Here is a 70,165-nt window from a genome sequence, read left to right as displayed (position 1 = left end):
TGTGCCCAGGGGCTCGTGGCCCTGGGCTCGGGCCTAAATGTAAAGAATCCCTATATCGAAGGATGGATCGCAGACCAAAGTTGTCCCCACCTCAAACTTGTGTTGCCCTGATAGACCCAAGGGAGCCCTACAAACTGACATCCGCAACCTGGACTGGTGAGTTTTCTTTCCCAGGGAAAATGGCCAAAGGATGTGCCCAGTGGCCCCTCGACCTGGTCCGGGGCCTGAATTCAAAGAATCCTTATATCGAAATATGGATCAAAGACCAAAGGTGTCCCCTCCTCAAATTTCTGCTTCCCTGATAGACCCAAAGGAGCCGTACAAAGTGACATCAGGAACCTGGACTGGTGAGTTTTCTTTCCCAGGGAAAATGGCCAAAGGATGTGAGCAGGGGCCCCTGGCCCTGGGCTGGGGCCCCTGGCCCTGGGCTGGGGCCTGAATGCAAAGAATACTTATAGTGAAATTTGGACCCCAAACTGAAGTTGTCCCCTCCTCAAAGTTGTGCTGCCCTGATAGACCCAAGGGAGCCCTACAAACTGACATCAGCAACCTGGACTGGTGAGTTTTCTTTCCCAGGGAAAATGGCCAAAGGATGTGCCCAGTGGCCCCTCGACCTGGTCTGGGGCCTGAATTCAAAGAATCATTATATCGAAGGATGGATCACAGACCAAAGGTGTCCCCTCCTCAAATTTCTGCTTCCCTGATAGACCCAAAGGAGCCGTACAAAGTGACATCAGGAACCTGGACTGGTGAGTTTTCTTTCCCAGGGAAAATGGCCAAAGGATGTGAGCAGGGGCCCCTGGCCCTGGGCTGGGGCCCCTGGCCCTGGGCTGGGGCCTGAATGCAAAGAATACTTATAGTGAAATTTGGACCCCAAACTGAAGTTGTCCCCTCCTCAAAGTTGTGCTGCCCTGATAGACCCAAGGGAGCCCTACAAACTGACATCAGCAACCTGGACTAGTGAGTTTTCTTTCCCAGGGAAAATGGACAAAGGATGTGCCCAGGGGCCCCTGGCACTGGGGTGGGTCCTGACTGCAAAAAATCCTTATATCGAAGGATGGACCCCAGACCAAAGTTGTCCCCACCTCAAGCTTGTGCTGCCCTGATAGACACAAGGGAGCCCTAGAAACTGACATCAGCAACCTGGACTGGTGAGTTTTTTCCAGGGAAAATGGCCAAATGATGTGCCCAGGGGCCCCTGGCCCTGGGCTCGGGCCTGACTGTAAAGAATCCCTATATCGAAGAATGGATCACAGACCAAAATTGTCCCCACCTCAAACTTGTGCTGCCCTGATATACCCAAGGAAGCCCTACAAACTGACATCAGCAACCTGGACTGGTGAGTTTTCTTTCCCAGGGAAAATGGCCAAAGGATGTGCCCAGGGGCCCCTGTCACTGGGGTGGGGCCTGACTGCAAAAAATCCTTATATCGAAGGATGGACCCCAGACCGAAGTTGTCCCCTCCTCAAAGTTGTGCTGCCCTGAGAGACCCAAGGGAGCCCTACAAACTGACATCAGCAACCTGGACTGGTGAGTTTTCTTTCCCAGGGAAAATGGACAAAGGATGTGCTCAGGGGCCCCTGGCACTGGGGTGGGGCCTGAATTCAAAAAATCCTTATAGCGAAGGATGGACCCCAGACTGAAGTTGTCCCCTCCTCAAAGTTGTGCTGCCCTGATAGACCCAAGGGAGCCCTACAAACTGACATCAGCAACCTGGACTGGTGAGTTTTCCTTTCCAGGGGAAATGGCCAAGTATTTGCTAAGAGGCCCCTGGCCCTGGGCTGGGACCTGACTGCAAAGAATCCTTATATCGAAGGACGGATCGCAAACCGAAATTGTCCCCTCCTCAAAGTTGTGCTGCCCTGATAGACCCAAGGGAGCCCTACAAACTGACATCAGCAACCTGGACTGGTGAGTTTTCTTTCCCAGGGAAAATGGCCAAATGTTGTGCCCAGGGGCCCCGGCCCTGGGCAGGGACGTGGCTTTAAAAAATCAATGTGTCAATGTATGTGCCCCAGACCGAAGTTATCCCCACCTAAAACTTGTGCTGCCCTAAGAGACCCAAGGGAGCCCTACAAACTGACATCAGGAACCTGGACTGGTGAGTTTTCTTTCCCAGGAAAATGGCCAAAGGGTATGTTGGGGATCCCCAGGCCCTGGGCTGCAACCTGACTGGAAAAAATCCATACAATGAAGGATGGATCCCAGATCGAAGTTCTCTCCACTTTAAACTTGTGCTGCCCTGTTCGACCCAAGGGATCCCTACAAACTGACATCAGGAACCTTGTCTGGTGATTTTTCTTTCCCAGGGAAAATGGCCAAAGGATGTGCCCAGGGGCCCCCGACCCTTGGCAGGGACCTGACGGAAAAAAGTCCATACATCGAAGGATGTACTCCAGACAAAAATTATCCCCACCTTAAACTTGTGCTGCCCTGATAGATCCAAGGGAGCTCTACAAACAGACATCAGGAACCTGGACTGGTGAGTTTTTTTTCCCAGGGAAAATGGCCAAAGGATGTGTCCAGGGGCCCCCGACCCTGGGCAGGGACCTGACTGCAAAAAGTCCACACATTGAAGGATGTACCCCAGACCAAAGATGTCCCCACCTCCAACTTGTTCTGCTCTGATAGATCCAAGGGGGCCCTACAAACCGACATCAGGAACCTGGACTGGGGAGTTTTCTTTCTCAGGAAAATGGCTAAAGTATTTCCAGAGGGGCCCCTGGCCCTGGGCTGGGGCCTGAATGCAAAAAGTCCGTATATCGAAAGATGGACCTCAGACCAATATTGTCCCCACCTCAAACTTGTGCTGCCCTGAGAGACCCAAGGGAGCCCTACAAACTGACATCAGGAACCTGGACTGGTGAGTTTTCTTTCCCAGGGAAAATGGCCAAAGGATGTGCCCAGGGGCCCCTGGCCCTGGGCTTAGACATTACTGCAAAAATTCTGGACATCAAAGGATATACCCCAGACCAAAATTGTCCCCACCTCAATCTTTTGCTTTCCTGATAGACCCAAGGGAGCCCTACAAACTGACATCAGCAACCTGGACTGGTGAGTTTTCTTTCCCAGGGAAAATGGCCAAAGGACGTGCCCAGTGGCCCCTGGCCCTGGGCTGGACCTTGACTGCAAAAAATCCATACAACGAAGGATGTACCCCAGACCGAAGTTGTCCCCACATCAAACTTGTGCTGCCCTGATAGACCCAAGGGAGCTCTACAAACTGACATCAGGAACCTGGACTGGTGAGTTTTCTTTCCCAGGGAAAATGGCCAAAGGATGTATAGGGTTCCCCTGGTCCTGGGCTGGGTCCTGAGTGCAAAAAATCCATACAATGAAAGATGGACCCCAGACCAAAATTGTCTCCACGTTAAACTTGTGCTGCCCTCATCGACCCAAGGGAGCCCTACAAACTGACATCAGGAACCTGGTCTGGTGAGTTTTCTTTCCCAGGGAAAATGGCCAAAGGATGTGCCCATTTGCCCTCGGTCCCTGGGTAGGGACCTGACGGGAAGACGTCAATACATCGAAGGATGTACCCGAGACCGAAGTTGCCCCCACCTTAAACTTGTTCTGCCCTGATAGACCCAAGGGAGCCCTGCAAATTGACATCAGGAACCTGGACTGGTGAGTTTTCTTTCCCAGGGAAAATGGCCAAAGATGTGCAGAGGGACCCCTGGCCCTGGGCTGCAACGTGACATCAAAAATTCCTTTTGTCAAAGGATGTACCCCAGACCAAAATTGTCCCCACCTCAATCTTGTGCTTTCCTGATAGACCCAAGGGAGCCCTACAAACTGACATCAGCAACCTGGACTGGTGAGTTTTCTTTCCCAGGGAAAATGGCCAAAGGTTATGCCCAGGGGCCCCTGGCGCTGGGCTGGGACCTGACTGCAAAATGTCCATACATCGAAGGATGGAGCCCATACCGAAGAATTCCCCACATCAAACTTGTGCTGCCCTGATAGACCCAAGGGAGCCCTACAAATTTACATCAGGAACCTGGACTGGTGAGTTTTCTTTACCAGGGTAAATGGCCTAAGTATTTGCAGAGGGACCCCTGGCCCTGGGCTGCAACCTGACTGCAAATATTCCTTTTATCGAAGGATGGACCGAAGACCAACGTTGTCCCCACCTCAAACTTGTGTTGCCCTGATAGACCCAAGGGAGCTCTACAAACTGACATCAGGAACCTGGACTGGTGAGTTTTCTTTCCCAGGGAAAATGGCCAAAGGATGTGCCCAGGGGCCCCTGACAATGAGCTGGGACCTGACTGCCAAAATTCCTTTTATCAAAGGATGTCCTCCAGACCAAAGTTGTCCCCACCTGAAACTTGTGCTGCCCTAATAGACCCAAGGGAGCCCTACAAACTGACATCAGCAACCTGGACTGGTGAGTTTTCTTTCCCAGGGAAAATGGCCAAAGTGTGTGCCCAGGGGCCCCTGACAATGAGCTGGGACCTGACTGCAAAAAGTCCATATATCAAAGGATGTCCTCCAGACCAATACTGTCCCCACCTCAAACTTTTTCTGCTCTTATAGACCCAAGGGGGCCCTATAAACTTACATCAGGAACGTGGACTGGTGAGTTTTCTGTCCCAGGGTAAAGGTCCAGAGTATGTGCCCAGTGGCCCCAGGTCCCGGGCAGGGACCTCAGTACGAAAAATCCATACATCGAAGGATGGACCCCAGACCGACGTTGTCCCCACCTCAAACTTGTGCTGCCCTGATAGACCCAAGAGAGCCCTAGAATCTGACATAAGGAACCTGGATTTGCGAGTTTTCTTTCCCATTTAAACGGCCTGATAATATACTCACGTTCCCCTGGCCCTGATCTGGCGCCTGAGTTAACATTATCCAAACATCAAAGTATGTGTCTCACACCCCAGCTGCCCCCACCTCTTACTTCTGCTACCCTAATAGACTTAAAGGAAGCCTACAAACTGACATCAGGAACCTGGACTGGTGAGTTTTCTTTCCCACAGAAAAGGGCCATAGTTTGTTCTTAGCCGTCCCTGGCCCTGAATTTTCACCTGACTTGAAAAATCAATACATGGAGGGATGTGTCGCAGACCCCTGCTGTCCCCACCTGAAATCTGTGCTGCCCTGATAGAGCCAAGGGAGCCCTACAAACTGACATCAGGAACCTGGATTGTTGAGTTTTCTATCCTAGGGAAAATGGCCAAAGTATGTGCCCAGCGGCCCCTGGCCCTCAGCTGGTAGCTGACCATAAAGAATCCAGACATCGAGGGAAGTATCCCAAACACTGCTGCCACCACCTCCTGCATCAGGACGGAGTCAAAACCCAGGAATGATGTCTTGGAACACCTTCAATAAAGCATGCCAGCAGTGCATTGAAAAGGCAGGGAGCTTTAGCCACCGTCCTCTAGCAGTCCCAAGGCTGTGTACACAATGTCGTCTCCCTGCAGCTTCGTTCTTCGCCCTCGTACAAGCTACCTCTCAGTCCGGCTCCCGGAGCAGGAGAAGCGGCTGCTTCGCGCATACAACAGCGGAGCGGCAGCCGAAAGACGCCGGCGACCGGCGCTTCGCTTCGGAGAGCTCCGGAGAGCCGGAGTGTGCGTCTGCACTAGACTGCATGATAGCGAAAAGCTTTGGCAGTGTGTCTCGCAGGGAGAAAGCTTAGCAGCGCAGCGCACTTATCCGGCCCTTGCCCAGAAACACGGAGTTGCTGCACACTCCAACAGACTGCCCTTTCCAGAACAAGATGCAACCTTCTCTCTGATGGCCGTGCTCTTCTGGCTGCTCTTGCCCAGCTCGTTGTTTTAGCGTGCACGTGCCGTCCTGGCTTTCAGCAAACTGATGAAAGTTTGCCATCTGCATCATAAACTGTATGCATTTAAATTTGGCATTCTCTTTATTAGTCATATCTAGTAAGATTCTGTAAGGACTGAAAAGATTTTTTAAAAATGAGCATAAAAGAATTGGTTTAATAAAAGACATGTTTTATGTATTAAAAAATGTTTACTTATAATTTTCAGAACACTACACAATAATGCTTAGAATTTTAGGATTGTGGTGTTTGGTTAGTTCATTTGTTTGTTTGTAAAGTGATTTTGCACAAAGAGATATCTCCTAATTTTCTGAAATCACATTAGTATTTTTCACCATTTCAGAAAAGACAACCATCCAGCCATGGAGAATTTTCTGTTATCTAGATGATTACTCCATGCACTTTGAACAATAAAAAAGGAGGTTGTTAAAAAGGGTATTCTTTGTGAACAGGATCAATTAGGCACAGAAAAAGGTCTGATTATTATACTTAGAAATAAAGCAATATTAATTAAATAAAAATAATAAACACTAAAAATAAATAATAAAAAGATTAAGGGCTGACATTACCTAAAGACTCCATGTTTTCCAAAAACTGTTGAGGTATAAGTAACAATGCAATTTACCACCATAAGCAGCTCATCATATCATGCAGTAATATGGAAAATGGATCACCCTCTGAAAAGAACCAAGAGTAAGAAAATCCATGTGAAAATGTACAAGGTTATCTGGTGATAGTGAGTAGAGATAGAAAATGAAAGTCTTCCTTTGAGATCCTAGTAACCTAGTAATAAAATCAAAATAACAGTCAGATGTTCTATAAGACATGACCCATCATATAATTTGCATGTGAGATTTTAAATTTATAGTAATATATGTTAAACAATCAGTTAGTCCTTCTCTTCAGGTGACCACCTACTAATTTTACTATATTGAAAACAATTTTTTTTCTTTTTATTTAAAAATTCTATTCTTTTCTAGCACCTCAGCTAAAAAATATTGGGAGTCAAGCCAGGTTATATATCCAGGAAAATTAACACTAAAAGTTGTTTGCTAGAGGGAAATTTACTTCAGATTTTTCTCCAGGGATTACTTCATTCCCTGCTCTCCTGGGAATGGTGGAACAAACAGCTGCATTGAGATTAATGACTTATTGGAGTTAAACCACTGCAAACTTTTAACAGAGATTTAAAGCCAGATGGAAAGGATGATAAAAATGCCAGCTGTTCCCAATTAAGCATTTCATATCGGTCAAATTTCTGTTGATTTATCTATTCTGTAATTCACTTTTTTCTCAAAGTTTTGCAGTAACAGGAGCTGTAGTCCAACATGAGGAGCAAGGTCTGATTCTGCAATGCAAGGCTTCTTTTATGGCTCTGAACCAGGTACACAGTATGGCTCATAATAGCTAACATCCTGATTAAATTTTAATCCTCCAGCCAGGATCATACCTGAGGGTTTGGAATCTTTTCATAGTGTAGAGATATATTTGGAGATTTGATAGCCTAAGGACTTTTTCCAAGTGGGTCATATTTTAGTGGCTGCTGAACCCCCAACATGTCAGATAAAGTAATGCTGTAAATACATTCTTACTTAATTTAACAATTTAATTCGCCGTCTCTGCAAAACATTAGAAAAATTATTGAAAGTATTTTTTTATTTTGATTTTTCTGGTGGTTTGTTAGTTAGTTTGTTTTGGGGTTTGTTTTTATTTTTTTTAATTTTTTTTTCCCGGTGTTTGTTTTTGATTTTTAAGGTCAGTGAAAATACATAACTATCCATTGAATTTAAAATTTTAAGTATCCCTGACTTAATTTTCAATTGAGTTAATGTACAAGTCTTCTAGAACAAGTTAATTGCATATCTCTTGGGACTGAAAAATAATGTATGGGTATATCTTTGCAACTAAGGGAATGCTCAAGGTAACCTATAATGCTTGGTGGGAAACCATCTCCTTCCCCTCCCAAAAAAAGATAAACACCAATTAGGAGAAATTAAGAAATAAATAAAAGCAAGTAATGACAAGAATGAGATTCTGTATTTTAAGATTTATTTTGCAATTCAGAAAAACAAATTTTATTTTAGAATACAGAAAAATTAATTCTGCAGTTTTGTATCACATCTGTAATCCATTCAAATTCCTCACACAGGAATTAAATTAAATAAAAATTTAAAATTATTTTAAAAATGCATTTCTGGTGTATGCATACTGTGTACAGTCAAGACTAGTTTAAAGCATTGTAAAAATGCTTGACATTAAGATTACCTTCCACGGCTGAACTTGGTTATAAAGCAAAACAGTTTTGTAATAACAATATCATCTTCTTGACTAAAATTCTAGAAGATTTTTATATTGGATTAATGCTAAATGTATAAGCATATTTCATTCATCAGCCAAGTTCCAGGCAGCCAATTCAACATTAGCTGTGTAATAGAATGTCACATACTGTTACTCTGTAGAGCCCTCTGCATTTCCAGTAGCGTAAATCATTTATACATGCTGGCAACGCAGTTGGTCAACTAACCGAGGCCCAGGTTCTTATTTTCAGGTTATGTCCTGATGTCTTTTGTGTTTAAACATCAAGTTCTGAGCAGAGCATATGGTGAGAAACTACCGCCAGCTTGATTTTCAACTGCTTAATTTATAAGTTTTGGTTTTCTATTCTTAATTATATTAATATCCCTTCAGAACTCTTGTCAAGAATAAAAATCCTGTGTGCTATCTAGGGTTCAGATATTTTGCATGCTTGGTGGATAATGCTTCATGCATTTGAATTTAAATTAGAATAGTTTAGTGTTAAGTGCAACTTTTTCTGAATCCATTTCATCTTGTATGGAAATTACTGAATTTTATCTCCTTTTCTAAAGCACACTGAGGCCTATGAATAAAAATATTTTCCAAGCTTTATAATGACAGTTTTCATTCTTAGTAAAAAAGAGTGTAATGGATATAATCTAGGGATGAATGCAATGTGTCCATACTCACACACTTGCTCATTGGCAGAAAAGAGACAATTTTACCTTGCTCCTGGATTAATTTACAATCAAAAACACTGCATTTTTTCTAGATATAGAGCCTACTCAGAGTATGTCAAGAGTTTTATTGTACATCCATCAGTAATGCTTCAGAAAATACTTCTGAAATAGTAAAAAAGTGGTTTTTACTTCCTAATAAAAACCAAGATGGCTATTTAGAACTGAAATGCTATTCATATGCTTCATTTCCCCCCATGTTTTTTCCAAAACTCCCATTTTTACCCCCACTTTTTCCCCAAAACCCCAATTTTCCCCGATATTTTTTCCAAAAATCCCATTTCCCCCCATTTTTTCCTAAAAATCCCATTTTCCCCCATTTTTACCTCAAAATTGCCATTTCTTCATTTTTTCCCCCAAAAATCCAATTTCCCCCAATGTATTTTCCAAAAATCCCATTTTTACCCCCATTTTCCCCCAAAAATACCATATTCCCCATGTTTTTCCCTAAAAAATCCCATTTCCCCCCATTTTTTCCCCAAAACTGTCGTTCCCCCATTTTTTTCCACAAAAAATGCCAATTTTCCCCAGGCTTTTTCCCAAAAATACCATTTCCCCCCCATTTTTACCCTGAAATTGCCATTTCCCCCATTTTTCCCAAAAATTGCCTTTACCCCCCATTTTTTTCCAAAAATCCCGTTTTTACCCCCATTTTTCCCCTAAAAAAATCCCAGTTTTCCCCCCAACTTTTCCCTAAAAAAATCCTATTTCCCCCCATGTTTTTTCCCCAAATTCCCATTTTTCCTCTATGTTTTCCCCCAAAATCTCATTTTCCTCCATGTTTTCCTTAAATTCCCATTTCCACTCATTTTTTCCCCAAAATTGCCATTTCCTTCAATTTTCCCCCAAAAATCCCATTTTTACCCAAAATCCCATATTCCCCCAATGTTTTTTCCAAAAAACCCATTTTCCACCCATTTTTCCCCCAAAATTCCATTTCCTCCATTTCCCCCCCCAGGTACTATTTTCCCCCATGTTTTTCCAAAAAATCTCATTTTTACCCCACATTTTCCCCAAAAAATCCCATTTCCCCCCCATGTTTTTCCCAAAAATCCCATTTTCCCCCATTTTTTCCCAAACATCACATTTTCCCAACATTTTTTACCCAAAAATTGACAGTTCCCCCACTTTTTCCTCAAAAATCCAATTTCTCCCCATTTTTTCCAAAAATCCCATTTCCCCTCCATTTATTTTCCAAAAATCCCATTTACCTCTATTTGTTTTCCCCAAAATCCCATTTTCCGCCATTTTTATTCCAAAATTGCCATTTCTTCAATTATTTTTTCCCAAAAATCCCATTTCCCCCCATTTTTCCCCCCAAAATTGCCATTTCCCCCATTTTTTCCCTATAAATTCTCATTGTCCCCATTTTTTCCCTAAAAATCCCATTTTTCCATCATGTTTTTTCCAAAAAGCCCATTTTTGCCTCATTCCCCCCCAAAAAATCGCATTTTCCCCCCCAAAATTCCATTTCCCCTGATTTTTCTCCAAAAATTGCCATTTCCCCTATTCTTTTTCCCAAAAAATCCCATTTCCCACCCAGGTTTTTTCCAAAAATCCCATTTTCCCCCCATGTTTTCCACAGAAATCCCATTTTCCTCCATTTTTTCCCCAAAATTGCCATTTCCTTCCATTTTTCTCCAAAAATCCTGTTTTTCCCCAAAATCCCATATTCCCCCACATTTTTTTTTCCAAAATATCATTTCCCCCCATTTTTTTCCCAAAAATCCCATTTTTACCCCTAATTTTTCCCCAAAACTCCCATCTTTCCTCCATGTTTTTCCCAAAAATCACATTTTCCCCCATTTTTTTCCCAAAAAATCCAAATTTTCCACCATGTTTTTTCCAAAAAATGCCATTTCCCCCCAATTTCCCCCCAAAATTGCCATTTCTCCCATTTCCCCCCCAAAATCGCATTTTTCCCCAATGTTTTTTCCAAAAAACCCATTTTCTGCCCTTTTTTTCCCAAAAATCCCATTTCCCCCATGTTTTCCCCAAAAATCACATTGTTCCCTCATTTTTTGCCCAAGAATCCCATTTTTCCCGGATGTTTTTTCCAAAAATCTCATTTCCCCCATTTTATCCCCATATACCCATTTCCCCCCATTTTCCCCTAAAAAATCCCATTTCCCCCCCGTTTTTTCTCCAAAATTGCCATTTTCCCCAAGTTTTCCACAAAAATCCCAATTTCCCCCAGTTTTTTTCCTAAAAATACAATTTTTCTTCCATTTCCCCCATGTTTTCCCCAAAATGGACATTTCCCACATTTTTCCCAGAAAGTACCATTTCCCCCATTTTTTTTCCAAAAATCCCACTTCCCCCCCATTTTTTCCTGAAAAATCCCATTTCCCCCCATTTTTCCCCAAAAATTGCCATTTCCCCCATTATTCCCCCACAATACCATTTCCCCTTGCTTTTTCAAAAAATGTCATTTTTACCCCCAAGTTTTCCCCAAAAATCCCATTTTCCCCCCATTTTTTTCAAAAATCCCATTTTTCTCCCATGTTTTTTCCAAAAATCCCATTGCCCCCCATTTTTTTCCCCAAAAAATCACAATTCCCCACCATTTTTTACCCAAAAATTGCCATTTCCCCCACTTTTTTCTCAAAAATCCCATTATTCCCCAAAATCCCATTTACCCCCATTTTTTCCCCAAAAAATCCCTTTCCCCACCACATTTTTTCTCCCAAATTGTAATTTCCTCCAGGTTTTCCACAAAAATCCGATTTTCCCCCATGATTTTTCCAAAAATCTGATTTTTCTACCATTTCCCCCATTTCCCCCATGTTTCCCTAAAAAATCCCATTTCCCCCCCATTTTTTCTCCAAAATTGCCATTTTCCCCAAATTTTCCACAAAAATCCCAATTTTCCCCAGTTTTGTTCCTAAAAATACCATTTTTCTCCCATTTCCCCCATTTTTTCACAAAAATTGCCATTTCCCCCATTTTTACCCCAAAATAACATTTCCCCCATGTTTTTTCAAAAAAACCCGTTTTCCGCCCATTCTTCCCAAATGTCTCCTTTCCCCCATGTTTTTTCAAAAAAACCCGTTTTCCGCCCATTCTTCCCAAATGTCTCCTTTCCCCCTTGTTTTCCCCAAAAATCCCATTTTCCCCCATGTTTTATCCAAAAATCCCATTTTCCCCCATTTTCCCCCAAAATCCCATTCCCCCCCATTTTTTCCCTAAAAAAATCCCTTCCCCCACCCCATTTTTCCCCCAAAATTGCCATTTCCACCAAGTTTTCCACAAAAATCCCATTTTCCCCATTTTTTTTCCCAAAATCCCCATTTTCCCGCCATGTTTTGTCAAAAAATCCCATTTTTCTCCCATGTTTTTCCCAAAAATCCCATTTCCCCCTATTTTTATCCCAAAAAATCACATTTTCCCACCATTTTCCCCAAAAATTGCCATTTCCCCCGATTTTTCATGAAAAATCCCATTTTCCCCCATGTGTGTTCCAAAAATCCCATTTTCCCCCATTTTTTCCCCAAAAAATCCCATTTTCCCCCGATGTTACTTCCAAAAAACCCATTTCCCCCCATTTTTTCCCAAAAATCCCATTTCCCCCATTTTTTCCTCAAAAATCACATTGTTCCCCGATTTTTTCTCCAAAATCCCATTTCCCCCCACTTTTTCCCCAAAAGTTCCCATTCCCCCCCCATTTTTTCCCTAAAATTGCCATTTCCCCCAAGTTTTCCCCAAAAATCTGATTTTTCGCAAAGTTTTTTCCCAAAAATCCTATTTTGCTCCAATTTCCCCCCACTTTTTCCCCAAAAGTTCCCATTCCCCCCCCATTTTTTCCCTAAAATTGCCATTTCCCCCCACCATTTTTTCCCAATGTATTTTCCAAAAATTCCATTTTCCCCCCATTTTTCCCCAAGTTCCCATTTCCCTCCCCATTTTTTTCCCAAAATTGCCATTTCCTTCCATTTTCACCCAAAAATTCAATTTATCCAGAAAAATCCAATATTCAACACAAGTTTTTTCCAAAATACCATTTCCCCCCAATTTTTGTAAAAATCCCATTTTTACCACTATTTTCCCCCAAAAATCCAATCTTTCCTCCACGTTTTCCCCAAAAATCCCATTTCCCACCATGTTTTTCCTGCAAAAATCCCAATTCTCCACCATGTTTTTTCCAAAAAATGCCATTTCCCCCCATTTTCCCCGTGCCCTGAGCAGGGGCGCGACTTAAAAAATCCAAATATCGACGGATGAGTCCCAGAACTTAGCTGTCCCCACCTCAAACTTGTGCTGCCCTGATAGACCCAAGGATGCCCTACAAACTGACATCAGCAACCTGGACTGGTGAGTTTTCTTTCCCAAGGAAATGGGCCAAAGGATGTGCCCTGGGGTCCCTGGGCCTGAGCTGGCACCTGACTTCAAAAAATCCAAACATCGAAGGATGTGTTCCAGATCTCAGCTGCCCCTACTTCAAACTTGTGCTGCCCTGATAGACCCAAGGGAGCCCTACAAACTGACATCAGGAACCTGGACTGGTGAGTTTTCTTTCCCAGGGGAAACGGCCAAAGTATGTGCCCAGGGGCCCCTGGCACTGGGCTCGGGCCTGACTGCAAAAAATCCTTATATCAAAGGATGGACCCCAGACCGAAGTTGTCCCCTCCTCAAAGTTGTGCTGCCCTGATAGACCCAAGGGAGCCCTACAAACTGACATTAGCAACCTGGACTGGTGAATTTTCTTTCCCAGGGAAAATGGCAGGTGTATCTGCTCAAGGCCCGTGGCCCTAAGAGGGCCGCTGACTTCAAAAATTAAGAACATCAAAGGATGTGTCCCAGACCCCAGCTGCCCCCAAGTCAAACTTGTCCTGCCCTGACAGTCCCAAGGGAGCCCTACAAACTGACATTGGGAACCTGGACTGGTGAGTTTTCTTTCCTAGGCAAAAGGGCCAGAGTATGTGCCCAGGGCCTTTTGGCCCTGAGCTGGGTCCTGACTTCATAAAATCCTTATATCAAATGATATGTCTCAGACCCCAGCTTCTCCCACCTCAAACTTCTGCTGCTCTGAGTGTCCCAAGGGAGCTCTACAAACTGACTTCAGGAACCTGGACGGGTGAGTTTTCTTTCCCAGGGATAAGAGCCAGTGTTTGTGCCCATGGCACTGTAGCCCTGAGTGGATATCTGAGTCCAAAAAATTTTTACATCAAAGGATATGTGTGGGAAGATTATGCTCCTGCACGGTGGGGTTGGAGGGAGGCAGAGATCTCTGAAGCTTGCTCTTGGGGAAAGACGTTTATTGGGGGTGTAGGAAGGGCTGAGCCTCGTGCTATTGTAGCACGAGGCCAGGCTTAAGAGGACGGGGGAGGGGAGAGACAAACAGTAGGAGAGGGGAAAGCCCCAGGAGGGGAAGAGGGGAGGAAGTCCCAAGAAGGGAGGAGAGGGCCAAGAGGGGAAGAAGTCCAAGAGAGGGGGAGAGGTCCAAGAGGGGGAAGAGGTTCCAAGGCAGGGAGGAAGTCCAAGAGACCGCATGGCCCCTCGGAGCTCCCTTTTCAGGGGCTCCTAGATGGGCCGGGACAAGGCATGGGCCAATGGGGTTACAGTCATTGATGTTTTAGGGGCAGGTACAGAGGTGTGGGATGAGACATACAATCTTTTGGGGGGTGGGATGGAGCAGTCCATTTCACTCCAGGACTCATCCAAGGGCAGAAGTGACATCCGGCTAGCTGAGGGAACAATCTATCTATCTATCTATCATCTGCAACAGATATGTCCCAGATCCCAGTTGTCCCCACCTCAAACTTGTGCTGCCCTGACAGTCCCAAGGGAACCCTACAAACTTACATTAGGAACCTGGACTACTGAGTTTTCTTTGCCAGGGAAAAGTGCTGGAGTTCTTGCTCAGGAGCCAGTGGCCATGAGCAGGAAGTTGACTGCAGAAGATACGAAAATCAAAGGATATGTCCCAGACCCCAGCTTCCCCCACCTCAAACTTGTGCTTTGCTGATAATACCATGGGAACCCTACAAACTGACGTCAGGAACCTGGACTGGAAAGTTTTCTTTCCCTGGGAAAAAGGGCTGGAGCTTATGCCCAGGGCTCCCTGTCCTTGAGCGAGTGGCTGACTGCAAAAAATGCGAACATTGGAGTATATGTCCCAGACCCCATCTGCCCTTGCCTCAAACTTGTGCTGCCCTGATAATCCCAAGGGAGCCCTACAAACTGACATCAGGAACCTGGACTGGTGTGTTTTATTTTCCAGGAAAAGGTCTGGAGTATATGCCCAGGGCCCTGTGGCCCGGAGCATTTGGCTGATTGCAAATAATCAGAACATCGAAGGGTGTTTTGCAGACCCCAGCTGCCCCCACCTCAAACTTGTGCTGCCCTGAGTGTCCCATGGGATCCCTACAAACAGACATCAGGAACCTGGACTGGCGAGTTTTCTTTCCTACGAAAAGCACCAGAGTATGTGCCCAAGGCCTTGTGGCATTGAGCGGATGGCTGATTTCAAAAGTAAAACATCAAAGCATGTTTCCCAGACCCCAGCTGTCCTCACCTCAAACTTGTGCTGCCCTGACAGTCTCAAGGGCGCCCTTCAAACTGACATCAGGGACCTGGAGTGGGGAGTTTTCTTTCTCACGTTAAAGGGCTTAAGTTTTTGCTCAGGACCCTGTTGCCATAAGCAGTTGGCTGACTGCAGAAGATATGATACGAACATTGAAGGATATGTCCCAGACCCCAGCTGCCCCAGGAACTGACCCCAGAGTCAAAGACAGCTATCAGAAATGTACAGAAGGCTTTGTCAAAGAGACAGGCACCTCGGTGTGACCCAAAGGTGCCTTTCCATGCCGCCCCCCCCCCCCCCCCCATTTCCAGTTCATTGTTCTGGGAAAGCTGCCACACTTGCATGGGTTGATTTTCTAATAGATTGAGGGGCAGAAGGATTCAATCTTGATCATAAAATGGGTTTTCCTCTTGCACCAAAGATCCGAGACTATCACTAAGCCACAAGAGCTGATAGCAAAGCTGATTTGGAAGGCCAGGGTGAGACTGTACAAATTAGCAGGGTGTGACTTTGCATGTATTCACCTCCCAGTCAGGGTTTCTGAGGAGGAAAGGAACTCTTCTGGGAGACTGACCAAAGGGATGTTTGAGCATTTGCTCCAGAGCAGCGCCAGTCTCCAGTTATCTCTGGACAGATACAGGGGACCAATATCAGCCCATGCCCCATCTCACAAGTTGTTCAATGAGGAATTTCACCTTTTTCCTCAAGAGAGAAGGAGTCAGAGACCACTCAAGGCTCTCACAGTGTTCATGGATGCATCTGGAACTTCCCATAAGTCCGTGATGACTTGGAGAAATCCACAGACTCAGAATTGGGAAGCTGATGTCAAGCTTGTGGAGGGATCCCCCCAGGTGGCTGAAATGGCTGCAGTGGTAATAGCTTTTGAGAAGTTTTCTGAGCCAATCAACTTGGTGACAGACTCTGCCTACATAGCAGGAGCAGTGTCCAGGCAGGAGCAGGCTGTGCTCAAAGAAATAGAAAATGAACATCTCTTCAGATTGCTCTCAAGGCTGATTTATTTAATCTCTCACCGAGAGCATCTATTCTTTGTGATGCATGTGAGGTCACACACTGATTTGCCAGGTGAGATTGCAGAGGGGAATCACCAAGCAAACTCCCTTGCTCCACCAATCGAAAAACCACGTCGCCCTGATGTCTTCCAACAAGCAAAGCTGAGTCACCAGCATTACCATCAGAATGTGCCAGGTCTGATCTGACAGTTCCAGATAACATGGAGTCAGGCTCGAGCCATTGTGACCAACTGTCCCAATTGCCAGCTCCAGGCCGTGCCATCGTTGGGCATGGGGTTAAACCCCAGGGGCCTTGGCAGCTGTGAGATATGGCAGACAGACATCACACACATTCAGAGTTTTGGTCGCCTTGAATGCATTCATGTAAGCGTGGACACATTCTCAGGTGCAGTGCATGCCACTGCTCATATAGGACAAAAGGCTGCCCATGCCAAACAGCACCTAGTGCAAGCATTTTGAGTATTGGGGGTTCCAAAAATGATCAAAACAGATAATAGCCCAGCGTATATATCCAAGGAGTTTCTGGAATTTCACCAGCAGTGGGGAGTGGAACATAAAACTGGCATCACCCACTCCCCCACAGGTCAAGCTGTAGTCGAGCGTGCACACCAGACGCTCAAACAGGTACTGAAAAAACAGAACAGTTCAGCTCCGTGGATGTCTCCACGGGAGAAGCTCTGTAAAGCCATGTTTACTGTCAATTTTCTGAACTGTTCATTTGAAAACATGTGTCCACCAGTTGTACGTCACTTTAACAGTGGCAATCAATTCAAATTGTCTTAGCGTCCACTGTCTTGATTAGAGATCCAGAAACTTGGGAAACAAAGGGTCTCTATGAACTCATGACCTGGGGTTGTGGCTATGCATGTGTAGCTACTCCCTCAGGCCCTCAGTGGATTCCCCAGAAGTGGGTGAAACCTTTTGTCCCCAAGAATCCAGGTCAGACAGAAGGGGATGAGAAGCAAGCAGCTGATGCTTCAAAGAGAAGACGCCGCCAAATGGAAGAAGAATTTTCCTAAGTGTGAATTCCTTCTGGCAGAAACAGAAACTTTAACATGGTTTTAAAATGTTTGTTTTTCCCTTTTAGAGAAAACCTACCTCCCACTCAACCCTGTGATGAACCCCATCCAAGTTGTCATCCTGCTAATGCTGAACAGTCAGGCAGCTGCACGGATCGTCCCTCAGCCACATCAAACTGTCTGGGTGACCCTGGCACAGACACTTCAGCAGGAAAACATTTGCTTGTCCACTGCAGCAGCAAAGGATCCTTTGTCCACCTGTCTGGTAGGAATTCCATGGCAGGCTGGAGAATTTCTAGCAGGCCTGAACAAACATAGGTCCAACAAAATCCCAGAATCACACACCCCCGACCACCCAAAGATCAGAGGCAAGTTGGGGTGATCCTGAAATCCTTAGAGGAGTGGTTGCGAGGTTTGCCCAGGGTGGCTCAGGAACCCTGAGAGTTAGAGCTATTGGGTTCTTCTCCTGCAGCTTACTGCGTACATTTTTCTGTGCTCCCAAAACCTTCCAACACTGATGAGTACCACATTATAAAACAACACTGTGGGGAGTTCACTGCAAGGAGGTGGTGTCAGAACACAAGCCATATCAGGGCAGACAACCCATTTCACTCAAATCCCAAAGGTCTCCCTAAGGGATTGTTCTTGATTTGTGGGGATTGGGCATGGGCAGTGTTCTGGTTTGAAAGCAAAACCAGTGAGAGACTCCACATCAGAAATACAATTTATTGGGAAAAGGGAAAAAGACAAAAATACATGCAATGATACAAAAGGAAGACCACTGACAAAGTCAGAATACAACTTGTCACCCCTCTGGCCAACGTGCTGGTAGCAGTCCAAATTGGAGTGGCTGCTGTCCTCTTGGGATGGCAGATGTGGTTGCTGTGTCTTCTCAGAAACCTGTGGAAAGGCTGCCTCTCTGTCTAGAAATCCCCTGTTTTATCCAGGTGGGAATGCCTAGTTCCTCCCCCCTGGGCGGAGCATCTCACAATGGGCTGATATTATTCTGAGTCACGAGGTATGTCCTTAATCACCTGTTAAACAGAACTGGTTCCTGGAGAGTGTTATCTCTGAGTCATGTGGCAAGACATTGATGGGTCTATTAACAGGAGATAAGGAAAATTGCCCAGAGACAACTGCTACTCGGATGGTAATAGGAAACTTCTTGGTGCTCCAATCTTGGACAGGCAGGAATTCTGTCTCGGCTTTTAGGAGGGCCATGTACAATCGGGAGGCTGTCCGTATTGACACCCAACCAAACTCTAATTGGCGAATGGACTCATAAAAACAAATTGGTGAACAAAATTCAAAAGAGGAGTGCAAACAATCTGGACCCAAATTGAAACTCCGAAATTTTTCATTGGGCCAAGTCAAAAAGAGTTGCTGTGTCCCTTTTCATTCCATGGGTCATAGCAGCCAAGACTTTAGGTGAATTGGGCCACCTGGGGTGCTGGGTAGTCAAACAGGCAAACCTAACGTCTGCCGCCATCAGCTCCCTCCTAGAAAATGAGGAAATTACCAGACAGGCCACGCTTCAAAATCGTGCTGCTATAGTTTTCCTTTTGTTACTGAATGGACATGAATGCAAGAAATTTGAAGGATTTGTTGCATGGACCTGACTGCAAAAGCTCCAAACATCCATGCTGCCCTCCAAAGCATGAACAGCCTGATTGGACAAGTGAAGCAAGACTCCAAGGATTGGTTCAAAGAACTGTTCAAGGGCTGGGGATTCACAGGGTGGTGGACATCTATTGTTAGATCAATTTTGTTACTTCTTGTTATTCTGTTCCTCGTAACTTTGGCATTTGGGCTCCTGCGTCACTTGATTTTCAAAGCTATCAAGGGTCTCATGCTTTCTACCTCAGAAGTCAACCACATAGAGTTGGCAAACCTAAGGAGATCTGCCTACATCACCAACTGTAGGTGGTGGGAAACCCTTGCTCAGGGTTAAATTGAGCCCAGTGAATTCCTGTAACCTTGTTAAACAAATAAGGGGGAGGTGTTACAGTGCGCTCGGGCTATGCTTTTCCCCATTTACCGGGACCCCGGTGACTCTGATCAGATAAGCCTGGTCCCCTCCTTCCTGTCCTTATGGGGTTGGCAGAGACCCAAAAGAGCCCTCCCTGTCCAGAGCCTAGATAAGCCCCTGATCCTTCCTGTTCGCTCTCTTTCCCCCACTCTTCCCCCTGGATCATAGAATAAAGAGCTGGACAACTACATCTGGGTGAGAGCCTCTTTTGGAAATCTTTGCCCATCTCCCCTCAAGGCCTCATATCTCTGGGCTAGCCTGATAATTTAGGGGCTGAGAGAGAGGGGGAAACGTCAGAGACAGAGTTGACTGACAAAACTTTCAGAAGAGCTAAAGATAGAAAAGGCAGATAATCCATTTTGTAGAGGAGCCACATGTCTAGTAGTGATGGAGGGGGCTCCCAGAGCTGTGGTTTTTCCTTATTCAGTCCTTTGTTATCATTTTTGTCAAAGTTTAATAAACCCTTTTAAAATTTTAAAAAGCGAGGGCTGTTTCTCAGATCAGGTTATTCTTGACTTTGAGGTGTGTGCTGTAATCAAGGAGGCCAAGTGGGTGAAGCCCCTCTGGTATGGTGAGTGGTGGTCCAAATAGAAGTCTGGGGAGGCCTGGCAGGTTGACTACATCACACTGCCCCAGACACGCCAAGGCAAGCGCTACATGTTCACAATAGTAGAAGTCACCGCTGGATGCTTGAAGACCTATGCCATGCCTCACACCACTGGCCAGAGCACCATCCTGGGCATGGAAAAGCAAGTCCTGTGGAGGCATGGTACCCCTGAGAATCAGACAGCAGGTCTTATTTCAGGAATGGCTATTGCGGTCTGTGTCGATTTCATGAAGTTAGTTGTTCAAGGGTAGATTTTGTTAACCCTCATGTTTTCCACTTGGTACTTGCCAAAGTTGTGCCCTCCCTTCCAGCTGTCCCTCCAGATATCCCTCCCCTTGTTCCAGACTCTTTCCTGCCTATCAAGGCAACCCTTTCCCTTCTGCCCTGCCTGTCAAGGTAACCCTACCACTAGTTCTGGAACCTTCCCTCTCACCTCCTGAACCAATCCCCACCTGAGCCCTCTCTCCACCCCCTTACCCTGATGAGCTGTCCTCTCTCTATGGTCCCTAGGTTTTTTTTCTTATTCAGGAATAGCTCTGGTATTGTCCCTAATAGGTAGTTTTTGCAGTTTAGGGGCACTGAGCAGGGTATCCATCAGGCTGGGCTTGGGTGTAATGGCTTGGAGGGGGTTTATAAAGGTGCTGAAGTCTGTTCCAGGAATGCATGGATCATGGTCATGGTTGTGCAGCCAGTTTGTTAGAGGGTAAGCAGAGGATGAGGCTTTTCAGCCTTTGCTTTCCTTCTCCTCTGAATCTCTTACCTCCCTATTAGAGAATGTTCTGTTTCCCCTGATGGTTAAAGCAACCATCTTTCTGGTGTTTAATCTGGTATGCTTTCTCTGTACAGTCCGCAGTCTCTCTAGAATGAGGGCTGAGATTTCTGGAGGGGATAATGAGACCCCTGACTCAGAAGTAGACCCAGGTGTGAGAAATCCTGAGCGGTCTGGGAAATGGGAGGATATGGGCCAAATCTTAAAGGAATTTTCTGACCCTATAACCTGGGACTTCCCATGTGAACAAATTCAGAATCCAGCTGAGGTGGCAAAGTACCTGAAAGAGAAGTGCCATGACAAATCTAAGGAGGAAAAGATCATTGCAGTGAGCTGGGCCCAGGCATATGCTTATTGCACCCTGCTAGATACTGTAGGGCAGCAGACAGAGAAAGGGAGGCAGGGAGATAAATCAGCAGCTATCCCAGTCACTCAGGCTGCAGCTAACACCCCAGGCTCAAAGCTATCAGCTAAACCAGACAGTGAGCCTAAGCTAGCAGCTAAACCAGACTGTGAGCCTCAACCAATGGCTGTTGCTACTAGCACAAGAAGTGGAAAGTGCACAGAAAAGACTGGTTGACCAGTGGATGACGATGATAATAATGCAGGAGAAGGACTCTCAACACCTGCTGACATAAAATCAGGAGTCAAAGCAACTGGTACAAGATCAGAGGCCAATACTGAGTCCTTTTCCCTAAGGGACTTTTGTGGCCTAAGAAAGGATTACACTCAACGACCTGATGAATCTGTAATTTGTTGATTGGTCCATCTTTGGGATGCTGCAGGCGAAGCTACAATTCTGGATGGCACTGAAGCAAGACATTTGGGATCCCTGTCACATGATCCTGTCATTGACCAAGGAATAATGAGGGGGGCTAACTCTCACAGCCTCCAGGGCACGGGTTCTGCAAAGTGTAGCACAAAGATACCAGTGTGCAGATGATCTTTATATGCAGCAGACTCAGTGGAAGACTACAGAACAAGAGATCCAATGCCTGAGAGAAATGACAGTGGCAGAGATTATCTTCTCAGATGAAATAACAACTAGGAATCCAGACTTGGTACCATGTACATCAGTGATGTGGCAAAAACTTGTATGGCTTGGGCCACATGAATACGCTTCTGCTTTAGCAATAATGAAGTGCGATGAGAAGGAAGAGACCATGCTCAATATGGCGAAGAAGCTCCGAGCATATGCAGATGCTGTACATGGCACAACACATGCCAGAATTGCAGCAGAGAAAACACATCTACAGAAATTAGAAGACAAGATAGAGGAGAATCGTAAGACACTCAGGGAGGAGATTAAAGAGGACCTTCTCCAAATCTCAGCAGTACAGATCACAGGTTCTGGTATCCAATGCAGACGTTCCTCAGATGGGGAGAGAAGCTACATCCCACGAGCTGAGCTGTGGTTCTTCCTGCACGATTATGGAGAAAACATGAGGAGATGGGACGGAAAATCTACTGCTGCTCTAGCACAACGGGTGCATGAATTGAAGGAAGGCAAGACTCAGAGAGGAAGTTCCACCAAAAGGAGAGCAGGTCCAGTTGCCCGTAGCTAAACTGCCAGGTATGATGATGATGATATGTCCAATCCCCTTGAAGGAACCTCTAAGACATGTAGAAAAGAAGGATAAACAGGTTTAGAGGGGCCCTGCCTCTGGCCAAGTAGAGACGAGGGAAAACCGTGTTTTCTGGACTGTGTGGATTTGTTGGCCTGGCACATCAGAACCACAAAGATATAAGGCTTTGGTTGATACTGGTGCACAATGCACATTAATTCCATTGAGACAAATAGGGGCAGAATCTGTCTCTATCACTGGTGTGACAGGTGGATGACAGGACTTTCCCTTAATGGAATCTGATGTAAGTCTGACAGGAAATGAGTGGAAGAAACAGCCTATTGTGACTTGCCCAGAGACCCCATGCATTTTGGGCCTAGATGACCTCCAAAGGGGGTATTTGAAAGACCCAAAAAGACACTCAGGTGGGCATTTGGGATAGCAGCTGTAGTGACAGAGGGCATCCAACAATTGAACACCTTGACTGGAGTGTCCGAGAATCCATCTAGAGTAGGGCTTCTGAAGGGAGAAGAGCAACAGGTACCAACTGTCACTTCAACAGAGCATCATCGACAGTATAGAACAACTGAAGGTGCTGTGATTCCCAACCACAAGATGATCTAAGAGTTAGAGAGGCAAGGGGTGGTCATCAAAACCCACTCACCCTTCAACAACCCCATCTGGCCTGTGTGTAAATCTGAAGGAGAATGGAGATTGACAGTGGACTACCGTGCATTGAATGAAGTGACTCCACCATTGAGTGATGCTGTGCCAGACATGCTGGAACTCCAGTATGAGTTGAAGTCCAAGGCAGTGAAATGGTACGCCACGATTGATATTGCCAATGCATTTTTCTCCATTCCTCTGGCAGTAGAATGCAGGCCTCAGTTTGCCTTTACATGGAGGGGAGTGCAGTATACCTAGAACCAACTGTCCCAGGGGTGAAAGCACAGTCCTACCATCTGCCATGGACTGATCCAGACTGCACTAGAAAAGGGTGAGGCTCCAGAAAATGCACAATAGTAGTTTTCTTCTTCTGGTGAAAACAAAAAAAGACAAATTGTACAGTTCAGTTGTATTATTTTACTTCCTGAAAAACTGAGTATGTTTGCTATTGCCAGTGGTTTTCGTTAGGAAATAAGAGATTCCTTTAGAGAAAAAAACTTCTAATTGGCTTTACATCAATGTTATGGTACTTAATTTCACCAATCATGAAGAGAAATTCTCATCACTTGACATGGAAATTGTGATGGTCATGGAGACAAGGATGTCTAGGCCATGCATCAGGAACATTAAAAAGCATTTGAATGCAGTTAAGACTGAACTCCTATACTAGTGAGAAGAGAATACAACAAAGACATTTTCCTTACAGAGTCTTCAGGATTAACAGTAGATCCATTTTTTCATGTGAAGTGTTTATGAATGGAGTTAACCTTGAAAATAACATTGTTTTCAAAAACCTCTCTTCTAATGATATACAGTTCTTATCAAGAGAAAAAGAACAGCACTTTTTTTCAAACTGTTGTGCACTCTCTTGACAAGAAAAAGAGTATTTTTTCAAGCTGGAAATGATGTTAACTACAAAAATGCCTTGTATCACACTTGGCACTGTAGCCTCTTGTCCGAGATTGAGAGGCAAGATGCTTTCTATTGCCATCTGTGTAGCAGTTGCCTCTGGGCAGTTTTCCCTAACTCTTGTTAATGGGCCCCACAATGGCTTGCCACATGGCTCAGAGATAACTCCCTCCAGAAGCCATTTTCTGTTTAACAGACGATCAAGGACCCACCTCGTGACTCAGAATGACATCAGCCCGTGGTGAGATGCTCTGCCCAGGGGGAAGGAGCTAAGCATTCCCACCTGGATATATCCTGGGATTTTTTAGACAGAGAGGCAACCTTCTCATAGGTTTCCAAGAGGTCACAGTTGGGGTTTTCCACTAGACCAACTACACCTTTTCCACAGGACCACTGCACAAACAGAAACCACATCTGCCACTCCAAGAGGACTGCAGCCACTCCAATTTGGAATGCTACCAACACGCTGGCCAAAGGGGTGTCAGGTTGTATTCTGACTGTTGGTGGTCTTCCTTTTGTATTATTGCATGTATTTTGTCTCTTTACCCCTTTACCAATAAATTGTATTTCTGATGTGGAGTCTCTCACTGGTTTTGCTTTCAAACCAGAACATCTCTAGATTAGCATAATTTTTTGATTCATCAAAGAAATTTCCCACTGACTATTTTTCAACTTGAATTCATGGTGCCTTTGTACTTAGGAAGCATCCATGAAGAATTTATTGGCTTTTATTTTGTACTTGATCCTAAATACAACGCAGGTTCTGCATTCTGCCATCTGTCTAGCTTCCCCGTTTGATGCAGCTTCTGAGAGGTATTTTCAGAATTGAGGACTACCTGCAAGAATGATGTTTAAAAAGTTTTTTCCTTTACAGCACAATAATAATTGGAAAATAATGATGATCAGTTCAATTCTTGAACTAATACAAAGAGGACTATTGTCAAACTAATACAAAGAGGACTATTGTCATCATTAGAAACCAAGCAAGTCATGCTTCTTGCACATGCAGTACAACCACTAATGCAAATGACCCTGTCCATTCCAAATGAATCTGTATCATAGGAATGGATTGAATTTGTCTCTTGCTATTTTGTTTCAAACAGAAAATTAATTTTTTTGACAGCCAACTCGTGATTGCAACCTAACTTCCAACTACTGCTTTCAAAGGGTTGAAACATGTCTGTTTAGAAAAGGATATGGTACAGTACACAATAGCAGACCAGGTCATGCCCATTCAAAAGAAATAAAAGATCAAAGGACAGAGTCATTTACACCTGTAATCCCTCAAGAAGGTACAGGTCAAATGTCTCCATAAAACTAGGCTATGGCACAAATTTTCTATGTTGGTGCCAGCAGAAGCAGCTGCTATCTTTCTAGGATGCAAAGCTTGCTTACAGCACCCTTCAGGGTAATCTTCTGTGTTCCTGCCCAATACACCTTCAGCTCTATTCCTTGGACTTCATGTTTGCGTTTCCACAGAGTCCTGCAAACGGACTCAAAGTTCAGGTCATAGATTTCCAAGATTTAGAAATCTTGTGTTATGTTGATTTATTTCATATTTTGTCCCATCTAAGCATACTGTAACTTTCTTAAGTGAAATTATGTCAAGTATGTCAGGTGTATTTTGCATGTTAGTTCTCCTTCACATTCAAATTTCTCACAGACCCCTCTGATGCCTTACTGTAAAAATATGGAGTTGCTAAGAGTAGTTCCAGGAAGTTAGAATAGCCAGAAAACCATGGAAACAATCTAATAATAGAGCCTTGAATTTCTGAATAGAATTGCACCACGTAAGGTCAAAACAGAATATTTTGATTATTTTCATACAAGAATGAGTGTGGGGAATGGGGAAAAGAGAATCCAGACAGGTGTTTTTTTTTTAAAACAGTTGCGGGGAAAAAAAATAGTCTTAACGTGGAAGTATAGCATTCAATATTTTTATACATCATGACTTCTCATTACCTAATAAAATTATTTGTAGAAATGAATTGGAAAACAGGAAATAAACCAAGAAAAATATTCAATCTTTAAAAGATGTGAATTTTCTCTCACAGTTCAATATTTTCTTTGTATTTCATATGAAAAATATTAGGAAGCTAAATGGTCACACATTCTTTTAAAAAGTATCTGGATATGCCAAAAGATATAAATTTTGGCAGGACTTGGATGTCAGGTGTTCCTGAAAACCTTGATTTCACTGCTGCCCAGTCTTGATTCAATCCACTTAAATGCAGCTGTATTCTAGGTGCTCAGTGAAACTGTCCATGGGATGCATATCGTTTAGAAATCATCTGCAGTAAAAGCTAGATACATTTGAAGATCTTTTTCTGGGAATGGCATTTCAGTTTTCTGTGCAAACATACAGATGGGATTTCTGCTGTCTTCTTCAGGCCACTTCCTCCAGAGACCTCTCCATTAAATCTCTCTAGTTCTACTCTTCTGGTGACCCAAAATCAACACTGGCATTGTCCAACTGCAAGGAATTACTGTATGATACAGTCGCGCGCACTGAGGGCTTCTGTGTGCAGCATCATGTGAGCCGTCCTAATGGCACCCTGTTGCTATCAACTCAGCTAGCTCAGCTGGTTGACAGATGGATCTTAAGGGGAAAGAATGTGCACTGATTTTGGAATACAAATGAGGTACTAAGAAGGATGCTGGAGGCTTTCAATATTTCTGCCTCCAGCTTAAGCAACACTAAATCTTGGTCTTTATCTGAGAAATTATGTGAATTAACCCATTTGGTATTCATATGCCAAAAATGTGAGTAATACCCTAAGAACTGTCAAAAGAGGAACAAATCCAATCATCACTTTATTAAAAGAATTCACTTGAAGACGTCAGGAAGAAGGACTAATCATGCAAATATCCTCCCCTGAGAATTATTCTGTTTATTTGCACAGCTCTTTTTATATTCCCATCTAATGCATTGGACATGTTTACTTGTGATGAGACAAATTCTTGCAAAGCTTACCAGATAAACCACATGTTCTCTTCAAGCAGCAAAACATTTCTTTCTCCTTGGATTTGCTAATTACATTTAGACTTAATGGTGTTTTCCAGCCCAAGGGATTCCATCATTCTCAAAGTCGCACATCCTACCTGTCCTACTTTAGGGCAAATCTGGGAGAAGACCTCCGAAAGGAGATACCACCAGAAAGCCAACCCACATGGCTCCTCCCCCCAACAAGTTTGGGAAAAATTTCCTGGGAGAGAAGTGGAAGAAACCTGTTGATTTAACAGGCAAAGCACTCCCCAGCACAAAAAATGAACACTAGCAGATGACAAAGCTCATTTGCTGCTCTGAAGAGATGACAACTTCAGAAAGTCTCTCCTGTGGATGGTCGCTCTGTTATCAGTCCCTCTGGTGCTGGGAAAGGCTGCTGCCCCGAGCAGATCACAAAGTGAACTCTCTCATTGCTCCCTGGTTCCTGGTCCGGAGCAGGTTCAAACAGGTCCAAGAAAAGGGGAAAAAAAAGCAACAGTCCAGGGAAAACTTCTCTGTCTCAGTGGCTAAACTAACTAAAAAGCAAAGAAGCGCTCTCTTCTGCTCCGTCCGTGCCCAGACAGCACTGTCCAGTGCAGAATGTGGAGTGTTGCTTTTAGAGGAGTGAGTGCAGTCTCTCATAACCAACTTTGTGCTTTGTCTTCTCCTTGCCTTCACTCTCAGAACCAATCTTGAAGGCACAGAATATAATATCCAGCATCAACAGAACAGACAACTGGGGATACAAGCATCAGAAAGTTACACTAGGACACTGCTCTATTGAGATATGTCACCAGACTATGCTAAGACCAATTTTTGGAATTGCTAATTCAAATTCTACAATCACGTGGAAAGCTGAGGAGGAAACATCGTTCACTTCAGTTACTGTCCTAGGGTGACATTATGGTGTTTGTATCTCCAATCGTGTGTTCTGTTTATGTTTGATATTATGTTCTGTGCTTTCAGAACTGACTCTGAAAGTGAAGGTTTGTTTTGCCTTGTTATCAGTCGGTTCACCTCCCCCCATGGTCTGCTGTCTAGAAAAGGCTGGTGCTTGCTTGCTTGCTTGCTTGCTTGGCTTGCTTGCTTGCTTGCTTTGCTTGCTTCTGCTTTTGCCTTTGCTTCCTAGTTAGTTTAGCTAAGCAGTCCAATTCTTTTCCCTTCCCTTCCCTTCCCTTCCCTTCCCTTCCCTTCCCTTCCCTTCCCTTCCCTTCCCTTCCCTTCCCTTCCCTTCCCTTCCCTTCCCTTCCCTTCCCTTCCCTTCTCCTGAATACCATCCAACCTGCTCCGGACTAGGACCTGGAAACACCGAAGAACACCCAGAGCCTGCATTTTGTGATCTGCAGCAGCCATCCCCAGTGAAGGAGAGCAATCCCCAGCATCCAGACCCGGGCGACCACTCCCAGGAGAGACTTTCTAGATTTGTTCATCTCTTTAGAGTGGTGAAAGAATTTGCTGTCATCTGGTGATGTTATTTTCTTTGGTGCTGGGGAGTGCTTTGTTTGTTAAATAAACAGGTTATTTTCCACTTCTCTCAGAGAAATTTGTTTTTCCCGAACCAGGTGGGTGGGGAGGGGCTGTGGGGGTCTGTTTTCTGGGGGCTCCTTCCAGATGGTTTTCCCCAAATTTGCCCTAAACTAGGACAGTTACCTTGTGGCATGCCAGTACTTCCTTTCAATCCCAATGTTTTTCAGTTTCAAACCCATGAAATCACAGGCATAACTAAACATCTTTTGAGCAGGAAGGAAGATATTATTCTTCTCATGATACTGATGGGTAAGCTGAAATGCAAAGCAGCTAATTCAAAGTGAAAAAGCAATAAAGTCAATTGTAAAACTCACCACAGTTTTGTTTACTCCCCTAAATCCTTGCTATCCCAAAAGACAAGAACAGCTGGAAACACCTTGTGGCTACTTAAATTTTTCCTAGACCTACATGGTAGGGGAAGGGATAAATGATCCCAAACAATGGTAATCCACAACAAAGCATTCTTGGCATCACGTTCAGGTGCTGCACAGCAAGCTCTTCACCTGGTAAAGTTATTCCATTGCAACAGTTTGGGGAGTATCTTCAGTAGCAATGAGGAAGTTTCCAAGAGGATAGTACTATGCATTGATTTTCATCTATGACAGACATATTTCTACAAGACAGAAGGATAACCTAATGCTTTACTAAATATGGGTGAAGTGGCATCCTGTTGCCACTTTTTTCTGGTTTTCTGTTTCTTTTGAACTGCTTTCTTACCAGATTAATGAGTTGAACTACCTCACAAAGGAATCAGGTAAGTGCCAGAGCTTTAAAAAAAAAAACAAACCAAAAAACACCACCAAAAAAACCCAGATGCAAAATGGTGATCTATAAGTGCATTTGAAAATAAAAATTTTTTCTACTTTTCGTAGATACATGGCATTCTCTAGAATAATATTGCTCCAATGTTTTGTTTTGGCTTTTTAAAATTCTAAATGTTATGCATTCTTTTTGGCCATTTTAATAATGAGATTTTTTGATATGTTCTTTCAAGCTGAAATTGATTCTAGTAGATAGAAGCACACTGGTAGGTAAAAATAGACTAGAAAAGAGAACATTCATGTCTTCCCATGCAAGCAAGTGAAGAAAGCAGGCAGGAGATCTTCAGATAACATGCTATGTGAATTGAAAAGAATCTGTCCTTATTTGAAGCAACTGAGAAACTCACACAAGGTCAGACAGATGAAAGAGTCACATATGATGTCAAATCAATGCATCTAATGTTTGAATGAAACAAGATTTCTTGACGTTCAATCCTATAGAAGAAAGGTGAATTTGCAGAAGCAGTTGAACTGGGTCTGTTTTAACTCAGCTGAGGATTCAGGAAGGCAATCTTGACTTTAAAAGGATTTCAAAACATACAAATACCAAGACTGGCAGTTCATTAGCTTGATCATTAGCTTGATCTCTTTACAATAAGATTGATTTGGAACTTCTACTTGCCGGGGGTCTGAAGCCATTAGGAAGGCTGCAATATTAAAAGCAAACAAAAAACCCAAACAAACAAACAGACCAACCAAAACAACTTTCTCAAAAAGCTTTGAGAAACCAGAGAAATGATGATTTTTAGGGGTTAAGTAGTCCTTTAAAATTGTCTCTGGGAAAGAGATAAAAAACCTGTAATGACTGTGGTGTATATTACAAAACTGTAATGAAGCCTGTAATAAAAAGACTGTGCTGGGTTCATCTATTGAAAGCATTCCAGAATGGTCAAAATGACGATTCACATGTTGTGGGAGAAAAAAAAAAAAAAGAAGAAATCTGAGGAAAAAAACATTTTGAACATATTTTCACATTCCAAGATGGTACAATGACTTTATTTCATTTTGTTACTAAGACTATGTAATATCTGAAGTGTTTTACAAGAGAGAATGAGAGTGTCCACACTAACCATACAATTTGGATGGATCTGTTTCACTTTATACAGCTGCAGATATGGTTTAGCACTCCACAATTCAGTCCCTGAAAGTGAATGAGCGGCAGATTTAACCTATCTGCCCAGCCCACCAGAATCCTTCAATATCTTTAAAAATGCTTTGCTGTATCTCGTTATCTGGACATGTCTCCCTATCTCCACTGTGAGCTCCTTGATCTTTCATCGACAGGATGAGATCCAAATTAGCCTAACAAGGATATAGCCTTTCAAAACCACATCTGTTATCTTCTCTCTTCCTACAAGTACATTTATGTGGATGTGATAGCCTGGTCAGAGAGTGAGAAAAGGAGGTAAGTTTTCTCATGGGGGACTTGTGAGACTTTTATGGAGTTGTAGAGAAATGATGATAGCTTGTTATTGTAAACAACCTGCAGGTGGTGTTTTTCTACTCTTTGTTTTTCTGTTCTTCTCAAGGATTGTTTGTGAGAAAAGTGTTTTTGCTAATTAGCCAATCAGGTAGAATGTGTGGGAACAGTCTATAAAGAAAAGAGTTTTTTGCATTGAAGTTGTGGTGGTGCAAAGCAGCCTTCTTGGAGTCTGTGCTACTTTCTCACTCGGTAGTGACACCTGTATACTGCAGGGAACAGTTTGGAAGAGCCTAGTTGTTTTTTTCCTCAGATGTTATGTTGCTGCATAAAAGAGCTCTTCTTTGAATTTTTTCCCTGCTGAAGTATAGCGTCTGTTCTTCAATGATTGTAATGCTAATTCATGATCATCTATTCTGTAGTCTTACAGAGTATGCAGCAGAGTTTTCTCTTCTTCTGCGGACATTTTCCTCTTTTGATGAGAAATGTTGGAGGTCTGAATTTAGTTGCAAAGGTCACTGATTCACAGGCTACAAAATTGTTAAGGCTAGTAACAGCAGGAAAAGTGTGCTGTTGGTGTGTGTGTAAATGTCATGTCAGCTGCTGTTTGGATTAAAAAGCATGACCATAAGCAAAGATATCTGCATGGCTATAAAAGAAACAAATAAAAAGACTTTTGTTGTGATTTCTGCCCTAAGGAACAAGAAGAAGTATGGAGGCCTCATTTCAGTTGCTAGATGTAGTATCTCATATGGAGGAAGGAGGGACAGGAATACCTTGGGAGGCTACAACAGTTTAGTTTAGAGTGATAACTAGGGTTTTTTTTCCCATGGTTCTGTGTTCTTGATTTAATAACTATTGGGACGTCCCTTCCCCAGTTCCAGAATGCCCACTGTTTCCTACTTTCCCATAGGTCTTTGTTATATGTTACTCCCCCTCTCTCTACCCAGTGGTTACTGTTCCTTCAGCCCGCCTTTGTGCCTGCCCTGATCCCTCCTCCCATTGGCCCTCAAGTTGTTTCACCCTGCCTAGCCCTGGTCAGTTAAATACCTTGGACCCTCCCCTGCTGGAAGCTCTGAGTTCTGGGCTCTGAGCCCTGCTCCTTACTGTCCCTTCAGCCCTTCTGTTAATGAACAATGGTTGGAAGCCTACACAGAGAGCCTCTCCTGTCTTCTCTGGTCGGCCTGCTAGGCACCATCTGCCTACGTGAGCATCTGCTGCTTGTTTGGGCTATCCACCTTGGCCAAGGGAGACGCTTTTGGAAGGTGGCCACCCCGGTGACATCTGCTATGTGACCACAGCTAGATAGTATCATCCTTGGGCCAGTTCTCTTCAACATCTTTCTAACAACCTGCACCTGGGACTTGAAGGAATATTATGTAAGTTTGCCAAAGACATTAAACTGCGAGGAGCTGTGAACAAAGTGCCTTGAGGGCAGAGGCCCTGCAGAGAGATCTGACAAAGAAGAAAGATGTGCAATCACCAACCAGATGAAGCTGAACAAGGGCAAGTGCTGGATTCAGCACCTGGGACAGGCCAGTCCTGGGGTGAGTATAGACTAGGGAGCAAGAGGCTGGAAAGCAGCAGTGCAGAAAGAGACCCAGGCTTCTGGCCAATGGCCAGCTGAATGTGAGTCAGCAGTGCCCTGGCAGCCAGGAGGGCCAATCCTGTCCTGGGCTGCATCAGGCACAGCATCGCCAGCTGAGCAAGGGAGGCAATTGTTCTGCTTTGTTCTGCTCTGCTCTTCTCTGCTCTGCTCTCCTCTGGGGCAGCCTTACCTTGAGTGCTGGGGCAGTTTTGGGTGCCACAATGAAAGAAGACATGAAGGTGTTAGAAAGTTTTCAAATGAGGTCTACAAGTACAGGACTCGAGGAAATGGCATGCAGCTGAGTCAGGGGAGGTTTAGGTGGAATAGCAGGAAAAGGTTTTTGAACCAGAGGACAGCTGGGCACTGGAAGAGCCTCTCCAGGGAGTGGTCACAGCATCACGCCTGTCTGAGTTCAAGAAGCTTTTGGACATTGCTCTCAAGCATATGGTATGATTCTCAAGGATGGTCCCATGCAGGGCTAGGAGCTGGACTCGAAGATCCTGATCCAATTCAGCAGATTCTATGACTCTGTAGTTCTGCCCTGGCCACTCAAGGTCTATTGCTTGCTCTCACCAGATTTTGATCTGCTATTGTTGCTCAGAATTTGTCACTAGTGAGATTCTGTAGCATCTACTGTGTCATGATATTTATCACAAAAGACAAAGTGCTTTTTCTCAACAGAAATTTGAACACACACCCTATAATCCTAAAAAAACTTTTCCTTGAAACAACACTGTCTTATGCCCAGTATTATTTCCAGATCTTAAGGAGAAAGAAGACAAAATGAGGGGACATATTCCAATGAAGCATTGCCAATTTTCTGGTTCTTTAGCAGTAGATTTCTACTTCCGCTATGCTTTTCTATAAAAGCATGGTTTTGTGTAGCATGTAATTTTCTAGCAAGAGACATTGCTAGAGCATGAGCAACTGAGCCCATCCGTCTCTGTGAAAAGATATTGTAAGAAGAGAAAAACATATGACTACACAGTGACAAGTGAGGAAAAAAAAAAGAGTATGAGAAGCAGCTCTGTGATACTCAGGTGAGACAAGAAGGAGGAGGAGGTGTTCCAGTTGACAGAGCTGAGAATCCCCCACAGTCCCTGGAGGACGTCATAGTGAAGCAGGTTGTGTCCCAGCAGTCCCTGCAGAACCATGGAGGAACACATACCTACACATAGCCCATGGAGAGCTCCATGCCACAGCAGGTGGATGTGCCTTGAAGGAAGCTGCACCTTGTGGAGCAGAAGGGCATCCTTGAGCTCTTCTTTAGTGGAAGAGTATGTGCAAATGTCCAACAGCTGCTAACTCGAATCTATTCTCTTTCCACTTATTGTCATAGGTAAGTAAGAAGACAATTTAAGAATTAGAACCTAAATTCTTTTGCTTGAGGCTCCCATTCTCTCTGCCACTCCTTTAAAATTTTGTTTTCTAAGAAATAAAATCCAAGAGAAAGTCCTTAAGGCTTGATGTTCAGGCTTTTCAGAAAATAGGGAGGACAAATAACTCTTGTCACTGTCATTGTTTTTAAAATAGAACTAAAAAAAGTTAAATTCCTGTTTTCTAAGGAAATCTATTGGAAGAAATGATGAGCTTGATGAATATCATTAATCTGAAAAGAGACTATCATTTAGGCACTTAAGTTGTGTACATGTTTTTTTACCAGGACCTTTAGACTTTTAGACAGACTTTGGACACAATAGCTATCTCTGGGAATATTTTAGAATGTACAGTACATTAATCTTTAAATAGCACTATCTGGTTATAGTTATGAATTTCATTTTAAATTTGATTTGAAAAGAAAGATTTGTGATTCATATAATTTACAGTGCTGAAGCAGTTCAGTTGTTGACAGTTCTTGCTGTCTCCTGAGGGCAGGAAAATAGTCTTTGTACCAATACTGAAACAAACTAGTTGGAAAAAAAATAGTTTTCCTCATTCTTTTCTGTCTGTTCTAACAGGCACAACAGCTAAAGCACTGCTATCAGTCTGAGTTGCCCTAGCACTCACGGATGGCAAACTTGTAGTGGCTAGTATTTTATTTGCACACATTTCTGATGCTGCTTCTTAACTGTTGTGCAGAAGGATCTGTAACCTATTTTCACAGGAGGACATGCCTGAATTGCTTCACTTGTCTCTGAACCAGATAACTAAGCTGGCCCTCAGTTTCTGAGATCTTGCTGTGCTAGCCCCCAAACTCATTTCCTTAAAATGCATTTTACTTTCAACCAAAGCATTTTGTTACTTCGTGATGTAATCCATTGTTCTTAATGTTCAGGCTATTGTTTTATAACCATAAGGACATATTCCAGGAAGCAGGTAGAACATAGTAGTATACATCACTTGGCTTTGATTCATGAATCATAACATCTAAAAGGAATGTCATTTACAATCAATAGATGGGCTGGGGTAACTGGCCACAGGTTTAGGAATCTTTCTCCAATTCATTTGGCTTTAAAATTTAGCTCTTCTCATTTCAAGTGTGTCTTTATTAAAGCAATCAACTATTTATGATCTGTACCACAATGAAGAACAATAAACAGCGGCTGAGCATCACACAACAAGTCTAATAAGAAGAATGGTCTGAGCCCCCAGTGTAACACAGGGGGTGCGTAATGAAGCCTGAGTCCTCCAGGCATCTTCTCAACCTGAAGAAGAGCTGACTCTGGGGAAATATTATAGCAGCCCTCCAGTATCTGAAGGCAGCTTAGCAGCAGGAGGGAGATGAACTACACAAGGACACATGGTGATAGGACAAGTGTTGATGGCCTTAAAACCTTAAGAATATATGTTTGGTTTGGATATTGAGAAGAAATTCCTTGCCATAAGGCTTGTGAGTCATTAGAAGATGTTGTGGGTGACCCATTCCTGGAAGTGTTCAAGGCCAGCTTAAATGGCTCTTTGAGCTTAACGCAGAGTCTAGTGGAAGCTGTCCCTGGCAATGACATGGGGGGTGAATTTTGGTGAACTTTAAGGTCCCTTCCAACCCAAACCACTCTATTATTCTATGATATTATTCATACTGTACAGTAGCAGTAAGTCATTTAAGATTCAAATAACAGACTCTTGATTCTGAGAAACCGTCATCCAATGAGTTTAATTGGTTTGGTCTCACATATATGTTCAATTTAGCATTGCTATATCTAGTAACAGCCCTGGAACTTCAGTATCATACACACAAATGTTTTATAATTTTTAAGATTTCTGACATTTGGCAATTTCTTTCTCTTTCTTTCTTTCTTTCTTTCTTTCTTTCTTTCTTTCTTTCTTTCTTTCTTTCTTTCTTTCTTTTCTTTCTTTCTTCTTTCCCTCTTCTACTATTAAATAAAATATAACCATTTTTTGGCACCAACATCTAACCCTGTTTCGTTTTAATCACATTTTTGGATATATTTCAAACCTTCAAATTCTTTCCATTTTATACACAGACACTTAGTTTTCTTTGCACTTCTGGGTTTAAACCGGATTGTAACAGGACCCCAAAATAATGGGACATGGGGAAAGACCTGGGAGCTTAATCATTGTCACAGCAGGAAGGAAGAAGTCATAGTCTCCTGACACAATCCAGTTCAAACTGAAAACCAGGGGAACCAGTGGGAGATGAGTGAGTGCAGCCATTTACTGAGTGGTTTACTGTCTCCACTAGTGGGTTTCACTGTCTCAATGCAACAACCAGAGGATCCAGTCAGGCAGAGGATACCAAAACCCACCAGCATGCAGGTGTTGAAGGTGCCAGTATTGAATTTGCACCACTGGGGATGGATGGAACAAAGAAGGAGACCACCAGGAAGGATACTATTCTGGGATGCTGGTCTAGAATCAAATTGCAAAAATTTAGTATACTTTTGGTTGGGAGTGGGTTGGAAGGTGATGGGAGAATGAGGATGGGCAGTGTGAAGACAGCAGTAGTGGTAAAACTGAAGGAGAAAGGAGAAAACAAACAGGTGGAGAACTTACAGCCCCATGTCAACAGGGCTGAAGAGCGCAAAGTCTAGTGTTGGTATTGGGTGCCCAGCATGGGTTTCTCCTCTGGGGGGTCCCCACCAGAGCCCTCCATCACCCAGCACAAGGGGACAAAGAGGCTGTTACCCAAGGTTGAGCTCTTCCTCAGGGGCCCCCATTTCAACCACCAGCCAGTGATGATGGAATCACCCCATGTTTTAATCTGGGGTGACTCAGGGATGAGGGTACCCTTAGATTTCAGTTGCATAAGGTAGCACTGAGCCCCCAGCTCTGTGGTGAGCAATGAACCCTCGCTAAACATGGGAATCTTTGGTGATCCCTTAAAATGGTGATGGAGTGGTGGAGCATCACTGCCCCAAACCCTCTTTAACTCACTTCCCCAAATCCATCTTTTTTGGAGGGTGTTCAAAAATTTTATGCATACTTTCAAGCAGGGGGGGTGTTTAATAGCTCCTTGTACTTGACTTGGCTGAAATAAATGTTAGCCCCCAAAAAGTCTTGAGAATGTCTGTGCAGTCTGGGCATGAGGTTTCAGGGGGGTCAAAGACAGGTTTTCTGGGGCTGGCAGTAAAGGCAGGGGCGGGGGGAGTTGGGCTGTATTTTAGGGACAGAAGTGGATTTCAAGGGGCTAGGGCTTGGTTTGGGGGGCCTGGGGTGGGTTATGTTGGGCTGGAGATTTGGGGGTTCAGGATATATCATGGGGTGCTTAGATGGGTTTGGGAGACTAGGGAGAGGTTTTGGGAGTCTTGGATGGATTTGGGGAACAAGGGACTGCATTTAGAGGACTAGAAATTGGTTTTGGGTGGCTGTGTATGGGTCATGGAGGACTTGGATGGGTTTTGATGGACCAGGGAAAGGGGCTAGGGGGTTGAAAATGAGTTTTCAGGAGGGTGGGATCCATTCTGGGGGGACCATGGATGTGTTATTTGGTTTGTAGATGGATTTGGGAACAGCAGGGATGGATTTGGGGGGGGGGGGGGCAGTGTTGGTTTCAGAGGGTTCCTCCACCCAGGATGCTTCTGTTGTGACATCATGTGTTGTCATAGTGATGTTGGAACCTACAGTGCTGTGAGGCTGGGTTGGGACAGTTAGGTGTCTCCAGTCCCCACTAGGTGCTGAACTGGAGGATCCTGAGCCCCTGGTGAAGAGCCAACCCACCATGGTGACACTAGCGGTAGGTGCCGAGTGCTATGACATAATGGCCATGGTGGGGAAGGGGACTTTTGGACAGGTGATCCAGGGGCAGTGCAGGAGCACTGGGGAGATGGTGGCCATCAAGATCCTGAAGAACTGTGATCATGATGGCCAAATAGTGAAGAATGAACTAAGGCTGCTGCAGGCTTTGCGGGAGGGGGACACAAAGGACTCTCACATCATCCATTTCCTTGAGTCCTTCAGTGACATGGTCTGGACCTACCTGGTCTTTGAGCTGCTGCAGCAAAACCTCTTTGACTGCCAAACTTCTCACCGCTGCCAGTCCGACACATCTGTACCATCACAGCAAAGGTGCTGGTGCCACTGGTCAAGCTGAAGGAGCTCTCCATCATCCATGCCGACCTTAAGCTGGAGAACATAATGCTCGTGGACCATGAACGCTATCCATTCCGCATCAAGCTTGTTGACTTTGGCTCGGCTATCCTCCTCCCTGAGGTCTGCCATGTCCAGGAGCCCTACATCCAAACACGCTTCTACCAGGCACCAGAGATCTTGCTGGGGTTGCCCTTCTGTGAAAAAGTGGACATCTGGTCTTTGGGCTGTGTGACGGCCGAGCTTCACTTGGGTTGGCCACTCTACCCTGGCAATGACGAATATGACCAGGTATGCTACATCTGCTCCACCCTGGGGCTACCCCGGGGTGAGCTGCTCTGTGCTGCCCAGAAGACACAGTCCTTCTTCCAACGTGTGCCATGTTCCACTGGTACCTGGCAGCTCAAACCACCAGTCAAAGCCAATGGAGAGGAAGGAGCATATATTTTCCTCACTGGATCAGTTGTCAGTGGTGAATATCTGCCCAATGATCCTGATCAGGAGGAGCTAGCCAAGCACTGTGATCTGTACAGCATGGTGGAGCTGGTCAAGAGGATGCTCACTTGGGACTCGCATGAGTGAATCACACCCAGTGCTGCTCTTCATCATCCCTTCATCCCCATGCAGGAGGTGAAGGCCAGCTTTGAGGCCACCTAGTACTACCAGCTCAGTCAGGAAGACCTGAGGGCATCCTGTAATGATTCCAGCATAACCAAGATCTTCCCAGGTACAGAGAAAGGTGCCTTCATCCCTGCCAGCCAGGGAGGCATCCAAAAGGCCACTGCCCAGATGGATGGGCTCAGCCTGGCTGAGCCAGCTGGGGACACTGGTGACAAGCATCAGCAGGATGTCTGTAAAGCCCCCAGTCTCGCCCACTGTGGAAGCCAGTACTGTCAGCATCACTGTTGTCCTCAGATGGAGCCCACTGAGGGTCACTTGGCTGTGCTGCGGTCTCCCATCAAAATGAAATGGTACAGCCACTGGTATGACAACCCGGTCAGTGGCATCATGGAACAGAACCTGCCTGGGACATGCTACAGCTCATCATGTGCCAAGGTACAGGGAGGGGGCTCCTGGGCATAGGCACTCTGGGACAAAAGGTGCTTGGGGTCCCTTATGTACTTGGGTTTCCTGCTGCCACATGTCCCCAGGTGCCTGAGGTTCCCACAAAAAAAGAGGTAACACTCACCCCCTCCCCATGCTTTCCCCCATGCTTTCCCACCACAGAGAGTTCTGGTGATGTGGCGCAACCCCAGTCCTCCAGGGATTTGGAGAATGGGCTCCAGAGGCTGGGCTGGGGCGCCCCTGCAGTACTCAGCACACTCCTCCTACCACAGAGACAGTGGCAGTCCCAGCACAACTGAGACCCCACAGCAACCCTTGCATACACTCCAGCAGTCCAAAGCCTGCAAGAGACCTTCTTCTTCCTCACCCTCAAGCACCCCAACCACCAAAACCCAGCGCCTTGCTGTTGGAGACCACAGTCAGGGCTGCAACAGAACATACTGTGCCAGATGCTACTAACTATGTTTCTCACATTGATCTCTCAATAAATATTTTTGCCAAAAACTGGGCATTTCAACTGAATATTTGCCAGGGGAGTTTGGTACTGCAAGACTTGAGGGATGTCCCAGGTTCTCACCCAGGGCCGGCAGAGTTCTTGGCAAAGGCCTGTCACTTTTCACCATTGCAGCATGGAGGACCCTCATCCCCAGGCTCAACAACAACATGAACTCCAGAAAACTTGCGTTTTCTGTTTTTTTCTCCTGTAGCAGGGCATCTCACACCCCACAAAACTTATCTGTAGCTTGTTAAGTGGTCAGGTAACTCAAACAGGGCAAGTTGTCTTGTATGAATTATTTTGATGCCATGGGGTTAATATTAGTCTGGCATCTCCCAGTTGCCAATAAACACCTTACTGTTGAAGTGAAATTTGGCAAGATAAGCTGGATTTCTGACTGACAGACACCTCAATTCACAAATTATAAAAGCTACTTTCACAAAGCAAAAATCTGCACATTTTTCTAGAAATGTCTGTAGTTTCTCCCCATAACAGGGATGCCTGCTTTCCAATTACTCCTCTGGAGGCTGAGTAAAAGAACTCTGTGTACATTATCATCATCTTGGTAGTAAGTTACATTTGACTCCTAATCAGTACTATTTCTTTTACTAGGTTTAATATAGGTACCTTGATATTGTGCACTGTTCTTTATGATCTAATAGTAGTTCCTTTAATTTTATACTGAGTAGTAAGTAACTCTGATTAAAATCTTTCATATTATCCCCCATCTGTTTAATAAATAATGCATAAATAGACCTAACGTGCTATCCTTAGAACTTCTGGGCCAGGATAATTTCTTAAATTTAAACTGACAAGGCTAGTCTAAAGCTTTTACTCACCCTGTGGCATTTCCCAAACTGGAGGTGGAAGCCAGATTCAGCACAGCCAGACCCAGTGGTTCCTCAGTGGTCTATTCCTTGGCCTTGAATGGAGCCGCAGAGGCTCTCCCAGCACTTGGCATTGCCTGCTTACAAACTGCCTGTGGCTGCTCTTGTGCGGTGCTGGTGGCATGGCGTGGCCAGCACCATCTCCACTCCCCCTGAGCTTCACCACCAGCACTGAGCTTGCTGGCTGCACAAAGCAGTCCCAAGACCAGTCGTATATCCCTGCAAGATTTTTGGGGAAGGACAAAACAATCCAAGAACCGCCCCAAAGCCACTGTCAGCAGCAGCTGCTGGTGACTCACCCAGAAGTGCTGACCCAAACCAAAATCCAGAGTGGAAGCTTCACAGGCATTCAGGACACCCTCCACCAATATCCCCACATAGCATCCTCAAATGCAGCAAGGGGCAAGCGTCCCCCCACCACCCATGGGACCCCCAAAACGAGGACAGGGAACCCCTCTATGACACATGACGCCCCCTAAAAGAGGCCAAGACCTCAAATAGGACAGTGATCTCCTCCCAGCACTCCTGGGATCTCCAAATGGGGTCTGGAACCCTCCCAAGCTCAGTTCTGAGTCCCCATCCACACTTTTATCCCAGCTCCTCAGCTCCCAGTCATGCCATCGTACTTGTGCTGGTGGGGGTCAATTCTGGGGGTTCATCTCCCCACAAACTCCTGTCACACATGTAGGGGTTGTCCTGCTCCTCCAGAATGGTATCCATCATCTTCTTCATCCCCATCCTATGTCTGGGGGAGGTGGGGATTCCCACCTGTCCCTCTCTGCTTCCCTGCAAGGTGTCACTTTGCTCTTGCTCTTGCAGCAGAGATAGTCATCGTCCAGCTCGTCCCCTTCAGGGTCATGGGGGAAACTGGGTGGAGAAGACTTTTTGATGAGGTGGGGGCCATGGATAGATGGAAGGACAAACACCTCCCTCTCCATTGAGGGGATGGGTGGATGGATGGATGGATGGATGGATGGATGGATGGATGGATGGATGAACAGACGGACAGCAGGATTGGCCAGCCATAGGCCATATGGATAGACAGACAGCAGAGATGGCCAGGCCACGGAGACAGATGGCCAGGATTGTCTGGACAGATGGATGGATGAATGAATGGCCAGATGAAATAATGTTTGGGATGGATGGCTACAGAGATGGACAGCAGGGATAGCCAGGATGAGGGATGGATGACTCATTGGAGTGGTGTCATGCCCTGGTGTGCTTGGAGGGTTTAGGGGAAGGTTCTTTGATTTACTTTGGGCAGTGTGTGGGAGAAACAACAAAATACTCAGGAAGTTCAAGAACAAACTTTTGCTTGCAAACTTTAGAATATTAAGATAGAATAAGGTTTTTAGCAAGTTTTAAAATGTAGCTGTTTTGGTTATTATCTATAGTAACGGGCAGAAAACCACACAATGAAAAGCTAGTGTCCATAAAGAAAACAGAGGAGTCCTGCAACTTTATGTGAATAAAGGGAGAGAGTCCACTGGGGCACATGCCTGCTGGGTTTTGTCTCTCAAAGTTTCAGAGGGCGCAGCCTCCTTCTATCCTAAACTCCCAGTGGTATGTTGCTCTTCCTTTCCCCATTGGCTGAGGTACTAGGAATGTACAGCCTTCCCGAACCACCTACCACTTATTCCCCCCTTTAACATATAATTTTGGCCCAAGTTCAGAAACTCAGACTTTTGCAGACCCATTTGCCATTTCAGGAGTCAAACAGTCTGGGTTCTGTAACAAACCTGTGGCTGAAAGTTAGTAGAGACATTAAGACTCATTTCAAAGATATTAATACCCATACCCACACCCATGGAATTGTTTGTAAAGACATTAGCATTCACCTTTCCTATCAATAATATAAAAGCATATAAATAACATTAAAGAAAATTTATAAGGAACAAGAAAGAATAAGAACAGAATGGTTATATAGTTATCATCCACAAGCAGGTCCAGCAACAAAACCTGGTTGTTGCAATTTTCATGTAAGTTGGTCAAAATCATGTTCACAGTCTCAATATAGCAGGGGTGGAGGAAGTCTGCAAAATGCAACGATCAATAGGTTAATATATGCCCAGGCTTGGTGGGAACACCCAGGTACCTCCCTTGGAGCAGGAGTTCTACACTCTATGATGTAACACTTCAGATGTGACACAACTGTTTTGAGTCTTTAACCATAACCATTCTAGTCTCACAGGTAGATGGCTGGACAGATGGAGAGAGCAGGGACAGCCAGGCCAAAGGGAAGGATGGTGAGATGGATTGACATAGGATAGGTGGGAGAGTGGACAGATGCTAAGTTGCCTGGATGGATGGACAGAGAGAAGGACAAAAGGACAGATGAATGGATGGACAGATGGCTGAGTACTGATGGACATCTGTGACAATGGGTGTCCCTCAGGGGCCTGTACTGGCACCAGTGCTATTCAAGGCTTCATCAATGAAACAGACAATGGGATCAAGTGCACCCTCAGCACACTGGCAGAGGACACCAACCTGAGCAGTGTGGGTGACACGCCTAGAGAACAGATCCATCCAGAGGGACTTGAACAGGCTCAATCAGTGGGCTGACAGGAACTTTATGAGGTTCAACAAGACCAAGTGCAGGTGCTGCACATGGGCCATTGTAACACTCAGTATCAATACAGGCTGTGGGATAAAGAGATTGAGAGTAGCCCTGCCAAAAAGGATGTGGGATGCTGGTGAGAGGCTAGACATAAGCTGTCCATGTGCACTGGCAGCCCAAAAACTAACTGTGTCCTGGGCTGATCCCCATAGCATGGGCAGCAGGTGAGAGGGGGTTCTACCCCTCTTCTTTGCTCAGACAGGACCCCACCTGCAGTGCAGCCTCCAGCTCTGGGTTCTCCAGCATAGCAAGGATGTGGACCTGCAGTCCAAAGGCCATGGAACTGCTCTGAGAAGCTCTGCTCTGGTGACAGACAAAGAGCCAGGGATGTTCAGCCCAGAGAAGGCTCTAGGGAGATCTTAGAGCCCGTTCCAGTGCCTAAAGGGGCTCCAGAAGAGCAGGAGAGGGACTTGGGACAAGCTGGTGTGACAGGAAAAGGGAGAATAGCATCATACTGATATCTATCAGGGTTAGATGGGACACTGGGAAGAAATTCTTCCCTGTGGAGGTGGTGAAGCACTGACATGGCTTGCCTATAGAAGCTGTGGAGCTGAGAATGTGTCACTTTTACTCAAGAGCATCCCTGAACCAGCCTTGGAACTTGATGCCAACTTGCCTCACTGGCAGTCTAGAGAGCTGCCTTCCAATCAGCTCTACCAGCAGGACATTGCCAAGGTATTACTGTGCGTTTCGCTTTTCTTTTTCAGGAACCATGTTCCACACCCGGAGACAAGCCTGTACCAGGAGTGCTGTGATGATTCCCACTAGCTGTCCAGGTCAGAGACATGCAGGTAAGGCACCACAGAGGAGACAGCACCATGGAGGACACACTGCCTGTCACTTCTCTTGCAGGAACTGGGTTTAACAGCAGGAGGGAGCCAGGGCACAAGGGCTCATAAAATCAAAAAATGCATCAAAAAGCAGCAAGTGAAGAGAAAAATGTGCAGATTATCAAGCCAAGATAGTGCTTTTACGTAACATCTGCCAGCACAATTGCAGTGAAAAGCATTGGGAGGTCAGGGAGTGGCTGAGTTCAGTGCCCAGCAGAGAGCCCAAGAAGACAGGAGAAGACAGAGGAGATTAAAAAGATGGAAAGTGGAAACTGAGGCCACTCATAGTGTGCAGGCCCTGGAGAAAGACACTGTTGGTTGAGCAGATTATGAGGAAGAGTAGTAACCTGGCTTGTATTGCAAGTTTTACATGATTTGCAAAGGTGTTTTTTGATGTCATGTGTACCTGAGAAGGTAAGAGGACAAGACACAAAGAATTTGTTTATGCAGATGCAATACATGTAGCTAAATAATAATTTATCTTGGTATTTCTGTAGTAAAGTATCTTTCCCTTTCTCAGAGGCTGCTGAAGAAGTGACTTTTACACAGGTCACCAGAGCATGACTGGTGCCAAGGAAGATCTCTGCACTTGGATGCTCATCTGGACCGTGCTCCAGCTCACATCCCCTACTCCCAACACCTTTCTCACTGGACTAGGTTGCTAGAGGGCACAGCAGTCCCAAGCACTGGCAGTGGAGCTTGAAGCTTTTCTCATTTTGGAGTGAGCTTCTAAGCAAGCTTAGGAGCTGGTGCTTTATACTTTCTGTGATAAAAAATGCCTAAATGTTTGTCTTGGTTTTGCCTAAGAAACTGATTTCTGGGATACCTGAGAAATAGGGCAGAAGGTATATGAACTGCAGCTTGTGTGAGACACTGCAGAATCATCTTCAAGGTGAAGTGTTGTCTTTTTTAAACAAACTCCACTGCCCAATTCTGCCAGGAAACCAATTTCTTCACCAAAAGGAGTAGCAAGAGTGGAAACCCACCTGCTTAACCAAACACCCATGTTAATGGGGACTGTTAGTGTCCATGTTTGCAGTCACTTGGTTTCCCTGTCTCTCTTGCAGAGACATCTCTCCCTGGATGTTGCATTTGGGAGAACAGGACTCACACACAGGGGAGCTGAGCCTCTGATCCAGGAGCCCTGGAGACACTGTTCCTGAGAATACTTTTTCCTTGAGATCGCTGCATGCAATACAGGTGTAAAAGCTCCCACCTTCCTGCATCACAGGCGAGTGTTCATATAGGAAGCCTTGAGTTAAACAAATTTTTAAAAACTCTGTCTGTTGTTTCTTGCATGTCTCTTTCTGAGTAGTTTTTCACCTTCAGGAAACAGTAACAGACCCAAACTCTCTATAGGACAATCAGAAACACCAGATGGGACTGGGTTTGGTTTGATGGTTTTATTGTTTCAATCATAAATGTCAGGTTTAATGGTCAACATTCTTCTGAGATATCTGCAGCCTTTAATGGTCACTGGCAGGTTATGCTGGGAAGCTTAGTGACCAGTACTGAACAGATCCATACAGAAGCCATATGCACTTGAAATGATTGTCAAGGAGTGAGGCAACTGTTGCTATGTTGCCACTTTTTAGTTCTCCTCTCTTGATGATGAATGAAGAAAAGTTCCCTTTCTTCATTCTTGCACCATCCTTCCCTGAACTTCTGCCATCAGGAAGCTCTTTCTGTCCCTGTGGGAACAGCTGAGCAGGTTCTCATGGTCATTTCCCAGCTGGTGGTGAGGGTGCCCTGCTTTTCCTGGGGGATAGAATGTCTGGCTGACTTCTATTCAAGTTCTCCCCCTTCTCAGTGTGTGTGGGCTTTTTACACCTCCTTGATTTCTTGCAGACTCCTTGAGGCTTCAGCCCTGTTGTTTTCTGGCACATTTGACATGACATGCAGAAGACTGAAACAGCACAAGGCTTTGGAAAATAGACCACATTTTTCCAGACATGTCTGGCCCTTTCAGGCAGTGACTCATCTTTACACTCTCAGATGTCCATTTTGCCTCTTTTCACAGCTGGCCCTTCTCAGAGAGCATGCATCTGGCAATTTACACAAGCCCAGTTCAGTGCCAGACAGCAAGGGAGAAGAAATGGCCTGTCAACTGCAAGACAGAAAGAACTTACCTGGACAAACAGCCATTCTCTCCTATGACAAAAAGCAAAACCCATCAGAGAAGACAGCAACAGGATCAGTAACACAAGAGAGAGTATATTCTGTATATCCTTTCACACTTGCTCCTACCTGGCATAGAAAACTAAGTATGTATTTTGGCAGAGAGAAGTCTTGAGGCATCATTCATCTTGTACCACTGCCCATCCCTGGCCTGCAAAAAAAGGTATTTTCAGATGAACTGCAGTGGTTTTTAAAGCAAAACCACAGCTAGGACGCACTGAAGGACACAATCCACCAATGCAAATCACTGAGTAGATTTTCACCCTCAGGAAACAGTAACAGACTCAAAAATAATCTTTAGAGTCATTAGGAAATGCCCTGAGGAAACTGTGTCACCAATCACAGGCTGAAGGTATAGAAATAGATCACCTTTGTTCACCAAAAGCAGGCATTGCCATTTTGGCATTTCAGTGGCAGAAAAGTGCTCTGCACCAACCCATTTCTGTACATGCCAAGTCAGGGCTGATCTTCACCCTGGAGCCTTCTCTTGCCACAAGGAAAGGGCAAGGCCCAGCTACAGCACTGATTGTGACAGCTGCACTCAGCCATTGAGTGTATACATGACTATTCCCAAATCAGGATTCTCATCCAGGAGAGGTCTCTTTCCAAGCAGAAAAGTTGCAGTGCACTTGTTTACATACCTTGCTCATCTTTCTGCCACAGAAAGCATGACTTCTGCTCAAGCACACTCAGGACATTGAAGGATGTCCTGTAAACCTCTCAAAGGCAGTGTTCAGATGATCAAACCTTGAAAACAAGCACAGACCTAACTGTTGCAATCATAGAATTAGTGGCAAAGATCCTGAAGATTGAGACCAATTTCTCCCCCACCACTGCCAAGGTCACCACTAAACCATGTCCCCAAGTGCCACATCTACACAGCTTTTAAACCCTTTCAGGGATGGGGACTCCAGCACTATTCTGGACAGTCTGTGCCAGGGCTGGACGAGCCTTTCCAGAAATTCTTACGGATGTGCAACCTGAACTTCCTCTGCAACAACTTGAGGCCAGTCCCTCTTGTCCTGTCCTTTGTTGCCTAGGAGCAGAGCCTGACCCTCACATGACTACATCCTTGTGCCAGGGAGTTGTGGATAGCGAAAAAGTCCCCTCAAGCCTCCTTTTCTCCAGGCTGAGTACTCCCAGCTCTCTCAGCTGCTCCTTGTACTTCAGACCCTTCCCCAGTTCCATTCTCTTCTCTGGACATACTCCTGCCCTGCAATGTTTTTCTTGTAGTGAAGCTCCAAGAACTGACCCCAGGACTAGAGGCACATCACTACAGGTGGGTGGTCACTGCCCTGGTTCCACTGGCCACACTGTGGCTGGTACAGCCCACGTGCCATTGGCCTCCTTGCCCACCTGGGCACAACTGGGCTCATGTTCAGCCGGCGTGTGCCCAGGGGGACAGGGAGTTGAACAGCAGGCCTTCCCAGCCGAGCAGTGGTCTACTCTGGGGAGTCCGAGCTGTCCCAGCAGGATGGAGCTCCGGACGCCACCCCGATACCGCAGACACAGTCTGGACACACCGAACACATCCCAGACATCCCGGAGAACCTCACCCCCACAGCCCCGCCCTGTCTCTCCTTCCGTCCCCGTTTCCACTTCCGCCGCCGTTTCCGCTTCCGGCAGTGGTACTGCGATGTCGGCTCTGGCGGCGAATCCCAACAACCCCGTGGTTTTCTTCGATGTAACCATCGGCGGGCAGGTGGGGATGCTCCAGGACGGAGTGGCGGCGCCCGCGGAGGGACTGCGGGGATAACTAGGGATGTCGGAGTCTTGTGGGGATGAGAGAGCGCAGGAGGTGCGGGGGCTCAATGTGGGGCTTGCGGGGCCGCAGCTGGAAGCTCTGGGAGGGGCGGTGCCAGGAGACGGATAGCGGGCCTGTGGGGAAGGGCTCGCAGGGGAGAGGAGAAGCACTACGTTAGGAGGGACGGGCATGAATGGGGGTGAATAAGGTGACCGGATCTGTGGGAGTATTCGGGGTCGGGCGGCAGGCGTCTTTTTGTGAAGGGACCTGGAAGACTCACCTAGCCCCCGTCTGCTTAGGATGTTGGCCGCATGAAGATCGAGCTGTTCGCAGATGTCGTACCCAAAACAGCAGAGAACTTCAGGTAATGAGCAGCTACTGTTCCTGCAGCTCAGCCGGGACTGGAACTGCAAAGGCTTTCTGGTGCAGGAATGGCTTTTGGTAGCAAACTGATTAGCTAACTCCCACCCCAAACTGCTTCACCTGCTTTGTGTCTCTCTGTTCTCAGAGATGCTGTGTGGCATCCTGGGCTCTCAGGGGACCCTGTCTGGCTGGAAGGGGTCCTCCTCTGCCCTCCTCTCTGAAGCCTTCTGATTTGCTCCATGCATTTAGAGCAGACAGTGCCTTGTGTCATGGTGGAGGTCTCCTGGTCATCCTGTTTTCCTGCCATCAAATGAGGAATGCACCATGTGAAATCCCACTTCCATTGGAAGGATGGACATACCCTGCTCTCTATCAAACACACTGTCTGCCCCATATTCACAGTGTCTTACAACCTTGGTGTTAACTCTCTGACCTCCTCACGACAAAAAGCACAGAATATGTTTTGAAATGGCAGGGGGAAGGAATTGCCAAATCCTGTTTCTCTGGGAACATCTCTGACACAATAAGGAAAATCCTGTGCACCAGTTTGTGCAGCCCTCAGAGTTCACATGCACCTAACACTCTGCTCTCTTTTTGTTTGCCAGGCAGTTTTGTACAGGTGAATTCAGGTAAGTGGATTATAATGTCCTTTAAGTGTCCCACTGAGAAACAGGGCTGGGTGAGGTAGAAAGGGTTTGTCTTGAACTTTTTTATGTTGTACTAGTACAAAATGGAAGAGAAACCTGCTCTGAGGAAGTTGTGAGGGGCTTGGAGACTCACAGAGATGGCAGGTTTCGCTTTCTGATATTACTTTTTTTGTGCCCACATGGCTCTATAAGCTCTATCTGCAAAGCCCACCTGCTTATGCTGCACATTGCAGTGGGATCCTGTGAAGGTGATGATGTGGGTGTTATAGGGAACAGAGTCATTCATGTGCAGAGCCCACTTGAGGCTTTTTTTTGCCTTCAACAGCAGCAGCTGAGAGGCTGCGGCACTTGTTTGTATTTCAAGGCAGCTGCTAATGTACACAGCAACCCTTTGGGACTCTGAATTGTTGGGACTATTTTGTGTTGGGATATCCGGTAGGTTGCAATAATTCTCCTTTTCACTGCCCTACAGGAAAGATGGTGTCCCTATAGGTTATAAAGGAAGCACTTTCCACAGGTAAATCGTAGACCGTTGTTTGCACACTAAATAGCAGCCTGAGCCATACAGAGTTTTGTGAGCTGCCTTAAGCTATTAGTGGTATTGGAGACATTTGCGGATCATGGCTAATGTAATTCTATGGCTTTGGGGGACCTGGGGATGCTGTCCTCCCCACTGGGAGGAATCCCCTGTTTCTGGTGTGCTATGTCAGATAAGGCATCTATCACACAATCACTATCTCTGTACAAAAGCAATGAGTCCTAAATGACCTCATATCAACAGTTAATATTTATTGTAGATTTTAGGCTGCAGCATTCACAAACTGTGTTAACTTCTGTTGCACAGCAAGGCAGAACCTCTTTTCATGTTACACTGAGCTTCTTGAGGCTTTTGGCCACTGGGAACTAAGTGTTGTTTTACTTCTTTAGGGTAATAAAGGATTTCATGATCCAAGGAGGTGACTTCGTAAATGTATGTACTCTGGTACTCTTTTTGTCCTTTTCCTCTATGGTATAACATGCTACAGTTTCCAAGGGTCTTTGCTGATTTGTGGGATCTCCTTCTTTTCTGAGGTATCCAGTAGTAGCTGGAGGTATGCTCATAGCATTGCTGCCATCCTACTGCAACAGACACTAAACCTCTTGAAAAGGAATCTGGAGCCTTGTGAACAGGCATTCTTCCCAAAATATTTTCTCTCTGCAGTAGCCTATCAAAACCCTGGAAGCTTTCAAAACTTGAAAAATTTTGTTTGCCCTGTTTTCCTTCCCCCTTCTGATGTCCTCCTCCAGACAAAAACCTCTGTGAATTTCAATTCATATTGTAGATAGACCCTAAATACAGAACCCAGTGCGTAATGTAAGAGGTCATTTAAATCAAAACTAACCTTTTGTTACTAAATTGTCTCAAAATAGAAAAGTCTTTGCACCCACAATGGTGGTTGTGCTCTGACACAGGGATAAGAATATATGAGTAAGGCTGAAGGGTCACGGTATCTTCATTGTTCTAGGATCCAGTAAAATTATTTTAATTTTGGAAGCATTTAAAAATATGAGGGAAATTATAAAGCTTTTTTAATAAACAGCTTGGTTGTATGAAAGTCTCTGAGAGAAATGACCACACAGCAGGCGGTTCAGCAACACCAGACTCTGTTGTAGTTGCTAGTTGTGACACTGCTCAGATGAACCAGTGCACTGTATTACTTGCACTGCATCTCAACAGACTTTACAGATTGCTCCAGTATTTGGAATTGATATATTGTATTTATTACAAAGCCACAGTCACACTGACCCCTGAGACAGGGTGCAAATTTCTGTCTCAGAGCCAAAAGTTTAAGTAAACTACAGAGAGCAGGAGGGAAACAAACAAGGGCTGGGCAAGTAGAGCAAAAGGAAGTAGTAGAAAGTACAAACATAAACAAAAAATCCTTATTTTAGAAACTACCCTTGCAGAACAGAGAGATTGCTTTCCTATTTCCTGTAAAGTCACAGAAAATAAGGTGAAATACATAAAAGCCCTGTAAGCAAACTTTTGCCATGTAACCACTTCTGCTTTCTTTGTCACACCATCCCATACTTCTGGGTCTCCTCCCTTTTCCTTTCCAAGTTCTGATGGGTCTGTACCAAGCAATCTGTAGCCTCCATTTTGCTCTGGGAGGCTTGGACTTAAACTTACCATCTGCATGGACTTCTGCCAACATATGAATTGTGAACAATGATCTTTGTAGTTAGAAACCATTTGCTGTTCTTGTTCAGAAATGAAACACTGAATGTGTTCACTGCTAGTGTATGTAAATGGCAGTACAAAATCCATTTTGCCCTTTCCTCTTGCTTGGAAATATTAAATTATTTTTTAAATTGAATTGTTCTGTAGCAGTTGCTACAGAACAAATGCTGTAGCTGACTAGGTGCCTCTGTCATGCAGGGAGACGGCACTGGAGTAGCCAGCATATATAGGGGTCCTTTTGCAGATGAAAACTTCAAGCTGAAACACTCTGCTCCTGGCCTGCTTTCTATGGTGAGTGTAAAATAATGGCATCACAGACTAAAAAGCTTTGGGAATTTTCTCTGTGCTCTTTTCTTAAGTGTATATAATATTTGCTGGACCACAACATCTCTGCCATTTGGTACAAGTTCTGTTTTGTAGCTACTTGTCGAGCAGATACTTCTGGGTTAATATGTTGAGTAACACAAAAGTCCTGATTCTGTAGCATCCTTTCTTTGCTTCCTGTTGGAGCGCTGGGACAGGCTTGGCTTGATTGCTTTCAGAAGAGCTTAATTCTTACAGTTTTCATACAGTGGTGAGTTGGTGGTGTTTTCTTCTTTCCTGTTCTCAAACCTTGGCAAGGATGAAACAGAGAGATTTGGGAGTTCCAAAGCCACAGCAGTGTTACCATGCTATCTTTTAAAACAGACCTTCCTATTCAACATAGTAGGAGAAACTGCAACCATTGCACATTGTCTGGTAGGAGCAGTACTCTAAGTTTTGGAATAGAAAGCAAATGCAGATAGTATTTCAGTATTCCTATCCACAACTGCTTCTTCCCCAGCTCTTTCAGATGCACTGCCCTTAAAACCAATTGCTTAGGACATTTAATAATTTGGATTAGTTATTCATCCATGTTGAAAACATGGCCCAAAAAGAGGTGTCATGGCACAGCTAAGCAGCTAGTATACTGTGGTGTGAGAGAAGGGATTCACTCCAGTTTTGCCAGCTTTGTGTTAAAAGTGGCATGGCTCTGAAGTCATTATACTGTGTCAAACCTTGAATCCCAGGAACCATGGATCCCAGCTGGATTCTTTTGAAGCTGGCTAGCATTAACTAGAAAGCCAAAATGATCCTGTCCTTTGCAGTCCTGCAGCTGCAAAACTTGACCAGTTCACTCGTCAGGAGAGAAACTTGCGTTAGTACTCATGGTTGTCAATATTGCAAGTGGCCTTCAGTATTGCAGACATGTTTCCTTAACAGAGTGCAAATGCTCTAGGTTTTGTACTTGGGTGTGAATAAAATTTCACATGTGCATCCCACAGTTCCTGTGATTCCTGTGCCAATATAGTTGGTACTTTTCTTGTCATGGTCATTAAAAATTTTTTATTTTTATTCTGAGGAAACCTCCCAAAAACCAGAAATCAGCTGGGTATTTTTCTTGCCCTGGTTTCTGGTGTTCAGTTTTCCTCAGGGTAATACTGCAGCCAATAAATAATTGTCATCAAAACATTCAGCCTTTTTTCAGGAGTGTGCTCTAAAGCCTGGACTTTGACACAGTCTTGTATTGAACATGTCTTTGTAGATGTATAATAAATAATTGGTGACGTGGCTCTTATGTGTTCTGGTGTGACCAGAGGTGGTGACATGCTACATCCCAGCACAGGGTGCTCTCCTGCAGATACACATTTTGTTTCCTTTGGTTTGTCTAGCAATAAGCTAAAAATAATACCTACTTGAGCAACACCTCTTCTTTATGTGTCTGCCTTCAGTTTTGGTCAGTCTGAAATGGTATACTTGTTGTAATTTGCCATTCTCAACCCCCAGGCAAACAGTGGTCCGAGTACCAACGGCTGCCAGTTCTTCATCACTTGCTCCAAGTGTGACTGGTTGGATGGGAAACATGTTGTGTTTGGTGAGTACCTGCAGTAAAAGTCCTGGAGTACCAGCTCACATACATCTCTGCAGGGCAGCTGTTAAAATAAATAATGAGAATCAGAATCTTCTCAACTGGGAAGAACCCAGAGGGATAATCAAGACCAACTCCTGACCCTGCACAGGTCACCCCAAAAATCCCACTCTGTGCCTGAGAACACTGTCAAAATTCTCCAGTACCTCTGGCAGCCTTGGGGCTGTGGTCATTCCCTGGGGTGCCTGTTCAGTGCCCAACCACCTCTGGGTATGGACTGCTCATTCTTCCCTCCTCACTTGTGCTATCTGAGGGATCTGTGCAACCTGATACTGTGATGGATTACTGTTGGATCACTGTTGAAATGAATCATTTTTGCACAGGTTAGCTTTAATCCAGATCAGTGTACAGTGTACTGTATTTGTACACAAATCCTTGTACCAGTGCAGAGGGCACAGATGAGTGAAAGGATTCCTTTCTTCTCCACTATCACAGAGGGCTGAGCTCTCACCAGAGTTTTGGACAGTAATTCTGTGAAACCATATCTGCTAACTTGCATTTACTGCTGGTTGAATTGTAGGAGTTCCAGGCCAGTATTAGCTGGTGGTCTCAACACCCAAATTTCTACACATCACCCCTGTGATGGGAAAAGGCACTTAATCTGTGCTGAATGTGATGAATGTTTGAAGAGGGATTGTTTCCTTTATGAGTTTAGAGATCAGTAACAAACCCTGAAGTGCCCAATAGCTACACACTGCCCAGGGCTTTTCAGGAAGGACAGAAATGCATGTACCTGTGATGAGTGGGGGGGGAACAAAGGTGAAAAACAGCCATATTGAAGTGGATAAACTTTTTCATTCTAGGTAAAATTGTCGATGGGCTGTTGGTCATGAGAAAAATTGAAGTAAGTTTGAATATGGCTACTTCCTTGTGAATGCCTGCATTGGAAAGTTATGTACGTGATTAAGTAGAGTTGTCATGCTGTCTGTTTACAGGATACCAGGGAACACCAGAGTTGATAACTGGCATTATTGGTTGTCATCATTATAATGTAGCAGGAAATCTATTGAAGCAAGGCTGTCATATGAGTTGGCTTTGGAAATGCTAGGATCTTGTGACTGTGATAGTCTTTGAGTGGGGATTGCACTCTTGGCTTTATTAGCTTTGCATTTGTTCAGAGGCTGAATTAAAAAGTTGTTCCATCAGCAGCTCAGACAAGAGCGTAAAGCATCTCACTTCTTTGCCATTGCCTGGGATTATTCAGTGGATGCAAAATCATCAGTTCTGCTGATCCATGATCAACATGTTTAATAAGAAAAAATTAAGCTAATCTCCTCATGGGCTTCCAGAGGCTGAAGATAAATATAGTCCAGGTGATGATTTCTGCCAACATCAGGCCTGGGTGTCATGGCAGCATAATGAATAGATTTATCAAATAGTAGCAAGTTCTCTGAGACAGCCAGTGTTGACTCCATGACATATGTGGGATAATGTGCACAAGGGTCTCTAATCTAGAAAGCGGGGCAAAACACAGAGCTGTTGAGCTTTGAGAAAAAGTCACATGGAAGGAGTAGTACAGCGTGGTATAGTCTGCTGGAGCATTGTGGTGAGCCTGCTTTGCGTATCAGTACAGTGAGACCAAAGTAAAGAAAATTAGAGATTCAGAGAACAGATGAGTCCAGTGCATCAGGAGTTTCAGAATGCGGGTTTTTTGCCACTGTCTCTTTCCTTTCTCTGTGAGCACAGGTTTGTTTTGCTTGTGGCAGCTGCTTTTAGTATCAAAGCCAGAGCAGCCTCAAGTATCTCCATGATGAGCTCTCCAGTTTTTACACTGTTGCTTTCCTCCAATTCAAAGGACCAGCCTCTGGTCTGTATCCCAAACCTCTGCTTACAGAGGGAATTCACCAGCTTATGATTGGGCCTGTTGCCAAATGTGTAATGGTGCTTTTCTACTCCTCAGAGCTGTGTCTGGAATTCCCTATTCCTCGTATTACAGAGATATCTCTTAGCCAATCTTCCAGCACCTGTCACTGCCTGGGTTTGCTGTGCTTTTGTAAGTTTTAATGTTCTTTATTTGTTTGCCCCCAGAATGTGCCTACAGGTCCCAATAACAAACCCAAGTTGCCAGTTGTGATCTCTCAGTGTGGGGAAATGTGAAGTGATGAAAAAGCAATGTGGTAAGTCTCAGTCTTCACAGGCACAGTGCTATGAACTCTAGGCTGCTCTGCTTCTTACTTTTCTCTTGACTTATTTTCACATTTCTTTGAACCTGCAAAGAGCTGTGTCAGGTCATTGAAACACCAGAAAGTGCTTCTCTAACAGCATTTGTTTTTTGCCAGCTGAAGTCCCAGAACTGGCTTCCTTCCAAGCTGCACAAACACCAGAGGCAGCACAGCAGGAATAAGATTTTGCAGGTGTAGTCAAGGGGAAAATGGGTTTGTGGGAGCTTTTTCTTGGATTGGGTTAGGCTGCCTTGAAGCCTAGATTGTAGAAACTGGATGAAAGGGAGTTGCAGCAGTAATCCCTCTAGCATTACCCAGGCAGTCTGGTTGGTGGGAAGCCTCACTTTGACCTGCAGATTGGAGAACTTCCAAAAAACTACAAAAATCAGACTATCCATGGGTGGGACAGGCAGGGATCAATAAAAGGAGAAGAGAAAGGGAGGACTTTTGAGCCTCCTTGCTCAGTACCGCTGTAGGACTGACACTACTGAAGGACCAAGGAGTTACCATTTTGCATAGTCTTACCTTGACTTGAAAAAAGTACCACTCCCTCTATCTGAAAAGAGATGTTTTCACTATTTACTGTTACTTAGGTTTCATATTGGTTAAACCAATAGTCTCAGGCTAACATACAGTAAGTGTTCTGTCTCCATTTGTTAGCTCAATTTACTGTAAAATCTACAGGTATTTAAATCTGTCTAGATTTCAGTGTGTTGGGCTGCAGCTTGTCAAAAATCTGCTGTATTAGCCTTTTGGTTGCTGATTTTTTCCAAATTTCAGGAGGCAGTTTGGACTCACAATTTTATACTCACAATACTCACAATTTTTGACCTTCCATTAAATTATATCCAAAGGCAACTGGAATTGCAAAAATGTTCCCTCTTTTGTAATAAAGTCTTAGAGACCTGCAGCACTTCAAACTCTTGGGAGCTCTTGCTATTTGATGAAGTTTCAACAGGGAATGTAATCATTCTTCCATTCCCCTGGTTCTTCTGGTGGCATTTACAGGCTTTTGAAAAAAGTCTGCTAGTAAGGCTGTCTCTTTTCTTGCAGAGCTGTGTTGAAGGGTCAGGTCTCCTTTAGATTTGTACTCCATCCCAGACTTTCTTACCATTTTAGTTTGGAGTACTGTGTCCCTGGCAATCCCCAGCTTGAGCCTGGAAGCTTCACATTCATAGGTGCAATGCTGGTGCCAGCTTACTTATTTCCCTAACAGGTCTTAGGAACAGCCTTGCTGCACTCTCATGTCTCTCATCTGACTGGGAACAAGAACAGCTTTTGCATTGCCTGACGTCAGAAAGCTATATCAGCTACTTGTCAAGATCCTTGAAAATCAGCTGGGAGAAACAGGCACTCTTGCTTTTAACTTCAGAAGTAGATGCAGTTGCCTGACAGGCAGATCCAGGAGGATTCCTGAGTTCTCTGGATGATGAAAGCTGGTGAAGCTTGTGTGTGTAGCAACTGGCATGCATTTAAAATTGCTGTGTGGCCCCCAGTATTACTGCACAGCCTGGCTGTTGTAGGATCTGTTGGGAATGGTTGTCCAGCATTTAGACTTACATGTTTCTTCTTCCTTTCAGTGTTCCTTTACTGGTGATTAGACCTGTGCTGGCTCCAAGCAATTCCAGTTCCAGCCAGCTCACCCACTGCCCAGACTTCTCCACAGGCCAGATCCATCCTCTTGATGTTCTCCTGAAATTATTTAATAATGGGCTTTTTTTTTTTTTTTTTTTTTTTTTTTTTTTTTTTTTTACATTTTGAAATGTAATTAAAAAATTTTTAAACATGTGCAGTGCACATCAATTAGCATTAGTGGGAATGGATTCTTCTCTAGGTGAAAAGGGCTGTAACATCTTCAGCAACATGCATTGTCCCTGGCCAGTTAGTCAGGAACATTTACTGATTGGTATTGAAAGAAGGGGTGAAAGGAGCTTGGTAGAGCTGTGCTGCACCAGCTCTTTCACTCGGCAGGTAACTACAACTGCCTGGCTGGCAGAAAGGTTGTTGGCACATCTTGGGAATCTCCAGAACTGAGGAATTGGTATAGCACAGATTCCATCACCGTGAGTGCTACACTCTGAGGAGAGTTCTGATGTAAACAGGTCTTTCAGTCATCGAGCTGTTATGTGCCACATATGTTGGAGGAGGGGTTCACCTGAGTACTTACAAGGGTGTTGGAGCAGGCTTGGGAAAAACAGAATGGTGATGCTATAGGAATGAAATTGGGGCTGCTTGTCCTGTTTAGTGAGGAGAGTGCAGCTGAGGCTGCCTTTCTTCCAGAACAGGGCTGGGAGCTCACCCTCCTGGCAGGGGACAAGCCAGCACCCTACACAGTGCTGGGTTCCAGCAGGAACTTCTCATCCAGCTGTTTAAAGGTAAAGGACCTGATGAAAGTTAGGACAGAGTCTGTTCTGTCACATGCAGGTGATTCATCCCATGTGGAAAGATCCCAACTGTGCCTGGGCAGTGGGTATAGGGTGCACTCTCTGCCTGACCTGAGCCTTGCCCAGCACTGATAGGCTGGAGGAAGTTCCCACAGGCTTAGCTGTGCTCTTTTCTCTCATGGCTCTTTGAAATCCTAGGAGAAGGCTCTGGCTGTCAGGATTCCTACGTCCTCATTCCTAGAATTGCACAGCAGCTGAGAACACTCACTTCTCTCCAGCCTGAGGCATGTCACTTTGTACCTGCAGAACATCAGGTGATAAAAGAAGCACAAGCACCCCAGTCCTTTCTTCCTCAGCCCCACACATGCTTTGCAGAGGGCTCTCCTGTGAGAGGAGGGTTGAAGATTCTCAACAGGCTGGCTCAGGTGCCTCAAGGAGCTATGCCTGGCAGTGCTGTGCTGAGGTTTGCACTTCTGGCTGCTGGTATTCACCATTCAAAAAATTCACCATTTTTTCACCAGGGAAACAAGTTTATTTCTGGTCCAGGATTAGCAGCACTTTTTCAGCCTGATGTATTTATACCACTGCCACCACCTGGCCTCACTTCCTGCATAAAGGGGTCACAGAGCTTCCCCAGATTAATTAAGAGTGGCAAATCCATTACTACCTCTTTGTTATTACAATGGCTAATTACATCCCATTATATTTCCCTTAAACGTGGAATGTTACCTGCTGGCTGAAAGTCTTCTCAAAAACCACATTTTTTGTTTTAATTCCTCCATGATGGTGTCACCCTTGTGTTGTATGTAGCAAATCCTGGAATGTCCTGTAGAGGAGATGATGGAACTCCTGTCAGCTTCCTTCAACTGTGGATGCTGCAGCTGGAGATGGTATTTCTGGTGGCCTGTGCATTTCCTTGAGGGTCTGAGTTGCCTTTGGATTTCACAGTGTTACTCCACAAAGACATCATTGGGGTCCACAGTTTTGGCTGTAGGTGCATGGCTCTGACATTCCCACACATTTCCTCCCTGGAGTTTTCTTCCTCATGGGTGGCTGCCTGGTGTATTCCCTAATTTGCATTCTATAGTAAGATTATTTTTCAGGTGACTCACTGAAGTGGTTTTGGTTTGTTAATTTAAGATTTCTTTAATTTTGAGATTTTTTAATTAATGTGTTGAAGAGTGTGATGAGTTTTAGTGTTGGCTAATCACTTATGTATTTATTTCTTCTTGTGAGATAGGAAGATAGGATTAGGAGAATGGTAAAGTAGGCTTAAAATTTTAAAAGGTATAAAGAAAATTCTATTAACACTAATTAAAAGAAAAAGATAGTAAGAATTAAAATCTTTAGAATATTTTTTCTTTATTTTATAACTTTTTTTAAACTGATTATGTAAAGAAATGAAATTTAAAATTTTTAGTTCATTTAATCCTTTTTAAATAGTTTTTTTTTTTTCTCATACAAAACTATGGCAGTCACTAAGCAGCATCCAATTTTGACATCATTCTAGCTTTTTTATCCAGGTCATCATCCTGGTGCTGATCCTGTGGGACTGTGTTATTGTTTTCAAGCCCTTCCCTTCATTAACTGAGTTGAAGATCAGGTGGAAGAGTTCCCAAGGGAGCAGGATGAGACCAATGTTCCTAGTGGGTTGATGTGGTGGGTTGAGCTTGGCCTCATTCGAGTCCTTCACCTGGCCAGGGTGGAATGTAGGGAACTGGGATAGTGAACTGGATGGTGATTTGTGTGCAGTGCTGAAAGGGCTGATCCCAAGGGGATACGTGTTGCTTGCAAAAATGGTGGAGTGGTGGGTCATCTCCCAGAGACCTTCTGAGTGGTTGCTGATGACCTTTCCCTCCTCCCATGTCAGACGAATGACATGACCAAAGCAAGAAATGTGGCCACCAACCACATTCTTCAACTAAGGAAAATTAACTTGTTGGACAAGGACAGGGGTTTCCTCGGGACCTTCCCTTTGGGGAACCCTGCAAGAGATGTCGGGTACCTCCAGGCCGCTGTAAGGTGAATCCATAGAGGTAAGGAGGTGCTGAGAGATGGTGGCTGGAGAAAGACTCTAGCAGGGTAAAGGACCCAGCACTAATGCTTTTCCGACAGCCTGAGTGGGTAGAAGGGCTCAGGGTGAGAAGCTGCTCCCGCCCTTCCAGGGAGGGAAGGATGCGATGTCTAGGGAAAAGCTGATTCCCCGCGGGTCAGGTCAGTGCTGTTACTGCACATCCGGACATGGACTGGGGAGCTCTGACAGCTCCAAATCCGTCATTTCCCACTGGTATTTAACGCTCCCGGGCCCTTCTGGCAATCATTAACGGGAGAGGGCGCCCCCGGCGCGCTAGGCCGGGAGCCGCCCGCAAGATCGCTCTGCCCTGGGTCTTCCAGCGAGCGGAAGCGGGGTCGGGGACAGCGCCGGACAGAAGCCACCGGCGCATGGTCGCGCGCACTTCCCCGATCGTGCCCGGTGGGGGCGGGAGCGGCGGCCGGAAGGGCCAATCAGGGGCGGGGGCGGGGACTCCGGGTCGCCCGGTGAGAAAAGCTGGCTTGGCACCCACGGGCGAAGCAACCAATGGCGCGCGCTCTTGGGGAAAGGCAGGTGTCGTCGCCAATAGGTTTTCGGTGGGGGGCGGTGGCGGGTTGGGGAAAGGCCAATGGGGTCGCTCTCCGTTTAACGGGCGGGCCGGATGGCGAATCGCGGCGCGTGCGGGCGGGGCGCGCGGGGTGACTAACCGGTGCGCGCCGCCATTGTGGCCAGTTCGATCGGTATCGGGAGCGGAGAGCGGAGCTCAGCGAGCCCGGAGCAGGGAGCAGCCCCCCCCCCGCCCCCACGGCCGGCCTCAGTCACCATCACACCGCGGGAGGCGGCGCAAACAGCAGTCACCACCACCGTCCGCACCGAACAGCCGCCGCCATGAGCAGCGAGGCCGAGACCCAGCCGCCCGCCGCCCCCGTCCCCCCGGCGGCCCCCGCCGCCCCCGCCGACTCCAAGCCAAACGGTGGGACCGGGAACGGGGGCAGCGGCCTGGCCTCGGCGGCACCTCCCGCTGGCGGGGACAAGAAGGTCATCGGTGAGGGCAGCTTGGGGTCCCGGGGTGGGGTGGGAAGCTCCGATCCCACTGCCTCTCTCCCTCCATGGCTGAGGTTGGCGCGCGCTCCCTTCCGCCCGGAGGGGCTGTGCGCGCCCCCGGCTCGTGTCCTCGCTCGCGCGGCGGCCGTTAGTCGCCCCCCTCTCCCTCCCCGCCCCGCGCGCCGCCGGCCCCGCGTGCCGGGTGGGGGCGGGGCAGCGCAAGATGTCCGCCACGCGGGGCCTTTGTGCGCGCGCCCTGCCACGTGCCCCTGACGTGCCGCTCCCTCCCCTCCTTCCCCTCTTCACTCTGCCCCTTCCCGCAGCAACGAAGGTTTTGGGAACAGTGAAATGGTTCAACGTGAGGAACGGTTACGGCTTCATCAACAGGTGAGTGCCCAGACGCGGCGGGCCTTGTCACGGGGAGCCCCGGGGAGGGGGGCGCGGCACTTGTGTCCCGCGGGTGACAGGCGGGGGCGGGGAGTGGTGGTGCCTTTGCCGCCTCTCGCCCTTCTTGGTAGAAGGAGCTGGTACGATTCGCCCTTTCTCCACCCCGGGGTTTCTGTCCTGCTTGGGGCTTCCTTGGGGTTGGCTTTTGAGTCCTTTAACCCTGGGCAAGAGCTGCGCTCTCGAAGCGAGTCTGTTTCCATGGCGATGTGTCTTACATTATGGTCTATCCCTTTATGGTGTTTTGGGGTTTTTTTCCCCCCTTAAAGATATAAAAGTGCACTGGCTGTCAGCACACATTTAAACTCCTGCGTAAAGTTCAGTCAATGCAAGTAAAAATTGCTTTTAGCACTTGGTAGTTTAAACACACTCTAATGAGGACACTGTCAGCATATGGCAAAATGAGCAAAAGGAGCATAGTTCACACATTCTAGTGCCACACTCAAGTGCACAGACTGGTCTCATGAAACAAGTGCCTAGAAGATTCTTTTTGTGACAGTAGTTGATGTGAAAGACTAATTTGAACGCTTTGAGAAGTATGTAGGTACCTGAAGTAGGTCTGTCAAGGAGAGGAAGTGCTCTGCAAACAAGTTTTTAGAAAATGGGCAATTCTTGGCTCCATTGGCTGGAGGGGGGCTCCCTGGACTGTTGCTAGAGCTGTTTCCCTTATTTTGTGGTACTTAAACTCCCCAGTCTCAGAATGAGGCTGTGTACTGGGAAATCCCCTTTAGGCCAGCAAGTATAGTGTTATTATTGGAACTTTTGTTTATGTTTGGTTTAAACACTGCCTTTTGGAACTGCCTGTTACTTTATGAACTAGTCTAAATTGTTAAACTCCTGAATTAGTTCTGTGTCTGCAGCTTTACAAACCTGCCTCCCATTCTGTCCAGTTTGCATTGTTCATCATGCCATGCTTCAGTTCCCAGTGTTGTGGAGTCACCAGTGCTGAGAGCTGTTGTCTCTGGCCTTGGAAATGCCTCCCAAGTCCCAGCCACAAACCCCACCTCGAGGGAAGGCTTTTCCTGTTCCCTCAGCAGTGAAAATGTTCTGTGGTGTCAGTCAAGCAAGGAAGCAGCAGCAGCAGCTAGTTGAGACATCCAAGTAGCTTCCCTAGTCATTAATTTGGCAGCTGTTTAATCCCTGAGGTTGCCATTTGTAATGAGAAACCCAGCATGATCTCATATTATCAAGAGATTAGAGGCTGGTAACTGAAGGGGAGGACATTTCCTCAGCTCTGAAATCTTTACCTGGCTGCAGGGAAGCTGTGCAGGAGCTCCTGCCCTTGCATGGCTTTGCTTTAGCCAGGTCTGCTTTCAAATAAAATGAGACTATGGAACTGAAATGAGCTTTGAGGTATGTGCATGCTCACTTCAGGTATTTTCTGAGTCTTTTTAATGTTAGAAGTGTGATTCTGTTACAAAATAGGAAGGAGTTTGAATTCTGGGTCTTTGATGGTTGTTTCTCATGTTTGCCAAAATAACAAGTTGATGTGCCAAATCCGCTGGCTTGGTCTGTACCATAACTGGAGTTGCACTGTCTGGCATGGTATTTGGTGCCCTGCTGGACTTGGCATCTTCTTTGTCTGCTTATCTATTTCCCTTTCTCTAATATATTTTAGTGGATAAAAGATGTGAGTGGAAGAGTGGCATAGTGCAAAGATCAGTTAAATTGTTTGGCCTTTAGAATGGGTGTTCCTCTTGTACCCTTCCAAATTTTCTTTGAAAAAGTGATGGTCCTGTTGTTCCATCATCCACACGGCAGCATGCTTGCTGCTTCCAGATGTGCTTGCTGGAAAACAGCATTGGGAGTGATGTGGCCAATGGCGTGGGGCTGTAAAATGGCTTGATTCAGTGAGCCCTGTGTGATCTCGTCAGTTGTCGAGCCAAAACTCTGATGTCCTCTTGAATGGAAACTGCTTTGCAAATGGATTTTAAAAATAAGTATCCAGTCTGGTTGTCCAAAATTCAACCTGGGCAAAAGTACAAGGTATCCACATTTGTGGATGAGCACTTCCTACCACTGTTTTTTTAGCTGATGATGAAGGAAGGTGCTCAGCATTTTTACTAGAAACATGCTACTATTCTCTTGCGAAGGTTTTCAGCATTTTGGACATTGTGTTTTGAAGAAGAGTCTTTCAGCTTTGGCTTTGCAAGGGCTTCTGAGTGCTGCATTCTTGGGGCTTTGGAGATGATATCAGAATGGCTCTGCTCGGCTGCCTTTTCCCAGTAACCTTTGAGGTCTGTAGGCATCAATTTCAAGAGGAAACAAGGGGACTTATTTTTACTGGTGATGTCTGATGGAATAGCTGTAGCTTGTATGGAGTTTATGGAAGAAGTTAAATTGTCAATTCTCACTTTTTAAAGCTGGGGGCAAGGAGCACCTGGCTTTATCTTACTAAAAACCAGCCCAAGTATTCTATTGTCCCTAGCTATGAGCACTTCAGTTTGGAGCAAGTTTTCACACAAGCTTACTTATGTCTTTACCTAGGAAATAAAAGCCACTTGGCTGTTGATTCAGACTGTTCCATGCAGTAATGAAACTTAACACCGCAGTGAGGGTGGGTTGATGTGGTGGGATCTGGGATGTCCATGCTTCTGGAGTGGGGGAGATGGCTTGTGCAACCCTAACCAGCGCAAGGTTGTCTCTCTTGTGCCTTTTCAGAACAGGATAGAAATTTCTGACTGAAGCTGGTACTGAGCTGTGGTTGTTCGGGCTCATGGCAGATGCAGAAACTCTGCCAGGGTCATGCTCAAGGGTGGGTGCTCTTGGGTCCTTATATTTACAGACCTGAGCTGTTTTCTGTTTAGTGAGAGGGGAGACCAAGGCTTTACCAACTGTGCTGCCTACCCGGGCAGCTGGTGTTGCTGTGCCTCAGGTGAGTGCAACATTGAGGCTGAGGGGATGCAAGTGAGGCTGCAGTGGCAAGGGCAGGGCTGCTTCCAAAAGCTGCAGTAGCCAGTCTACCACAGAGCAATGCTGGGAAGAAGTTAGTGCTCACTGTCAGGTGTTCAAACATCTCTGGTGATGGGATGTGAAGGATAGAGGGGTGTGCAGCAGTGAGGAGGAGAAATGTGCCTTACTGAACGTTCAGCATGTGCTTTGCACTTTGTGTAAGCTGATCTTTCCTACACACAGTAAGCTAATAGGAAGTAGTTGAGGGCAGGTTGAAGAGTAATGCTCAAAGCCTATTATGATATATCTGCATTTTCCCTCTGTACCAAACAGCTGAATTTTTAATTTACTGTGCATTTTATTCATGAAGTTCAATTTCCTGTTGTCTTGCAGGAATGACACCAAGGAAGATGTGTTTGTCCATCAGGTAAGATTTCCGTGAAACTATACTCTTTCTCAGAAATAGCCTGTTCCTGACCCATTTAAGTAGGACTGAAGTTGTGGAAAAGCCTTGCCTTTTCATTGTTACTTGAACACAAACAACTGCTTCTTGGTTGCATTGCAAGTAGAGCCTGCTTGCATTTTGGGGTTTTGCATATTGGCCAAGTGGGCTGATGGTGTACAGTGATGAGAATTTCACTGGATGCTAGCATGGACTTGCGGATAACTGCTTGGAGTCCAGTGATCCTGTGGATTCATACAGTGGTTAAGTAAGCATCTGGAAGTAAAGTTAAATGAAAAGCTTGCAGCAGGGAGAGAAATTAATTGAACTTAGGGATAAAGTGCCAATGAAACTTTTTTCTTAGGCAGAATTACAGTTTTGATTGCTCTAGGCTTCCAATTAAAGTCTACAAATACTTTAGTAGTGGCTTTTCAATTTAACTGATACATATCCTTAGATAAAATGTATGGCAAATAGGTAAGCCTCTGGAAAATGGACCAAGACTGCACACCACACCTGTGTCTTACTTTATGGAGCAGATTTGCCTTGATTTAGTTCTTTGTCTGAATTGAGAGGCTGTGATCAGCAGTTTGCTTTTTACCCTTTCTGGCTTAGGGTCTCCTTAGTAAGCAGCCCACAAAGAATTCTTAATGGAGCCTGCATGTCTCTGGCATTAAGGAGTCCATGGGTCATTCTTTTGTCTCAAGTTAGGGATATGCTGCTGATGTTAACACAAAGGAAGGGGAAAACAATGCCTGGAAAGTGTTTTGTTTTTATTATCTCTCAGCTTCATGTTTGTTCTTTATCTGAATTACCAGCTTTTAGAGGCACTGGTTTTTGAGAGGTTATACATACCCTGTGGGTAGGCTTTCAGACCTGATGCGCAAACAGGGCCTCCTGTAAGTGACCTTGACTTACCGGTTGTGTTACAGGACTTGTCATGTAGCTGCTATCTATGTTTCTGAAATAACAGTTTGGTAATGATTTGTTTTAGTGTAATATTTTTACAATTAAACAGTTATAGGGCTCTAATCGGAAAGAAATCTGGTTGTTTGAGAAATCTAGTTGTGTATGCTTTTCTCCATTACATAGCTCAGGTGTCACAAAAAGCTGTTGGATTGGCTGCTTGTTGTAATAAGGCTTTCCTTAAAGTTACTGAGACTTGTGGGCATGTTTTTCCGTTGATTCTCTGCAATTTAGGTGGAAGAAATCTAATCCAAATTGTGTGGCAAGTATTTATATTAAAGTCGTTACACTTTTATTGCCCTTCAGTTACAATGTTTGATAAACAGGACATGCCTGAGCACAGTGTGTATTGAGTATTAACTTGGCTGTTCAAGATGTCATCCAGTACTGCAGAGCACTGAAAACTGAGTCTGTTCTAAGTAATGTTGTTTGACAGGTGGCTGCTAATACAGAGGATTGTCTGGTGCTGACACCTGGAAAAGACCAATCCTTGTTGTGCACAGCTGGAGTAGATTTAGATTGGTTAGTCCTCTAGTAGAAACTATGGTGTTGGAAGCCTTGGAGGAGGAGATCTCTTGATACCTGGCCATTTTTATGTTTACAGAGTATGGAACACAGAAGCTGCTGTATCCTGTGGTGTGTGGGAAATAATGGAGGGCTGGAAATCCAAGAGGGTGATTGGAAAGGCTGTGATATTTTGGTGTATAGGCATCAGAGGAATGTATAGCTATCATAATGATGTTGAATTTTAAACTGATTAGGAATGCTTTAGCTAGTGCATGGTGTGAGAGTTTTCCTCTTTGTTTTGAAACTGCCTTTTTAGCCAGCAGACAGCATGTTGATAGGTGCTTCCAGTTAATGGTAAACCTGTTGCACATTTCAAATAGTCTGGAGCATAATACAGGTACATTTTAGGACTTCTGGGATTTTCCCAATGATTCAATTGCTTTTTCAGGAGTACAGGTCTTTCTCCTAAGATAAAGAAACTAAGTATTTAGTAATCTTAAAAAAAAAAATCTTCCTTTGTATTCTTATGCTGTGCCTGCACTGTTGTGTCGTTAGACTGCCATAAAGAAGAATAACCCCAGGAAGTACCTCCGCAGCGTAGGAGATGGAGAGACCGTGGAGTTCGATGTGGTTGAGGGAGAAAAGGTAAACACAACTCTCGGGTGTCAGAGCACACATGGAAAACTCAGATTGCAGGCTTTGGTGTGGTGCCTGTGGTCTGAGTTGACGCCTGATGACATCCAAGGAGGTGAATGGTTTTTCATTTCTTCACAATATGGAATTGCTCAGTATTAGACTGTTACGCTGTAGCTGGTGGGATGGTGACTGTTTCCCTAATGCTGTTTCCACTCTTTAGGGCGCGGAGGCAGCCAATGTCACAGGACCTGGTGGAGTTCCAGTGCAGGGCAGTAAATACGCAGCAGATCGTAACCATTACAGACGATATCCACGTCGCAGGGGTCCTCCACGCAACTATCAGCAGAACTACCAGAACAGTGAGAGTGGGGAAAAGAACGAAGGAGCAGAGAACATACCAGAAGGTCAAGCCCAGCAACGCCGTCCCTATCGCAGGCGGCGGTACCCACCTTACTATATGCGTAGGCCCTATGGGCGTCGTCCACAATATACCAACCCTCCCGTACAGGGAGAGATAGTGGAGGTAACATTTGCCTGACATATGATGCTAAATGGGCTTGGTTGCTTTGGAGCAGGGTGATGGGATGCACCTTTTGACACTCATTGTAGGTACTCCTGATGATTTTGGTAAGGTTTGGCAGTAGTGTGAAATTAAGTAGCTGAAGGTCTTCATGTTACAGCTTCTAAAAACCAGAGTGTTTCAATTTGTATGATTAAGTGAAGAATTCTCCATCATGTGCACACCTGTTACCTAGAACTGCTGTCCACCTTGACTGGACTGGTGACCTTCCAGCTCCTTTCTCACAGTGTGACGAGCTGTGGAGTTAGTGCATTTCTGGTTGGGGCTGAGACAGTCTGTGGCTTGATGTCTTGCAGGGTGCTGACAACCAGGGTGCAGGAGATGGCAGACCGGTCAGGCAAAACATGTACCGGGGTTACAGACCAAGATTTCGCAGGTATGCTACAGATCAGCTGCTGGTTTTAGCCTTGTTCAGCAACAGAACCAGGACATGGTGATGCTCAGGTGCTGCATAGTTAAAGCCTAGCTTGACTTTCAGGGGTCCTCCTCGTCAAAGACAGCCTAGGGAGGATGGAAATGAAGAAGATAAAGAGAACCAAGGGGATGAAACCCAAAGTCAGCAGCCACCTCAACGTCGGTATCGCCGTAATTTCAACTACCGACGCAGACGCCCAGAGAACCCTAAACCACAAGATGGCAAAGAGACTAAGACAGCCGAACCACCAGCTGAGAACACGTCCGCTCCCGAGGCTGAGCAGGGCGGGGCTGAGTAAATACCGGCTTAACATCTCTACCATCATCCGGGTGCGTGACCAGGGGCCTGGGGATGCTCTTTGCTGGCTTTTTCTTTTGTTGCTTTTCATTTGTGCCTTACAATGTTTGGACTCTTCTTGCTCACGCATGCTGTAACTGATCTGCAAGTGTCTCTGCAGCACTGAACTGTGAGGCTTTGTTCCATCAGTGGTGACTAATTGGGAGGACTTAGTTACAAGCTTTAAGTGTCATTGATGTAATACTGTTACAATTAAAATTTTGGCTGTGTGCAGTAGTTCAGGTATACAGCAGTCTCTGCTCATGCAGAAATCAAAGCAGTGCAAGTGTAAAGACTTGAAAATAGTCAGGAGAAGCATATGCTGAGATTTACCTAGCTCCATCAGTGCCTAAGCTGAGTCCTTGCAGGGAGGTGGATGGCATTGTGACTTTGGCATCGATTTCTACAGAGGTGATGTAGAATTAGCAGGAGTGTCTCAGGAGCAGCTTTTTGTCTAATCAAAGCACTGGAAAAACTGGTAGGAATGGCTGTTTCATCATAACGTGTGGAAGCTGTGTCGCAGTGCCGAGATGTGGACTTGGGAGGGTTGTGTGCAGGGCAGGGGCCAAAGACTGGGTTAGTTGCAAGGGAACCTATCTGTGGCTGGGGCTTGTTTCGTGCTGACTTGAGAGACGGTTCTGCTAGTTTGGAATATTTTCATTGCCAGGACTCTACTTGTTTGGCATTTCTTGTCACTCATGTGTGTATCCTGTTCCTTTTGTTCCTCGCTCCTTGCTTATTGGGGAGCAGGAACGTGGAAGAAGCATTTAGGCTGTAGTGGGAGCAGTCTGAGTGGTCACATTGATAGGAAGGACAGGAGCTAGAGGACTTGGGCTGGGAGAAGGCTCAATGTTGGCAGCAGCTGCAGCCTCTCCAGCTGTGGGAGCTTGGGGACTTGATCTGCATGGACTCTACTGCTTCATGTTCCACTTGCAGATGGATAATTCACTCACTGTCCAGGCTGTGCTGCAGTGATCTCTGTGTACTTTTGGTGAGCATTTGTATCCTGGTATTCATCTTTGTGGTCAACACATCTTGGGTGAATTAGAACATGGGCTTCAGAAGGATATCACAGTGACACCTTGGCTCCTCTTGCTCTCTGGTAGCATTGGAGAATACTGGGTTTAGTTTCTGTGCTTTGAGCAATGGCTGAATTTTGGCAGACCCTGGTGGGAGCAGCCCTCCCTATGAGTGGAGGGATCTCTTAGGGTTTAAGTTAACTGCTCTCTTTGAAGTCCTTGGCATTGTTCCTGTGCATAGGTGACTGGTGTGGTGGTGGGGGTGGAGTGAGGCTGACAAAGAGAAGTAGCTGGTGAGGGTTGGGCTGTGAGCTTGTGACAGGATGAATTTTTGAGTTGCAGGTGAGCCTTGGTACACAAAGTACCCCAGTAACCCTTTGACACCTGTCTGATCAGCCTTTTTTTTTTTCCCCTCTTTTTCAGTTTAGTCATCAAAGAAAAGACTTCAAGAAATGAAGAAGAAAATGAAATTCCAGCAATAAGAAATGAACAAATGAATTGGAACTGAAGACCTTAAGTGCTTGCTTTTTGCTGTTGACCAGATTACTAGAACTATCTGCATTATCTATGCAGCATGGGGTTTTTATTATTTTTACCTAAAGAATTCTCTTTTTGGAAATGATAAACGCGTTTTTTAAATGCCTGTTTTTTCTCAATATACCTTTAAAAAAGTTTGTAAATTGTTTCATATCTGGTCACGTTGAGATTTTTAAGAACCTCATTTTTAATTTGTATGAAATATACACCTGATTTTTTCAAGTCAAACTGCAAGCATCAGTTAATAAAGGTCTTAAAGAGTTGCCATGTGTCCTTAGGTATTTTAAAGGTTTTAAGTAAAATGGTTTTAACTATTCATAGAAGGTTTGGGGGGAAAAATGGCTGCTTTACTCTTTGGGCATACAGGCTGGTGGGTTAAAGCAGAAAAGCTGAAGTAAAAAAAACAGTGAAGGTGCAATTGAGGCACATTGGAGAATAATGGGCAAGCACAGAAGGGTGGGAGTTTCTTGTGCTAGCCCAGTGTATTTCCAGGAGCTGTTTGCTGGTACAGCCTGGCTGTGTGCTTGCTGGAATGCAGCACTTGGAGACCTGAGGTGGTGTGAGGGTGCTTAAAAAAAAAAGGGGGGGTAGGGGCGGGACCTTCCCCCAAAAATGGTAAAATCACACATTGGTTTGGATTGAAGGAATGAGGAGTGTTAAAGTTCACCTCATCCCATACCCTGTCAGTGGGGCAGGGACACCTTCCACTTGACCAGTTTGCTCCAATCCCTGTCCAGGTTGGCCTTGGACACTTCCAGGGGTGGGACATCCACAGCTTCTCTGGGCAGCCTGTGCCAGATTCTAGATTCCAAAAAATCCCAGACTTGTCACTGGGGCTGTGCTTTAGCACAATTGCTCCATGAGTGCACTCCAGAGCCAGCTGGGTGCAGAAGCACAGAGATGGAGCTGAGCCTTATGACAAAACTGGCTTTGGCTGCGCCCCACTGCCATGGTGAGAACCTGGTGTGTGGGGATTGCTCCCTCAGCATGGACCTCACAGCTG

General features: G+C 45.3%; 2 protein-coding genes and 1 long non-coding RNA gene across 17 annotated transcripts; 2 read left to right on the top strand and 1 right to left on the bottom strand.

Moving 5' to 3' along the window:
• Positions 1–45,053: 45,053 nt before the first annotated feature.
• Positions 45,054–47,533, bottom strand: LOC110472237 (uncharacterized). Of its 3 annotated transcripts, none has more exons than XR_002465705.3 (3): positions 47,400–47,533; positions 46,485–46,590; positions 45,054–45,994 (listed from the first exon to the last, which is right to left on the bottom strand). It is a non-coding gene; the product is annotated as an uncharacterized LOC110472237 (long non-coding RNA). The 3 variants fall into 3 exon arrangements; XR_014949830.1 differs by lacking the exon at positions 47,400–47,533 and adding an exon at positions 47,200–47,329; XR_014949829.1 differs by lacking the exon at positions 47,400–47,533 and having other exon boundaries at positions 46,485–47,329.
• On the top strand, positions 47,427–56,715 carry PPIH (peptidylprolyl isomerase H). Of its 6 annotated transcripts, XR_014949824.1 has the most exons (11): positions 47,427–47,545; positions 47,887–47,951; positions 48,556–48,579; positions 49,070–49,114; positions 49,525–49,567; positions 51,017–51,109; positions 52,625–52,712; positions 53,570–53,610; positions 54,795–54,883; positions 56,145–56,378; positions 56,509–56,715. XR_014949824.1 is itself a non-coding variant. In XM_021533743.4 (10 exons), the coding sequence occupies exons 1-9, from the start codon at positions 47,480–47,482 to the stop codon at positions 54,861–54,863; spliced, it is 534 nt and encodes a 177-aa protein (XP_021389418.2). In that variant the 5' UTR covers positions 47,427–47,479; the 3' UTR covers positions 54,864–54,883; positions 56,509–56,715. The 6 variants fall into 6 exon arrangements, 5 of the variants coding, with proteins under 5 accessions (XP_021389418.2, XP_021389420.2, XP_031362481.1 ...); XM_021533743.4 differs by lacking the exon at positions 56,145–56,378; XM_085559073.1 differs by lacking the exon at positions 56,145–56,378 and having other exon boundaries at positions 47,513–47,641.
• A 3,359-nt stretch (positions 56,716–60,074) lies between these two features.
• On the top strand, positions 60,075–69,425 carry YBX1 (Y-box binding protein 1). 8 transcript variants are annotated; one of them, XR_014949828.1, is made up of 9 exons: positions 60,075–60,389; positions 60,712–60,775; positions 64,118–64,151; positions 66,195–66,284; positions 66,496–66,798; positions 67,152–67,231; positions 67,334–67,599; positions 68,543–68,597; positions 69,054–69,425. XR_014949828.1 is itself a non-coding variant. In XM_085559076.1 (8 exons), the coding sequence occupies exons 1-7, from the start codon at positions 60,233–60,235 to the stop codon at positions 67,566–67,568; spliced, it is 963 nt and encodes a 320-aa protein (XP_085415202.1). In that variant the 5' UTR covers positions 60,075–60,232; the 3' UTR covers positions 67,569–67,599; positions 69,054–69,425. The 8 variants fall into 8 exon arrangements, 4 of the variants coding, with proteins under 4 accessions (XP_085415202.1, XP_021389424.1, XP_021389423.1 ...); XR_014949827.1 differs by having other exon boundaries at positions 69,049–69,425; XR_014949826.1 differs by having other exon boundaries at positions 67,322–67,599.
• Positions 69,426–70,165: the final 740 nt, after the last annotated feature.

This window comes from Lonchura striata, chromosome 21 (assembly GCF_050655825.1).
Source record: "Lonchura striata isolate lonStrDom1 chromosome 21, ASM5065582v1, whole genome shotgun sequence".
NCBI classification, from domain to species: Eukaryota; Metazoa; Chordata; class Aves; order Passeriformes; family Estrildidae; genus Lonchura; species Lonchura striata.
Note: the sequence above shows the minus strand (reverse complement) of the source record. Positions and strands in the feature narration are given on the sequence as shown.

Bases quoted from the DNA above. Each gene is read 5' to 3' on its own strand.
- PPIH (XM_021533743.4), top strand. From the start codon at position 47,480: ATGTCGGCTCTGGCGGCGAATCCCAACAACCCCGTGGTTTTCTTCGAT. The intron at 49,115-49,524 runs GTAAATCGTAGA...TTACTTCTTTAG, and splicing joins AAAGGAAGCACTTTCCACAG to GGTAATAAAGGATTTCATGA. The intron at 49,568-51,016 runs GTATGTACTCTG...TCTGTCATGCAG, and splicing joins AAGGAGGTGACTTCGTAAAT to GGAGACGGCACTGGAGTAGC.
- YBX1 (XM_021533748.4), top strand. From the start codon at position 60,233: ATGAGCAGCGAGGCCGAGACCCAGCCGCCCGCCGCCCCCGTCCCCCCG. The intron at 66,285-66,495 runs GTAAACACAACT...TCCACTCTTTAG, and splicing joins ATGTGGTTGAGGGAGAAAAG to GGCGCGGAGGCAGCCAATGT. The intron at 66,799-67,151 runs GTAACATTTGCC...GATGTCTTGCAG, and splicing joins TACAGGGAGAGATAGTGGAG to GGTGCTGACAACCAGGGTGC.